General features: G+C 40.9%; 1 protein-coding gene and 1 long non-coding RNA gene across 2 annotated transcripts; both read right to left on the bottom strand.

Annotated features, from left to right (window-relative positions):
- Positions 1-30,242: 30,242 nt before the first annotated feature.
- Positions 30,243-67,483, bottom strand: mtnr1aa (melatonin receptor 1A a). Its single transcript, XM_085161757.1, has 2 exons — positions 66,933-67,483; positions 30,243-31,785 (listed from the first exon to the last, which is right to left on the bottom strand). The coding sequence occupies exons 1-2, from the start codon at positions 67,114-67,116 to the stop codon at positions 30,917-30,919; spliced, it is 1,053 nt and encodes a 350-aa protein (XP_085017883.1). The 5' UTR covers positions 67,117-67,483; the 3' UTR covers positions 30,243-30,916.
- Positions 35,184-64,814, bottom strand: LOC146517159 (uncharacterized). The gene is made up of 2 exons (XR_014874400.1): positions 38,588-64,814; positions 35,184-37,793 (listed from the first exon to the last, which is right to left on the bottom strand). It is a non-coding gene; the product is annotated as an uncharacterized LOC146517159 (long non-coding RNA).
- Positions 67,484-72,089: the final 4,606 nt, after the last annotated feature.

The following is a 72,089-nucleotide window of genomic DNA, read 5'->3' as shown; positions in this document are numbered from 1 at the left end:
TCTCTAATCAGAAGTACCTGACTCCGTGGTATAATTCTCAAACACGTAGCCTAAAGCAGATGACTCGTAATCTGGAGAGGAAATGGCGTGTCACAAATTTAGAGGATCATCATTTAGCTTGGAGAAATAGTTTGTTGCTTTATAAGAAAGCCCTCCGCAAAGCCAGAACATCTTACTGTTCGTCACTGATTGAAGAAAATAAGAACAACCCCAGGTTTCTCTTCAGCACTGTAGCCAGGCTGACAAAAAGTCAGAGCTCTTTTGAGCCAACAATCCCTTTAACGTTAACTAGTAATGACTTCATGAACTTCTTCACAAATAAAATTTTTATCATTAGAGAAAAAATTACCAATAATCATCCCACAGATCTAATATTATCTACAGCTACTCTTAGTTCCATTGATGTTAAGTTAGACTCTTTTTCTCCAATTGATCTTTCTGAGTTAACTTCAATAATTACTTCCTCCAAACCATCAACGTGTCTTTTAGACCCCATTCCTACAAAACTGCTCAAAGAAGTCCTGCCATTCATTAATTCTTCGATCTTAAATATGATCAACCTATCTCTAATAATCGGCTATGTACCACAGGCCTTCAAGCTGGCTGTAGTTAAACCTTTACTCAAAAAGCCATCTCTAGACCCAGCAGTCTCAGCTAATTATAGGCCAATCTCCAACCTCCTTTCATATCAAAAATCCTTGAAAGAGTAGTTGTCAAACAGCTAACAGCTAACAGAAACTAGATTAAGGTCAAGATGGTGCCTGTGTTTGGCTGTGCCGCTGCCTTCGTCCGTGTGTTTGTTTATTTTTTATGCTATGCATGTGGTTTTGTTACAGTTTTTTCTGGTGTCACCTCCCTTCGGATTTTTGATCGTCATGCGTTGCTAGTGATCAAATCTGCAATGGATAGCCTTCAGAGTCAACGAAACGAGGCTGTTTTCCTACCGCCGTTAGAGCGCGACGCAGCACCAGGTCTACCTCCACTCTTGCCGGTCAGCTCACTTTTGCTTCAGAGGCCTCGTCGGAGAAAGCGAGGGAAGCGAGCCGGCTTTCACGTCCTGCTCCGTCGTCTTCGGAAAGAGATGGACCTTCGGGGGCTTTATTCCTGGGTTGCTACCGGTGAGATTCAGCTGGAACTTGTCGGAACTGGATTAATCCCCACAGCCCACTATGTTTACCACCCAGGCTGTCATCTGAAAGCATGGAAAGCCAAGCCTCATCGCGGCAGGAACCCTGCTTTGCTGCGCGGCTTACCGCATAGCGCGGACTCTGTCCTTGGAAACTCTACCCCTGTCCTGGTGAGTCGCAGCCTTAAATGGATGTTAATTAATGCCCGCTCAATCGCCAATAAGTCCTATATTTTAAATGACTTGTTCTGGTCTGAGAAGCTTGACTTCATGTTTATCTCTGAGATGTGGCAGCGTGAGAATGAAGTCTCACATCTTTTAGAGCTTTGTCCCGCTGACTGCTCATTTCTCTGTGCACCTCGGATATCTGGACGAGGAGGTGGAACAGCTGTAATTTTTAAAAATACTTTTTTATGCCAGATGATTTCTTCAAGCTGCTACAACTCTTTTGAGATGCTTATGATAAAAATTGGAAGAGAACAGCCCATATACGGCATTCTTATTTATCGTCCACCTGGGTCTGCTGCATCTTTTTTGTCAGACCTACAAGACTTTTTAACTTCCACTATTAAAATGGGCAAGGTTATCATTGTTGGAGATTTCAACATTCATGTGGATGACTTAACAAACAGTACCACTAAGGAGTTCCTGAGCATTATGGACTCTTTCAACTTTGTTCAGCATGTAGCAGGGCCTACTCATACGGCTGGGCACACTCTGGACTTGGTCTTCACCTATGGTGTTTCCCTTGACCACATGAATTTAAATGAAGTTGTTTTTAGTGACCATAAGTCAGTTTCTTTTACTGTATCTGTTAATTCAGAGTCCCATCCTCAAGGTTCTACTAGGCGCAGGCGCTTTATTGATGACTCTGTCATTTTAAAGTTTTCTTCTCTTTTTAATTTTAAAAGTTCCTGTAACGAGGTTGAGCTTTTAACTAATTATTTTAATGAACACTGTCTTGCCATTCTAAATCAGGTTGCTCCTCTCAAAACCAGTTATTGCTCTGTTAATTCCCGGACACCATGGTTAGATAATCAGACTCGTGGTCTTCGACGCTCCTATCGAAAAGCAGAGCGTCTGTGGAAGTCCACCGGTCTGACTGTCCATCGTGATCACTTTAAAGAACTACTTTACCTATATAATGAATCAGTCAAAGAGGCCAGATCCTCTTACTTCAATAATCTTATAAATCGTCACAAAAATAATTCAAGAATTCTATTTGATACCATCAACAGTATTGTTTCTCCTCCAACCCAGTATGCTCTGTTGCTTTCTGATGAAGATTGTAATACTTTCCTTAATTACTTTGTAAATAAGGTGATGGACTTGAAATCCAAAATTTCCTCAAATGCCTCCCCTTATGAAGATACCCCTTGCTGTCTTGGATCATTTACCTCCTTTTCTCCAATCACACTAAATGACTTAATTATAGTTTTAGGTAAAATGAAATCCTCATCATGCTCTGTAGATATATTACCTCCCTCTGTCCTGTCTGGGTCTATCACCAGCATTGGTCGTACATTACTATCCATCATCAACAGTTAACTGAGGCAAGGCTGTGTTCCATCTTATTTTAAACATGCTGAGGTAACTCCTCTGTTAAAAAAACAGAATCTTGATCCTACCTCTGCTAGTAATTACCGACCTATTTCAAAATTGCCATTTGTAAGTAAAGTACTTGAAAAAATTGTTGAAAATCAGTTCAGGTCTCTATTATGTAAATTACACATTCTTGACCCTTTTCAGTCTGGCTTTCAAAAGCAGCACTCTACAGAGACTGCTCTCTTAAGAGTCTATAATGATCTATTAATGGCATCTGACGCAGGGAACTGTTCTGTGATCATTTTGCTTGATCTCAGCGCTGCCTTCGACACCATCCATCCATCCATCCATCTTCATCCGCTTTATCCGGGGCCGGGTCGCGGGGGCAGCAGCCTAAGCAAAGAGGCCCAGACCTCCCTCTCCCCAGCCACCTCCTCCAGCTCATCCGGGGGAACACCAAGGCGTTCCCAGGCCAGCCGAGAGATATAATCTCTCCAGCGTGTCCTGGGTCTGCCCCGGGGCCTCCTCCCGGTGGGACATGCCTGGAACACCTCACCCAGGAGGCGCCCAGGGGGCATCCTTGTCAGATGCCCAAACCACCTCAGCTGGCTCCTTTCGACGTGGAGCAGCAGCGGCTCTACTCTGAGCCCCTCCCGGATGGCCGAACTTCTCACCCTATCTCTAAGGGAGATGCCAGCCACCCTTCGGAGGAAGCTCATTTCCGCCGCTTGTATCCGCGATCTCGTCCTTTCGGTCACTACCCACAGCTCGTGGCCATAGGTGAGGGTAGGGACGTAGATCGACCGGTAAATTGAGAGCTTCGCTTTTACACTCAGCTCCCTCTTCACCACGACGGACCGGTGCAGCGTCTGCATTACTGCAGCTGCAGCCCCAATCCGTCTGTCGATCTCCGGCTCCCTTCTCCCATCACTCGCGAACAAGACCCCGAGATACTTAAACTCCTCCACTTGGGGCAAGACCTCATCCCCGACCCGGAGTGGGCACTCCACCCTTTTCGGGCTGAGAACCATGGCCTCAGATTTGGAGGTGCTGATCCTCATTCCCGCTGCTTCACACTCGGCTGCGAACCGCTCCAGTGCGAGCTGGAGGCCCTCACCCGATGAAGCCAACAGAACCACATCATCCGCAAAAATCAGAGATGAGATCCTGAGGCCACCAAAGCGAAAGCCCTCCGCCACTTGGCTGCACCTAGAAATCCTGTCCATAAAAATTATGAACAGAACCGGTGACAAAGGGCAGCCCTGGCGGAGCCCATCACCCACCGGGAACGAGTCCGACTTATTGCCGGCAATGCGAACCAAGCTCTTGCAACGGTTGTATAGGGATCGAATGGCCCGTAGCAATGGGCCAGACACCCCATACTCCCGCAACACCTCCCACAGGACACCCCGAGGGACACGGTCGAATGCCTTCTCCAAGTCCACAAAACACATGTAGACTGGTTGGGCAAACTCCCATGCACCCTCAAGTATCCTCGAGAGGATGAAGAGCTGGTCCAGTGTTCCGCGACCAGGACGAAAACCGCATTGTTCCTCCTGCATCAGAGGTTCGACTAGCGGACGAACTCTCCTTTCCAGCACCCTGGCATAGACTTTCCCGGGGAGGCTGAGGAGTGTGATCCCCCTGTAGTTGGAACACACCCTCCGGTCCCCCTTCTTAAAGATGGGGACCACCACCCCGGTCTGCCAATCCACGGGTACTGCCCCTGATCTCCACGCAACATTGCAGAGGCGTGTCAACCAGGACAGCCCTACAACGTCCAGAGCCTTCAGGAACTCGGGGCGGACCTCATCAACACCAGGGGCTCTGCCACCAAGGAGTTGTTTAACTGCCTCAGTGACCTCGCCCCCGGAAATTGGCGAGTCATTCCCCTCATCCCCAGACTCTGCTTCCTCCTCGGAAGACGCGTCAGTGGGATTAAGGAGGTCCTCGAAGTATTCCTTCCACCGCCTGACAATTTTCTCAGTCGACGTCAGCAGCGCTCCGCCAGCACTATACACAGTGCAGGTAGAGCACCGCTTTCCCCTCCTGAGACGCCTGACGGTTTGCCAGAACCTCTTCGAGGCAGTCCGAAAGTCTTTTTCCATGGCCTCTCCGAACTCCTCCCACACCCGAGTTTTTGCTTCAGCCACTGCCCGAGCCGCATTCCGCTTGGCCTGTCGATACCTGTCGGCTGCCTCCGGAGTCCCACAGGCTAACCAAGCCTGATAGGACTCCTTCTTCAGCCTGGTGGCTCCCTTCACCTCTGGTGTCCACCATTTGGTTCGGGGATTACCACCACGGCAGGCACCAACCACCTTGCGGCCGCAGCTCAATGCAGCAGCTTCGGCAATGGAGGCGCTGAACATGGTCCATTCGGACTCAATGTCCCCCGCCTCCCTCGGAATGCTGTTGAAGCTCTGCCGGAGGTGTGCGTTGAAGATCTCGCAGACTGGGGCCTCTGCTAGTCGTTCCCAGCACACCCTCACTACGCGTTTAGGTGCACCAGGTCTGTCCAGCGTCCTCCCCCGCCACCTGATCCAACTCACCACCAGGTGGTGATCAGTTGACAGCTCAGCCCCTCTCTTTACCCGAGTGTCCAGAACATATGGTCGCAGGTCTGGTGATACGATTACAAAATCGATCATCGACCTACGGCCTAGAGCGTCCTGGTGCCACGTGCACTTATGGACACTCTTATGTTCGAACAAGGTGTTCGTTATGGCCAAACTGTGATTAGCACAGAAGTCCAATAACAAAGCACCGCTCGGATTCAGATCAGGGAGGCCGTTCCTCCCAATCACGCCCCTCCAGGTCTCGCTGTCGTTACCCACGTGAGCATTGAAGTCTCCCAGCAGGACAACAGAGTCTCCAGGTGGAGCACCTTCCAGCACCCCCCCCAGGGACTCTAAGAAGGCTGGGTACTCCGAACTGCCACTCGGCGCATAAGCGCAGATGACAGTCAGGACCCGTTCCCCGACCCTAAGGCGCAGGGAACAAACCCTCTCGTCCACCGGGAAAAACCCCAACATACCGGCAGCAAGCTGAGGGGATATTAGAATACCCACCCCAGCCCGCCGCCTCTCACCAGGGGCAACTCCAGACTGAGACAGAGTCCAGCCCCTCTCCAGGAGACTGGTTCCAGAGCCCAAGCCGTGCGTAGAGGTGAGCCCGACTATATCTAGCCGGTACCTCTCAACCTCACGCACTAACTCAGGCTCCTTCCCCACCAGAGAGGTGACATTCCATGTCCCTATTGCCAGTCTTGGCAGCCGGGGGTCAGTCCGCCAGGGCCTCCGCTCCTGGCCGCCACCCGGCACACAATGCACCCGACCCCTATGGCGCCTCCTGCGGGTGGTGGGCCTGCGGGAGGATGGGCCCATGTCTCCTCTTCGGGCTTTGCCCGGCCGGGCCCCATGGACTAAGGCCCGGCCACCAGACGCTCGCCCTCGGGCACCCTCCCCGGGCCTGGCTCCAGGGCGGGGCCCCGGTAACCCTATCCCGGGCAGGGTAAACTGTTCCCTCGGTGTTTTTTTCATAAGGGTCTTTTGAATCGCTCTTTGTCTGGTCCCTCACCCAGGACCAATTTGCCATGGGAGACCCTACCAGGGGGCAAAAGCCCCCAGACAACATAGCCCCTGGGATCCCTGGGACACACAAACCCCTCCACCACGATAAGGTTGCGATTCACGGAGGAGGCCTTCGACACCATCGACCACAAAATCCTACTTAACAGGCTCAAGGTTTTGGCTGGTATATCTGGCTCTGCCCTAGACTGGTTTTCTTCATATTTATCAGACAGGACCTTTTCTGTTAGGACTGATAGGTTCTCCTCTAACACTGCTGCCCTGACCTGTGGTGTCCCACAGGGCTCAGTTTTAGGTCCATTACTATTTTCTTTTTATATGCTTCCTTTAGCTGGTATCATTCAATCTTTTAGCGACCTGTCTTATCATTTTTATGCTGATGACATTCAGCTCCATGTGTCCTTTAAGCCTCATCAGCTGGATAGGCTGTCCACCCTAGTCCAGTGCTTAACCAAGGTTTCTGATTGGCTTTCAAGCAACTACCTTGTTCTAAATACTAACAAGACCGAGACCATGATCATAGCTCCTCCTGAGCTACATTCTAAAATCAGTCAGGTTCTTGCCTCTTTCTGTCCATCTGTCAAGTCAAATATTCGAAATCTCGGTGTAATATTTGACTCTTCTCTGGGCCTTGACTCTCATGTAAAATCTTTGTCTCGTTCCTGTTTCTATCATTTAAGAAACATATCTAAACTGCGACACATGGTTTCCTCAGCTGAATTGGAAAAACTCATTCATGCTTTTGTGTCATCACTAGGGATGGGTATCGTTTAGGTTTTATCCGATACCGGTGCCAAACCGGTACTTTTGAAACGGTGCCGGTGCTTAAACGGTGCTCAAACCGGTGCTTAAAGAATGGAGAACAAAAAATTGGTCCAAAAACCTCTCATGTTTAGCTGTTTTTTTTGTAAAAAGATAACAATGTTAGCCTTTTCTGCAGCTATGGGGCATATATGGCATCACTCTTGGCTGGAAGCAGTGCTTAAACAATGGAAAAAACATAAACTTTGTCCAAAAACCTCTCATGTTTAGCTGTTTTCCACTTTTTCTTTGGTCATTTTAGCCTTTTTGGCCAGGGTGAAGGGAGTATCTGCCATCAAACAAGAAGACAGCCGCATGTAACTATGACAGTGTTTGCTAGTTCACCTTACATGCATTAATGTAATAACGTGGTTAGCCTACTCAACGTAAATTACACATGAACAACATGAAGCTACTCACGCAGAGAAGAACGGCTGCTGCTGCCATCATCATTTCTGCTACACTAGCAGGGCTCCGGGTCCGATAACAGGCACCACACCCGCAGTAGATGTGCACGGTGTGAGGTCTAGCAGCAAGCTATCAAATACGGCGCATTTCTCGGCTTTAAAAAAAAAGCGCTATGCGTTGCCAGGTGTTTCATCGGATTCGAGGTGTTACCTCCTTTGACAGTATCACAGTATCAGCTTAAAGCACTTGTTGCAGGCTGCTGAGTTTGCATATTTTGCTGTGAAGTACAGCCAGACTTTTGACTGCTTCGCCTTGGGCATTTTTAATCTGTAGCTCTGCTCTAAAAGAATTTACGTACCTGGCCCCGCCTACTATCCTCGGAAACGTAAAATGATTGGCTAGAATCTAAAGTGTATCACAGCTCAGGAAAAAAAAGCACCGAAATAAAGCACCGAAATGTGCGCTGCTTTTCGGTCTGGTTACTACCGTTTATGTCAGAACCGGTGCCATCATGGCACCGGACACCGGTACCCATCCCTAGTCATCACGCTTAGACTACTGTAATTCCCTGTTTACTAGCTTGGATAAATCATCTCTTTCTCGCCTCCAAGCTATACAAAACGCAGCAGCCAGACTACTGACTCGCTCTACCAAGCGTGTTCACATTACTCCCATCTTATATTCTTTACATTGGCTCCCAATAGAGTTTAGAATTCACTTTAAAATTCTTGTTTTAACATACAGAGCACTAAATGGCCAGGCTCCAGATTACTTATCCAAGCTTCTTATAAAATACACTGCTGCTCGTCATCTCCGCTCACAGACTCAGAGTTTCTTAGTTGTTCCCCGTACATGACTGAAGACAAAAGGGGACAGAGCCTTTCAGTCTGTTGCACCAAGGCTGTGGAACAGTTTGCCACTACAATTACATTTGCTTGACTCTGTGGATTCTTTCAAAAAACAGTTAAAAACTCTTCTGTTCAAACAAGCCTTTTGTTGATCTACATATTTTATATTTTTACATTATTTACATTTGATCTTTTACATTGTATATAATGTTTATTGATTTTACTGTTTATTTTAATATTTGTGTACAGCGCTTTGTGATTGTCTGTCTGTGAAAAGCGCTTAATAAATAAAGTTTACTTACTTTACTTACTTACTTAGATCATCTGCAGAGGAATGGTTTATTTGAAGAGTTTCAGTCAGGTTTCAGAGTTCATCACAGCACAGAAACAGCTTTAGTGAAGGTTACGAATGATCTTCTTATGGCCTCTGACAGTGGACTCATCGCTGTGCTTGTCCTGCTAGACCTTAGTGCAGCGTTCGATACTGTTGATCATAATATCCTATTAGAGCGATTAGAGCATGCTGTAGGTATTACAGGTACTGCACTGCAGTGGTTTGTATCATATCTATCTAATAGACTCCAATTTGTGCATGTAAATGGAGAGTCCTCTTCACACACTGAGGTTAATTATGGAGTTCCACAGGGTTCAGTGCTAGGACCAATTCTGTTTACATTATACATGCTTCCCTTAGGCAGCATTATTAGAAGACATAGCATACATTTTCACTGCTATGCAGATGACACCCAGCTCTATCTGTCCATGAAGCCAGATAACACACACCAATTAGTTAAACTGCAGGAATGTCTTAAAGACATAAAGACCTGGATGGCTGCTAACTTTCTGCTTCTTAATTCAGATAAAACTGAGGTTATTGTACTCGGCGCTGAAAGGCTTAGAAATATGGTATCTAACCAGATTCTTACTCTGGATGGCATTACCTTGGCCTCCAGTAACACTGTGAGGAACCTTGGAGTCATTTTTGACCAGGATATGTCCTTCAACGCACATATTAAACAAATATGTAAGATTGCGTTCTTCCATTTGCGCAACATCTCTAAAGTTAGAAATATCCTGTCTCAGAGTGACGCTGAAAAACTAGTTCATGCATTTATTACTTCCAGGCTGGACTACTGTAATTCATTATTATCAGGATGTCCAAAAAACTCCCTGAAAAGCCTTCAGCTAATCCAAAATGCTGCAGCAAGAGTACTGACAGGGACTAGAAAGAGAGAGCATATTTCTCCTGTTTTGGCTTCCCTTCATTGGCTTCCTGTTAAATCCAGAATTGAATTCAAAATCCTGCTCCTCACATACAAGGTCTTAAATAATCAGGCCCCATCTTATCTTAATGACCTTGTAGTACCATACCACCCTATTAGAGCACTTCGCTCTCGCTCTGCAGGCCTACTTGTTGTTCCTAGGGTATTTAAAAGTAGAATGGGAGGGAGAGCCTTCAGTTTTCAGGCCCCTCTTCTGTGGAACCAGCTTCCAGTTTGGATTCAGGAGACAGACACTATCTCTACTTTTAAGATTAGGCTTAAAACTTTCCTTTTTGCTAAAGCATATAGTTAGGGCTGGACCAGGTGACCCTAAATCCTCCCTTAGTTATGCTGCAATAGACGTAGGCTGCCGGGGGATTCCCATGATGCATTGAGTTTTTCCTTTCCAGTCACCTTTCTCACTCACTATGTATTAATAGACCTCTCTGCATTGAATCATATCTGTTATTAACCTCTGTCTCTCTTCCACAGCATGTATTTTATCTTGTCTTCCTTCTCTCACCCCAACCGGTCGCAGCAGATGGCCGCCCCTCCCTGAGCCTGGTTCTGCCGGAGGTTTCTTCCTGTTAAAAGGGAGTTTTTCCTTCCCACTGTCGCCAAAGTGCTTGCTCATAGGGGGTCATATGATTGTTGGGTTTTTCTCTGTATCTATGAAGCGCCTTGAGGCGACTTTTGTTGTGATTTGGCGCTATATAAATAAAATTGAATTGAATTGAATATGTATATACATATATATACCTGCAAACTAGAAAGGACAGGAAAGTTCCAAGCACACTCAAAGGTATGAGTTATGACTGATTTATATCTTTATTGCTTTGACTTATCTGTATAGATGGTAAATTTGTTTGTGTCATAATCGTATAGAAGCATGAATTGTGTGCTATGGCTATAGCTTTCTTGCAACATCGCTGATTCAAAGCTCTGAAAAATAAATATCCTGTTTTAGTTACTAAAGAGGTAAATAGAGCATTCATAAAAAATGCAGGCTCTCACAAAGACAGCAGTTTTAACATCTTCATTAAATAAATCTTTTCAACAGCTCATTCGTGCAAAAAAAGAGAAAAAAAGCCCTAATCCATCCCATGTTGTATCAGTTGTTGAGGCTGCTGCTGCTGGTGTAACAATGTGGGGGACTTTTTTGGCACACTTTGGGCCCCTTAATGGAGCCATTTTCTGATGGTAACTGTTTAAGCAGTCACACATGTCACACAGCACCAATCATCCTAAATGGTTTCTCAAACAGGACAGTGTATTCAACGTACTCAAATGGCCCCAACAGTCACCAGATCTCAATCCAACAGAGCACCTTTGGGATGTGGGAGATTCACATGGTGGATGTGCAGCTGACAAACCTACAGCAACTGTTTGATGCTATCATGTCAGTATGGACCAGCATCCCACTGTTTCCACCACCATGTTGAATGTGAGCTTTGGCACTTCTGAAGGCGAAAAGGGGTCCAACTTAAAAAGGTGTACCTAATAAAGTGGGTGATGAGTTGATAAGAAGAAGAAAAAAAGAATAGCCAAACAGTAGTTTACAGAGGTTAGCTACAGTGATGTACATGACAAAATGTAGAAATTGTATTTATATAAGCAGCTGAAGCACTTTGTCATTTTGAGGAAATACAACAGTTTATTATGAAATAACAAATTAGAAAGTTGATTTCAGGCCACATACTTCAAGCATTTGGACCAATTTAAAAAAACGTTTCAATCACCCTACTGTTCCTATACATGTTGCATGGCTAGAATTTAATTTACTGTAATATGGACCCACATTTCCTGTATTTTATATATCTAGTTCATGTGCACTGGGATGGATGTGAAGTAAATTAGCATTTCAAGGACAGTTCATGAGTTCAATCCATAATCCATACTGCTTTATCCTATAGAGTTTGCATCAGTGAATTCTGAAAACATGCAATGCTAGCTCGTGATTCAGTGACCAGGTTGAATGTAGATGGTAGAAGTAGTATGTTCAAATGTTCAGTTTTCTGATGAAGTGAAATTATCTTAGGTAAAGTTGCTTTATATCCACGTAATAAGAATTTTGGTGTCAATAGTGAAGAGAACAACAATATTTATATGTGCTTAATATGTTATTTTGTCTATCGACAAAAGCCATCTTTGAGCATATTAGCTGCCACTAGGGATGGGTATCGAAACCCGGTTCTTACTGAGAACCGGTTCCCACTGTTTCAATTCCTTGGAATTGTTTGCCATTTTTGCAAACAATTCCCTTATCGATTCCAGTCGCCACGAATGACGTCACCACGTTGCGGAGCGTCATGTACCTGGCAGGAAACATGGCGGCTCAAACGCTCAAAAGCTTGATTATACTATACAAGAATGGATGACAACAGGGCAACTTTCAATACTTGCAAAGTAGATATTTCATTTAAGCAGTGTTGGGTAAGTTACTTTAAAATAGTAACTTAGTTACATTACTAGTTACTTCTATCAAAAGTAACTCAGTTACTTCAAGTTACTCGTTACTTTCAAAGTAACTAGTTACTAGGGAAAGTAACTTTGGTTTTACTCAGAATTCTCTTGTTAATGTGTTGCTTCCATAACTTTGCCAGTCTTCTAGCTTGCTTACTTGCCACAAGTGCACTGTGCCACCTACCAATAGAAAGGAAAAGATAATGTGCATATTTCCACGAGAGAATGCCATGGTTCTAGCCTACGTCACAGCATCATGTGCGCCTTTTACATCCAACACAAAAACTGCAGTCGTGGTGCTTTGATTGTACTCAGAACTCGGAAATTCTGCCTTCTGAATAGGAAGATGTAGGCAACACCAGACTGCAGATGAGCTGCATACAGAGCTGGACTGGGACAGAAAATTGGCCCGGGCATTTTGACTTGAGACTGGCCCACCATTATAGGAAAAATCATAAAGCCTTTGAATGAAAACAAACGCTGTTGTGACAGTGATCACTGTTTTGATGGTATATATGCACCAATCTATCAATCGTTTGTTGAAAGATTCAGATAATTATTTTTTAAAAGCCAGACATTTTAAATGAGAATAAGAAAGAAAAGTATTTCCTTGTGCCCCCCTCTCCCTGTTAATGCCCTACCTGGCCCCCCTGGCAAACCTTTGCTAGACCCGCCCCTGCACAGTTACCAGCTGTCAGCTACTTAGAAAAGGATCCTGGGGTTATTTGTCTCTCAGAAACAGTTCATAACTTCCCTTCAACTCATCCATGTCACCTAAAAGGTAAACCTGTTTCTCCATCACCTGTTCAGCTCTGATGATTCAGTAAGGACATCTCCTGGTTTCACCTTCATGTTTCCCTCTCACCAGATAACCAAACCGATATCATGACCAGCAGCTTTTTTGCAGCTGTGGCTCCAGCAAACATCAGCTGATACTAGAAATTAATATTAAATCAATTCTAACAACAGCTGATCAAGCTTAAACGTGCTGCTGTTGTTTAACGCGACATTGGCTGGTTTCCTCTTTCTGGCGCAAAGTGGGCGATAAACAAACAAGAGAGCCGATCAGCTGATCATTGATCAGTTTGCATGATTGAAGTAGAAACGGGAGAGGGAGGGGAATGAAAGAAGAAGAGGTAGCTGTGCAGCAAAGACACAGAATAACTCCAGCTTTGTGCCTTTTTCATTGTAGCTGAATTACGGGACAAACTGTTCCTTTTCACCTCAATAAGAAACGCGTAATATTTTCTCTGAACACCAGACGGGACGGTTGGCAACTCTAATAACTTATGAACAAAATAAAGTTCAACATCATTAACTTCATAGCACCCACCCAGCTGTATAGAAACTCCGTCGTGCTAGCTAGTACGCAGTACGGAAAAAGTCAGCACAACGAAAATAAACTCCACCTAAACTTGGTTTATATCTGACCCAGATAGACTGCAGGTCATAACTTCTTACCTGAAGTTCAGTTCACACTTGGACCGGCGGCCGCCTCGGGTCTCTTTTCCTTCTACGTCCCCTTTCTCTCATCCACCTGCTGCCTCCACCACTTGCTAATGTTACTGAATCTGTGGAAGCTCCGCGATAGCCACCACACGAAGTAACGAGTAACGACCGTATCTAAATCCCAGTAACGACTAACGCGTTCCTGATTTTGGCATAATAACTAGTTACCGTGCTCGTTACCACAATAATAACGTAGTTACTGTAACGCGTTACTTAATAACGCGTTAGTCCCAACACTGCATTTAAGGGAGGAAACACTACGAATATCCAAAAGCATTTGCTCACAAAACACGCGATGACCTTAAATGAATGTCGTGTTTTTAATTCCGGACTGCGGACTCGTGAATCTCAACCCAGCAGCAGCGGTAACGTTTGCACGTCCTCTCCCGTTAATGCGGCAGGTAAATAATCAACTGACAGTGCATATTATGTTAACGCGATCTGCCTTATTACAAAACCTGCCATTACTGTGCATTTAGGTGACCATGATGAGAGAGAGAGTCTGGCTGGCTCAGACGCTGGCAGTTCTTGCTGCAGTCTACCGGTAGCGTCTCATTTCAGGCCAGGATAGACAAATGTCACCGAGCAGTGACTAAGTTTGTGGTAAAAGGCTTACATCCATTTGCCACAGCAGATGCCTCCAATTTTCGGTAAGTGAATGTGTTTAATTGTAGGCAGGGACATTACTGGATATTCTTGTGTAATTGCAGAATACACAATTATTACAGAATAATTTATGTTATACTTTGTATCAAATCGTTAAACAGAATCGAAAATGGAATCGGAATCGTGAAAATCTTATCAACACCCATCCCTAGCTGCCACTGCTAAATTCTGCATAAACATTTAGACGGTATGTGTTTTTTCCTGATTCTGAAGTCCCTCAAAAATCAACCACCCAGTTAATCACTGGTTTTGCTCATTTCTACTATTTGCAGGTTTGGTATTCCAATATGTTTGTTAGTTTTCATTTTAGTTTGTGAGTCCCTCAGCCGATGATCACTGACCTGTTTAATCAGAGCAACTGTACTATCTCATTCATTGATTTTGCTGTGGTAAGATACCGTCAGCTCCAACCAACCATTACAAAAATACACTCCTGGATGCAGCTGATAAAATGCACAAACAGTATGCCTGAAGTGCACGCTAGTGAACTGCAAGTATAGACACATTCAGTAAGGACAGCTGATACAGAGAGATGCCACCTGAACTTAAATGAATTTCACTTTAACAAATATTGCAAAACTAATCAAATCTGCTGTAATAATGTACTGTATCTATACAACCATCCTTAGTGTTTGCAGTGTCTGATTCACATCTACCAGCGACTGATGTCCACATGAACTGGATAAAATATGTCAAAATTATGGAGTTACAAAAAAAAAAACCTCATTCTTGTTCACCTGCCGATTAAACAAAATGGACATGTGCGCTGTAAATTATATCACACTAAAGAAACCTGCTAGTTCTAGCATCAGTTGGCATCTTATCCATCTAAATAAGAAGGTTACGACATTCACCAAAAGTTAGGTTTTTACATTATATCTACATATTCTCTGTATTGCTACTGTTTGCTTCTTGCTGCTTCAGAAAATCATTGTAAAACACACATATGCACATGCACAAAATTACATGTGGCTCAGATAACCTTGCATGCCTACACATCTTTCATAAGGTCTAAAAATAGCTGCTTGCATTTAATTAAATGTGACTGCACTTCAATGTAAATAATGCAATAAGATGTTAAAGACAGAAATCCAGATTACCACGTGGTTCACAAAGTCGCAGCTTTAGGCGATCATTTTCTTTTTTCATTGAGTCACTGATGCTTGTGTGGTTCCACTTTGTTCCAGTGTAGGACAAAAGTGTAAAATAATTACAACAGCCAAATATAAAGTAGTTATTTTTATTCTTTAAAAGTTGTTAGCGCCAGTTCATGCTGATTTTAGGTTCTCTCTAGCACTGTACCCTATAGGTACCCAGTAGTTACCAAACTCAGAGGGTTATTTTTTCCTTTTTTCCCCCTGTTCCCTAAAATCTGATTTACTTGGACTGAGGATAACAGCAGGTGGAGCTTATTTTCCAGTTGGGTGCAGAAGAGGCAGTCGAGCAAATACGATATTCATCTTTGTCCGGTGTGTTAATTTCCCAGTTGTACAATGTCCTTATGCGTCCTCCTACTAAAGCAAGCTAACACTGTGTTTATGCACAAAGTCATAACTGTGCTTAGTTAAATTTAATATTTTAAATTCTGAAAAACCAAAAAGAGCAAAACCATCTTGACCATCTTTAGTTGCTGAAGAAGAAGAAAAACGTAGCATTGTGCCAGATGACAATCTTGGGAGCGATGTCACTCCCAAGATGAGGACATGGCAGGACTTTTCTTTTTCTTTTTTTCTTTTGTTCCTTAGCAAGGTAGAACCATCCGTGTATCCGTAGCAATACAAGGCTTATTTAGCTACTTACAAATACACAACTGTTGCGATACAGATGACAAAATTTCGAGTTCTGCTAATGTTTACATGCGCTGTGGCCATCTTGGCTTGTTAAGTCTGGGTTATTGGGGCCTGTTGGACGTCTACCTTGAGTGGGCCTTCCAGTTGAAAATTCAGATTGGGAACTCAGAAATCCCGATTTCATGACTTCAGATGGAATTCACCAAAAGAAGGAGGACATTCACAAGCACGTAAGAAAACACACAGCTGCTGTGAAAGCTCTACAACCACTTACTGAAAACAGTAGGACTCAGGTGTAGAAGTACTCTCTCTCTTGTTATCCTAAAATACACATTACAGTTGTTGGAAACAGCTGGCTTTTCTGTTGTGGAATACAATTTGGTTCATAGAGAAAAATGTTAGCAATGTTTCACAGGCTGTCTTGGCTGATTTCCATTTCCTGCATTTACAGGATACTTTTCATACTTCTTTACATTAGACAGTATAAAGTTGGTAGGTAGGTGAATCTAAGCATCGTCATGTAACCTAATCCTGAACACCACAGCCACTATGTCACTGTATGATTTACTGTACCTAATGTGAAAACAAGACTCTCAAAGGAGACAAAGAACAGTGTTGTGTTTTAGTGGATGATCTCACTTTTGGCAAAAGGAACAGAAGATAAAACTTCAGAAGCAAAACTAGGACGAAAAGATTAATTACAGACATAATTATTTGCTTTGTTCTGTGAAAAAAAATGTTAAAGCTGTTTTGCTTCATTTTAAATTCTATCTTCCAACTTGTTCTTTGTCTTTACTTCACCATATTAGGCTTGAGTCACTCAGGCATGGGGTTAGGAGAAGTCTTTACAGTCCACTACACACTGTTCCTTTCATAAGTAGCAGTTTATGTCTGTGGAAAGGTGTACACACTGTTTATACTTCAGGCCGCTGATGTTTTTATCTGCCTTGTTTTTCCTTGTCTCAAGTGGAACAGAGGCTTCAGTGGGTGTTTCAGTGGATGCTATGATTGATTTTCCCCTCCCTTCATCATTTCACAAGAGATTGTGGAAAAATATTTGGTGTCATGCTGTTCCAAAACAGGATGTTCTTGTCAATCTGCCATACTCTTTTAATGTAAAACAGTTTGAAATTAATCAGGTTCTTTAAAATACAATAAATGTGCATGTGTGTGCCATCTGTGCTGGAATGGGCTTCAGCCCTCCAACTACCTTAAAGTGTGTAACGACACCCTGGTCCACCGTGTCCATTTCACGCTTTGCCTCTCCAAAACGTGAAATGGACACGTATGCAGAAACTGCATTAGCAGCAGGAGGAGAAAATGTATGTAAAGCCACAAGGTCTGTAGTGAGCAAAAAACATATTGAGTACATTACAGCATCCTTAATCATCAGAAACGTTTAAGCTAGGCGGCTAATATGTATATACATGTAAATGTGTTAATAATGTCTACTTAAAGGCTTTCCTGTGATTATTTTCACGTTGGCTTGGAATAAAATATTTTCCTCTGCTGTTGCTGCAAATTCTGCATGTGTGTACATTTCACGTTTTGGAGAGGCAAAGCGTGAAATGGACACGGTGGACCGGTGTGTCTATTACACGCTTTGTCATGATATCAGGATGGATTAGGTGATAAGTGATTAGGAAATAGATGAATGAGATATACATTTATGCTTTACCAGGTGTTAAAGGGTCTGGAAACAAAACAGTTCCTGCTTTTATGCTCTTGTAAATGTCATCAGTGATGCCATGAGTGAAGACACCAAATACACATTTAAACAGCCGTCATGTTACAGACACTGTTTAAAAAAAAAAAAAAAAAAAAAAAACCCAATTCAGATTATGTAATAGACTAATATTATTTATGTAGGCATATTGCAAGAAAAAAAAGAAACAAAAATGGTAGCTAGACGTTAAAATTCTGACAGAATTATGTGTATTTATACTGTTCCAAATTGAATATTGGCAATGCATCAATCAGATGTCTTTGAAGATTTATTTTTATCTTTCCCTTACTCTTTGTCAGAGAAGACATTACAGTTTACAACACTTTTTCAAAGTCCCTCATGCTAGCGTCAAAATACCCTAAAACATGCTTGCACAACAGAAACAAGTCCAAATCAAACAAAGTAACTGATAACATCTCTCATTGTCCATGGAAAGGCCAAAAACCATGGATCATGGTTTTTGGATCATGTGCACATAAAATTATTTTGCGGCTGCATGCATCCCTGCTGGTTCTGACCTACAATGCCACAGTCATGGTCATGTTAGCCGTTACACATTTTACCATTATAACCGTAGTTTACATAGATTTTTTAATTTAACAAATAAATAAATAAATAAAAATGTGGCAGGGTGTGGCTTGGGCACAGCTGGAGGGGAGGCTGAGACACACTGGAGCTCCATCAGCTCATCACGCCTCCCCTGTTTAAAGGAGTGTACCAGGAGCCTGAGCTGAGAGAACCCCTGACCTGAGGGGTTGTTGTTGTTAATTAGATTAATTAGAGTAAAAAGCAACTGAAATAAAGTGTCTAAAGTGCAAGTATGAGGTTGGGTCCGTCAATCCTGTTACAAATTTAAAAGTAATTTTTTATTTAATTTTTCAATGTTTTATCTAATGCAAACGAATCATTTTTAAAGACTATGTGAACTCACACATGAAGTTGTGATGGAAATGTGTAATTTAACTTTTTGATTATCTCTCGGGCACATCATTTTCTTGGAGATGATAAGGACAATTATGTACCATGTAATTCACCCTAATTGGATACACTCAGGCACATAGTGTATAAAATAATTTTTAAAAAGCATCACAGTTCAAATACCTACCTGTCACGGCTGCCGGGGCGAGCCGTGTGGTGTTGGAGGAAAAGGACCCAAAATGCAGGCAATGACTGATGATATGAGTGAGAGTTTATTTACAAGTGGCAGAGTGACAAAAACAGGAAATGAGAAGAGAGAAGCTACTGAACAAACCTAAACTGGGAAAACTAAATAGCAAACCTGAGATCATAGCGAAACGGGGTGAAGGGCAGAGAGACGCAGACTAAGGAACAGAACACCATGAAACGCAGACCAGCCGACAAAGAGCACAGACCGACACCCACTATACACACACACACACACACACACACACACACAAGGAACCCAGGTAATCACACACAGGAGGGAAGCACAGCTGATCCTAATACACAAGATGACTGGAGGATACAAGCTGAACACAGTGACAAGAGACACAGACCTTCAAAATAAAACAGGAAATCCACAACACGAACAAGGCACAAGGGGAGGACACAGGATACCAAAATCAGAATAAACTAGAACAGAAGACAATAATCACACTAAACACAAAACGCTGGGTCAACAACCCAGCACCATGACATTACCACAGTGGATAATAAATCAGCTACATCTGAGCCTATGAAAATGAGGCACTACACATAAAAATGACTGTAATTCCTAAACGTTGGATCATAGCTGAAAGCCTGCCCCTTAATAATATATTGATTTTTTGATTTAAAATCCACAGCAGTGGTGAACAGAAGCAATAATATGTTCAAACACATATAGACCTAGTACCAATAATGCTGATAAATGCATGGTTGCATCCACAGTCATCAAAAATCAAAAGTTAGGAGTTCATATTGGTTTGAGATAAACAGCTTCTCTTTGTTTTTCCAGCATGCCACTGCAAACCACTGCAGAACAAGGTCATGTAATAAAGAATGGAAACATGTAATTCACCCTTTGTTTCATGTATTCATTTGTGTAACTTCACAGTCACCTTATCTTCCTGCACAGATGGATGCTTTTGTCTGCTGCTGTTTTTCCTCTCACTTATGGAGCAGAAGCTTCAGCAGACATTTGGGTCACATGCTTCTTATATATCATTGATTTGCCAAGTCTCTTTTTATTGCCCTTCATTGGATTTTAAGGAGGCGCTGAGAGCTCTACACAGACAAAATGCATGCAAATAGACAAAACACCTTCACACATGACAACACAGTCTCCACATTTTAAAAAAAAATAGGTTTTTTTGCTTTCTTGAAGTGCTTGAACATTCACTTTGAAGTGAATGTTCTTATTTTCCAACACCATTAACTGAACTGACTTTCGTGAGTCATGAACTCTTGCAGGAGCAAGCGCGTTCGACTTGTGTCCGTGTGTCACTTGTGCAGCGAGAGCAGAAAGTGGGTCAGTGTCTCACAGGCAAGTTGGCAAGTAATCAGGTAACAGAAGATCGAAACAATTAAGAACTGCACCAGCAATCTGGAAACAATATTGCTCGTGAATGTTTGAGTGACACAGATAGACGGCAGGTATTGATACACTGGGCCTGATCGAAACGGGGAATGGGGAACAGAAAAGGTGGGTGTGGCTGTCAAATGACTTGGAACACAGAGAAAGTTTTCCAGTGGTTGGGTGGATCTCTTTCACTCACGTGACAAGAGACGCAAGTGAAAGAGAGACAAAGACGAGCTACAATACATGACAGCATGTATTATGCGCTATTTCACTTAACTTCAGCATTGTTTGTGCTGTATATTTGCAGCTTTTTCAAGCTCACTAAAGGTAAAATCTTCTGAATAAAATGAGGACTTTCATCAAGTGTAAGAGTCCTGCAGCTCTTAAATTGACCAGGTTCATAATCCAGCTTAGTGAAGCAGACCTCAGGTATAGCTTTTTCTCAGGTTTTTAAGCCTTCTCTTCCTCTCAGCAGTTGATGTCCTGGAGTCATAACCATTGAATCTCAACACATCAATCATTGCCCAAAGTTGGCACAAATTAAAAGTTTTATAAAATGCATAAATAACCTATTAAAAGACATCCACTGTTGGAGGGCATCTACAAATGAACAGCATCAAAATCATCCATCCCTCAGTCCATCTATTTTTTTCTGTCTTCTTATCCAATTCAGCCTATCCCAGCAGTCATATGGCAAGAGGCAAGGCACACCCTGTACAGGTCACCAGCCCATCCCAGGGCCATGACAGAGCAATAGACCACCATTCTCACTCACACTCAGCACCAGTTAAGCTATCGTTCAATTTGTTGGACTGTGGGAGGAAGCCGGAGTGCAGCCAGAGTGAGAGAACCCACGCAGCCACGAGGGTGGGGTGGTTAGCACCATCACCTAAGAGCAAGAAGGGCCTGGGCGTGAATCCGCTGGCCATCTGGAGGCTTTCTGTGTGGAGTTTGCATGTTGTCCCTGTGTTCTTCCCAGCCTCCTCCCACAGCCCAAAAACATTCGCATCAGGTTAGTTGGTGTAAATATGTGGTGCATAAAAAACAGCTACATCTATGATGCAAATTTATGCAAAAGAAGTACTTCACTATGCCAAGAAGGTCTGATTAATCCTTGCATTGTTTGTTGCAAAAGCTCGTTGGCTTCATCTGTACAGTCACAAAAAAACCCATCTGTCCATTTTCTTAACCACTTCTCCAACCAGGATAAGTGGCCTAAATAATCAGTTAGCACTGAGAATAACACAAACAGCAACCAGCTGAGGATGCTGCTGAAGGGCTGTTCAGAGATGACAAGATATCCAGAATGTTTTGCTTTTGTGGTAACCCTGAGAAAACAAATGAAGTCAAACAAATCAGAAATGAATCAGGAAAGCATCTTTATTAATTTAGCAACACAGCCACAACATTTACTAAAGAAATAAAAAAAAAATACTGCAAAACACAGGCCACTACCAAAACAAGCTGCATACACATAATCACATATGTAAGTGGCAAAATATACAGAATAAAGTATGTTTTCTTAATTTTGCCTGCACTGTTTCGTCTGTTTGCATGTGTTTTCTGAAGCTGGTCTCAGTGCCTTCATAATCATAAAGAGTACAGTGGGTAGGGAAGGACTGCATCTAATGTTTAATGCACGTTGCAACAATATGCAACAACTTCACAATTTAATTTTATGGAAGAAAAAACTTCATGTGAAAGAGGCTGGCTCAAACTGCTGAAAGTCTGTGCTGGAAAGTGTTCCACTACATTAGTACTACAAAGTGATGAAGAACAGAAGGAACATATGCATCACCATTATGGCCAAGATGCATAATGCTTGTTTGTTTCCCCTAGGATTGCAGGGAAGCTAATGTCCACATTATGTTACAGGTTCTGACATCTTCTCCAGCATGCATCCCAACTCTACTTTTCTATTATTATTCTCGGTTCATCCTCCCCCCCTCTCTCTCTTCGCTCTGATGAGGTCCATATCATTCTTGTGCTTGAGCAGAAACCAGAGCTGACATGCCCTTCTGGGAAATGGGGTAAAAGGTATGTGAAAATGACTTCCATTAGTGGATGAAAGCTGGGAGATCTGAGAAAAAACGAAGAGAAAATGAGTGAATGAAGCAAGAAACAGAGTAGAATATGAAGTGAAAGGGCTTCCTTATAGTTTTTCAAAGAAGACAAACACCTTTTAAGTGGGTCATTGTAATGCTGTTCAACATACTTAACTCTTTGCCAATGTTGGAGGACTGATGCGTGGTCAAAGTCTGATATGAAAATTTACCCAGAGCTATGTTTTGTAGAACTTTTGTGACACTTTTGCATGAAGTTTTAGCATCATCCAAGCCCCTCTAACAGTCTCTTCTTACAACATGGCATTGTCATGGCAGTTTATGCAGGTCAGAATCAGGAGTCAGGTGTCATCATCGTCGTCGTCATACTATAATGATCACAGCGAATATATGTCTGCAGGTTTGTTTCCAGACTCCTCCTGGAAAATTGGTTCAAATCTTGGTGAACCGTAGCTTAGAAACTACCTTAGATACCAAGATTTGTAACATTTATATTGTGACTGATTAAAATATTGATTTCAAATAAAAAGTATAAAAAGTTTCTGTTTATTTGTATATACAAATCATGTGACTGAGACCAGTTTGTGAGCGGGTGTGGACGCCCATTCCTTTGAGGTAAAGTATTGCCTTAAATTGCTGATGATGACCTGCTTATCTTTACTCGTCCTCCTTTTGTGATTCTTTAATGTTATTTTTCATTGAGAAAATTCACAAAATACACCAAGAATTGGTTTCCGAGGTTCCATTTAGCTCTTCCTGTGTAATTCATCTCCCATCACACTGTTTTTCTGCTTTCCAGCTCCCCTCGGTTACTGATATTTCAGATTTCATCTGTAAGTCAAAACCTTGTCAGCTAGACCCCATTCCTACAGTTTTGGTTAAGGCATGTCTACCTTCTTTGCTTCCCCTCATATCTGCTATCATCTGCTCTTCACTTACCACTGGAACTGTTCCTGCTTCCCTCAAAATTGCCGCCATCACCCCAATATTGAAAAAAAAACTGGTCTAGATCCCAATAATTTTGAGAATTTCCGGCCTATTTCTAATCTACCATTCCTTTCAAAAATTCTTGAGAAAATAGTTGCCACACAACTCCACTCACATTTAACTAATAATAATCTGTATGAACAGTTCCAGTCTGGTTTTCGCCCCTCCCATAGCACTGAAACAGCACTTATAAAAATAACCAATGATCTTCTTATGGCAGCTGACTCCGGTTTACTTTCCATTCTTATTCTCCTCGATCTGAGTGCTGCTTTCAACACTGTTTCTCACTCCATTCTTCTCAGTAGGCTAGCCTCTACCGGTCTCTCCCATACCCCACTAGCCTGGTTTAAATCATACCTGTCTGATCGCACTCAGTTCATTCAACTCAAATCCTTTACTTCTCAGCCCTTCCCTCTGACCACTGGCGTGCCCCAGGGATCTGTCCTGGGGCCCCTTCTTTTCATTATCTACTTTCTACAGCTTGGACATATTTTCCGTAAATACAATATCCATTTTCACTGTTATGCCGATGACACCCAGCTTTATCTGTCCACTAAACCTGATTCTGCTCTTCTCCCATCCTCCCTCACCCTCTGCTTAGCTGAACTAAATTCATGGTTCTCTTCTAATCTTCTCAAACTCAATAGTAATAAATCCGAGCTCCTCTTGGTCGGCACTAAATCAACATTATCCGGAACCAACAGTTTCTCTATTACTATCGATAACTCACCGGTCTTCATTTCGTCCTCTGTGAAAAGTTTGGGTGTCATCCTCGACAGTACTCTATCTTTCAATTCACACATTAATAATGTTACTCGGTCTGCATATTTTCAATTACGCAACATTAATCGTCTCTGTCCTTTTCTCACCCCACATGCCACTGCCATTCTTGTCCATAGCCTTGTTACTTCCCAGATTGACTATTGTAATTCACTTCTTTTTGGTCTTACTCAAAAATCCATCCAGAAGCTCCAACGCGTCCAGAACTCTGCTGCCCGTATCATCTCCAGGACCCCTTCTGTCCACCACATCACTCCTGTCCTGCAGCAGCTTCATTGGCTCCCGGTCAAATATCGCATCAATTTCAGAATACTCTTGTACACATTTAAGGCTATTCATCATCTCTCTCCTCCATATCTCTCTGATCTGGTTAAGATCACCGCCCCATCCCGTTGTCTCAGATCTTCTTCTTCCCTTTCACTCTCCGTCCCTTCCCCCCGTCTTGCAACCATGGGGAGCAGGGCTTTCAGCTGCTCTGCTCCACGACTCTGGAATTCCCTACCTCCTGATTTAAGAAATATCTCTTCCTTCTCACTCTTTAAGTCCAAACTCAAAACCCACTTGTACAAAATAGCTTATCCCACATAACCTCTCCACTCTGCTATTTTATTTGTTTATGTCTTATGCTTTTATGATTCTGTAAACTGCTTGCTTTTATGTTGCTTTAATTCTACTATGTACAGTGACCTTGAGTGTTTTGAAAGGCGCTTTCAAATAAAATGTATTATTATTATTATTATTATTATTATTATTATATGAGCCATATCACATTCGGGATGGGGCTGTTGCCAAGTTACCCATTCCTATTGCATTTCTATATTCCATATTGTTACACTGGATGTGTATACTAGATATGTTTTTCTACGTGTGTGTGTGTGTGTGTGTGTGTAAAATATGTATACACACACACACACACGTAGAAAAACATATCTAGTATACACATCCAGTAATGCATATACTATTATATATTGTACATATATTTATTAGTCTCAGATTTAGCCATTCTTATATTTTGCTTGTTTTATGTTATTGTATTTTTGCGCAACACTGCTGCTTGTGAAGCTCGCACACAAGAATTTCACTCGCATGTACTGTACCAGTGTACCTGCACATGTGATGTGACAATAAAAGTGATTTGATTTGATTTGATTTGATTTGTTAGTAATTCAATGTTTTCTTTAAAATTCTCAACTGTGCCGTATCCAGTTTAATGGAGGTTTTTGCTAGTAATGATAATAATAATGATCCTTGGTTCAAATCCAAATAACCTAACCCTACTAACTGCATGTCCTTTTGCCTTCTTGCTGTAAGGCAACAGTGCTAACCACCGTGCCAACAGATTGTTTGTGAAAATTAATTTAAGCTGTAATTTTGTAAAGTAATGCATTATAATTGAGTATAAGGCCAAAAAGGTGTATGTGACATAGAAGCAACGATGTACCGTACAGTGTTATTATCTCATAAGTTGTGGAATTACAAGAATGGAGTGGATTGTTTTATATGCCAGGCTTCAGCAGCAGCCCCACAGGATATTCGGGCCACAGAGAAAAAGAAGCAAAAGCAGAAGAACTAAATGCACAAGTGCAATCCAAACATGCTGCTACTCCTCTGATGAACAGAAATAACAATACCTGATTAAAAATAAGTTCTGATGCTCCGTTGAAGGTCATCTCCTCGTGGACCTCTAGAGCTCTACCAATGCTGCTGCTATTTTTAGCTGTGTTGAAGTCCTGTTCTGACCACTTGCATGTGTGCATCTACAGTTTCACTGAGCAAACATCCACTTCTGTGTTATTGGGTTCTCTTCATTGGCTCCTTGCTTAATCCTGGATTGGATTTAAAGTCAGATACGATGTCCTTAATTATCAGGCCCCAACATATCGTAACCACCTTATAGCACCATTTTATCCTAGTAGAGAACAATGCTCGCAGAGTGCAGGGTTAAAGTTTGACTCCTATTCTATTTTTGGAGAGTCTGCAGCTATCAGCTCCCACTCTTGCTGAACCAGCAACCAGTCTGGGTTCAGGAAACAGTCACCCTCTGGTTCTGCTGGAGGGCTCCTGTGAAAAGAGTCCTCAATCTTCAATCTGACTGCCAATAGGTTGATCACAGGGCAGGGATGTCAAGCTCATTTTACATCAAAGACCAGACACAACCCGCTTTGATCTTAGGCCAAACTTTCTAAAAAAAAAAAAAAAAAAAAAGTTGAACTACAAAAATTTATATTGTAGATAGAGATAGTGGGGAAAAAAACAACTTCCTGTCATCTAATTGTTGATTTACTTAGACATGGAGGAGATCTTTATCAAAAGGAAAGGTTATAAACCTTATAAAGTTATAAATGGAACTACAGTAAAGTCAAAAGTTTATGCCTTCCTTCACATTTTCCAATGCGATCCAGTGGGCTGTATTGAAATCTCACCTGACCCCTGGGCCTTGTGTTTGACACCCCTGTCATCGATCAGGGAGTTGTCTACTATTTGAGGCCTTTTTTTCGGTGAAATTCTCAGTATTTTTTGTATTATTGGGTCTTTAACTCAAAATAAGAAGCACCTCAAAGCACCTTTTGATTTGATGATATATAACTGTAATTCAATTTAAGTTAAACTGACCAAACTTTCATGTCAAAGACCGTGATTGTTGATGAGTTCTGGTTCTGGGTGTCCATCTGCAACCCAGTGACCAAATAGACCCTGCAGGCTCCACTACAGACAGCACCTAAGCCTGAGGATGCTGCATCGGGTCATGAGCCTCTGTCAGTGCGCCCCAGGGCAGCTGTGGCTTATTTATGAGTGTGACCAGGTCCACGCTTCCTTTTTATATACTTGTATTCTTTTTTTATTAGCTGTTTTTAACCTTTACAGAGTTGTGCACCTTAAATACGGGGGCAGACTGTCAGTGCAGAGTTCTAATATAACATCATGAAGTAAAGGTAAAAAGTGAGTGCAAAGAAATCCTGTGACACATGACATTGTGCCATCGTGAACATGCTCACAGTAGTTTTGACTGAGTGAAGGAGACTGAGTGTGCACATTTCTCCTAATGTTTCCTAAAACATAAATCCTTTGTACACTTTTATAGGTGCCAAGCAGTAGATGATAAAGAGTCAAACATTCTGCTGTTGGAAAAAAAAGACATTTTAAACAATAAATCCACTGAAATAACAAAATAATGAAAAGAAAGAAAAAACATTCATTTCCCTTACCTGCTTTCCTGGAGCCTCCAACTAATATAGCATCCACTCTTCATCAAACATCTCATGTGCTGGTCTCCTTGCATAGCTTACAAACCTTTGAAATGTTTAGACAAGCCTTTTTTATACAGGGCCTACTGGTGCCACACTTGGACGTGACTCGTCCGTAAACTTTGTTAGTGTGTTAGTGTGCCAAGGATCATTGTTTTATGAATGTCTTACTTCATCTGAGGCTGCCCTGAGACCGTGAAGCAACAGCATACCATAACACTTCTACCACCGTGCCTCACAGTGGGAAGTTCTTTTCTAGTCTTTGGTCTGAATCAAACTGTTTCTGTGGCCGAGCAGGTCTGTCCAGAGCGCGTTCTTCTAAAAGTCTTTGCTTATATGTTTATTTGTAAACTGTCATTTTGCTTGTTGGACTGTAACAGCTTTTTACAGGAGTGCCACTTTGGCACACACAGCTGCAAGAGCTTCCTGCTGGTGATGTAACAAATCTGTGATTGTTGTCGATTTCTGCTCTTGGTGTGAATAATACTAGAATACACAGCTGTTTGAAATTTAAGCCACTTGTATATGATTAAATTTACAGGGAGTGATTTATTTCTGCAGAATTTGGAGAGCTCTTCAACATAATAACCACACCTTTCAATAACAAGGAAAATATAGGACTCCAGGTTTTAGAGGCTTTAGGTTGTACCCTTCAGTCTGTATGGAGGGTTAAATTATTGGGATTGAGACTTACTGACCAGTAGCACTGGGTTGGGCCCCTCTTTGTCCTTCAAAACTGCCTAAATTCTTTGTGGCACAGTTGCTGCAAATTTGTCAGTTGTAAATCTACAATGCAAAGCTCTTGTTCCACCGCATCCTAAAGGTGCTCTGTTGGATTGAGATCTGGTGACTGTAGAGGCCATTTGAGCACAGTGAACTCATTGTCATGTTCAAGAAACCAGTTAAAGAAGATTTGAGCTTTGTTGACATGGTTTCTTATTCTGCTTGAAGCAGTCACTATCAGAAGATGGGTGCACTCTGGTCCTAAAAAGATGAAAATGGTCAGCAACAATACTCATGCAAGATGTGGTGTTTAAATGATTCAGTTGGTTGTCCATTTTTCCCTCAGTTTCCTGCTCTTAGCTGACAGGAATGGCACATATTGTGCTCTTCAACTGCTGTAGCTCATTTACTTTAAGGTTCAGCATGAACTTATGGGTTCAGAAGTACTCTTCTGAATACCTAAATCAACTTTCTTCTCCATTTTTATGCTAGCTTTGAACTTCAGCAGGTTGTCTTGACATGTCTAAATGCACTGAGTTGCTACGATGTGAATAGCTGATTAGGTAAATATGTTAATGAGCAGTTAAACAACTGTACCTAAGAACTGGTGCCAGCAACTGTCACACCACATTGCTTATATTATTTTGAAGCCTAATAAATGTAGGTTTATTTGTTTTTTTCCATTAAATATCCCTTTGCATTTTGTTTTGTTGAATTTTACTTGTTTGAGTGTCTTACATATTTTTAGGCTGTTTTAAATGTTTGCTCATCCAAATATATCAAACAAGTCGACAGTTTACATGGGATGTTGGGATATTTCTTTACATGATTGACTTCAAGTCTATAAGGCTTAACTACTATTTTGTTTTAATCACACTTACAATAGTAAACATTTTTTGCAAAACTGGTTTGACTTTCAAAGGTTTTTCAAGGTAGGCTTGAATCCAAATGTGCAGAGACAGACATTAAGAACATATGCTGTGTTTTTGTTGGTGTACTTTTGGATGAACTGTTTTCTGTCTAATTTGATTTATTCTCTTTTGTTCCTGTCTTTTTTTTTTAAAGAGATGTTCAATGTATTCATATTTTTTCCCCAAACAACATCAATTTGCAGTGATTTACTTTTTTTTCCATCTAAAGTTTGGACAGACTGCAGAACTTTGAGTGCTCTGTTTGAGCTTTTCATGGCCTCGCCATAGTAAACACCACATTTTATGGTCTTTTTTTGGACACTGAATCAGTAAATAAAGACAAGCCTAAATCAGTGACATGAAACACCTGATTTTCCTTTTCCATTCTGTTGCATCCCTTGCTATAAAAATCACTGGCCTCAGATTACTGTATGACTCTGTTTGGGGGCAGTGTAAATCCCTGGGATTTTTACATTTGCTCATCCCCAACCCATTCATTCCTTCCTACCGCACACAGCTCTTGGGATTAAACGGATTGAGAAGGGGGCAGGGAGTCCTGTGGGTGCTGGCTCTTTTAGCTCTTGCTTTGAGGATGATGGTCAGCTGCTGTTATGTAAGCCAAGTGGATTTCAAATGCATGGTTGGGCCACTCTCCTCTGCGGTGCATTATTTCTTTGTGCTCCACTAACCGGGTAGCCCACGCACACTATGCAACACGCATGCAAGTGCTGATGCATAGTAGCCTAAACTGTCCCAGCCTCTTACGCATTGCAGAATTCTTCACACTGTGAAGGGCACAGTGAAGGGCACAATTTTCATACGTTCACCTTAAAATGTGTTTGCTGACAGAACCTTATGAGCTTATGCGTTTAACCGCCACTCATATCATTCAGACAATGCAGAAGAAACTAAGCACTTGCTATATAACCTTGCCCTATCATATCCATTGGATGCTTTTACAGGTAATGATCACTGTGTTCCACTGTGTGTGAAATCCCAGTTACCCAGGCAGATTTGTAGCAGAGCTGTCACACTGACAAAAAAAAAATATGAATAGAGGACAAACCAAACTACATCATTTACAGGCCAATGCAGTGTCCTGAAACAAACTGGTCATTTGAGAGGGTTAGAGGCTAAGACTGCAGCAAACAGTTACTCTTTATAGCCATTTATAACTGTAACACATGATGGCCAAAGGAAAGAAGAAAACACCTCCAATAAACCAGAATTGTAGTAAAACGAGCATCTGTAAGTATACTGAACACAGGGCTAATGCAAAAACGCCGTCAATATCAGATTTTATTTTGCATATGAATAATTTCCGATATCCATGCATACATTATAATGAGCACACAATGTGGTAGAGACAGAGAGAGAGCGAGAGATATTGTCTTTACTAAAGAATATATTCCACCTAATGGAATGGACTGTAGGTTACACTAACACAGCAGCAAGCCACGCTGCTTGCACTCAGTTAGTGTTACAGTGTCACGAATGAGGTTATTAAAATTGGTTAACTCCATTTACAAACTTGCGAGTATCTTTTCAACCGAGATTTGTAGAAATCTTATTTTAGTGGCCTCATAAAATGTTCTTTTAATTCTTTTGAAACCGGAACCTGATATATTGTGTATTTACATGGCATTTCATACAAAATAAATACTTATATATTTAATGATACATTTATATCATCATTGTAAACATGAAAACAAAACAGACATCATATATTGTTTTGTACTACAGGGACTGCAGAGTCAAACAAAAGTGCTTGATCAGAGACAAAGATGTTACGCACCCCTGTTCTTGCTGTGATTGTTCAGAGATCAGATAGCACCGTATGAGTCCCGACAGAAGCTGTTTGTGGTTTATATTTGGTATTTTTCTTACTCAGCTTTTTTTTTTCCTTTTCTTCCTCATACTCTCAGTATATTGGTTTTATGTCTCTGAGTTCTGTTTCAGACAGAGTCCACTTTGACCTGGTTGTTGTTGGTCATGAGCGGTGACGGTTTACTCTTGAGCCGCTCCCCTGCGTCATTCGAGCTGTCCTGGAAGAAGATGCGAGCCGTGCACACTGACACTACAATACGCTTGTACTCGCGCCGGAAGTTCTGGTTCAGCACGCCATACACAATGGCATTAAGGCAGCTGTTAAAGTAGGCCATGAAGTAGCTGGCCACGAACAACCACTCAGGGATGAGGGGAATCACAACCTCCGGTTTGATCGCTACAGCCAGTCCGATGAAGTTTAGCGGTGCCCAACACACAGCAAAGAGCACAAACACCACAAACATGGTAACAAAGTTCCTAACGTCATGTGGCGTCAACTTGGGTCGATTGTCTGGCTTGACCCGTCTCCTTACCTGTATGACCAATATCCAAATGCGCAGGTAGCAGTAGGTGACAATCATGATGGGTAAAATGAAGTGGAAGAAGACCACGGCGATGGTGTACGCGGAGCTGGCCGACTGAACAAATGTGCAGGAATAAACCCGCGGGTCGTACTGAAGCGAGCCCACAAACAGGTTGGGCACGATGGCAACAACAGTCAGCGCCCAGATTAACAACACATAGCAGACAGAGTTTTTGTCGCTGTAAAGTTTATCATATTTGAGGCTGTGGCAGATATAACAGTATCGGTTGATGGCGATGCCGGTGATGTTGAAGATGGAGCCGATGACGCTGACACCCATGAGGAAGCCGCTGATTTGGCAGTGGACGTAACCCAGGTTCCAGCCATTGTGGAAGATGGAGGTGAGGACCAGAGGGTATGGGTAGATGGCCACCACAAGGTCTGCCACTGCCAGGCTCACCACAAAGATGTTCCCTATCGAAAACACAAACAGCAGAGACATGGATGACCAACCGAGAACAGACTGAACATTCAATTAAAGGAGACATGGAGTCATTATATCCACAGACTGCCAAATGTTCCTTGCTTTAACATATTTACTTTTCCCCACCTTTCTGGGAGTCTTGTGACTTATTATGAAGAAAGATAACGAGTACAGAACAAATATGGCAGCATGAAGAACCGCATCATTAATAAAGTATTGTTGACTCAAGATGCAAGGCTCCTCATTTCTTACAGCATTAAAGGCAAAATCTGCCCAGTGGAAATGACAATCCTTTTGGAAATCTGAGCCCATTGCGTGCTTGCTAAGATAGCTGGCCTTAATTAAAAAAGATGTAATCAAATGTGCTAAAACAAAGAAGACCCCCCACTAACACAATACTTTAGAGACATCCATTTGTTTCTCTTGCAATTTTGTAACTTAAGCCAGAGGAAAAGTGCCTCAAGGCTGGATGTTGAGAGGGAATCCATCTGCAGTTTGGTATTGTATTTGTGCGTATGCACATGTGCGCTTGTGTGAATGCATAAACACAGTAGTAGTTTCCCTCGATGATTTGGCATGTGCGAACATCAGCGTACATTCAGCTGTTACCTTTTGATGTTGGTGAATAATGAAAGACGAGGAGGTCCCTCTCGCTAAATAATGCATATTTCTAATTGTCAGGAAGGACTCTACAGTGCGCATGGAAGGTAAGCATGATCTAAAGTGGGGATTATAAAGATACAGTCTGCAGGAAACACCCAGCCACCAAAGGACCAAGTCTGTCCCACTGGATGACTTTGAGAGTGTCAAAATGGCAAAGACTAGGGCATAATTTTGCATCAGGAAGAATTGTGGAAGTTGGTATGAATCGATGTTGCCATGAGAGTGGTTGTATGTAGGCCCTGAACAGTTGATTGCACTGTAACTTAAGAAAACACCAGTAAAACACCTATGGTATGAATTTAAAAATCCTAGATGACCTCCTTCTCGAGTACCGCATTCACAAGCTTAGATGCCCACGCCGCCCGCCTGGTGAGGCGACAACAATATCAGTCTTTTACAGCTAAGGGGTGAAAAAACAGCGTGAAGTGAATAAAACACAGTGGAAGGAGAAAAAATAACATCTCCCAAAACACAACGGAAGTGTATTTTGGGAGACATTAATGTGACAGAACAGCTGTGAGAGGATTGCACAGGAAGACACATTTAAAACAAGGAGCATTCATCGCTTTTGTGAGGAAGAGAAGGATACTAGGTAATTATATGAATCACATGATTCATATAACACTGTAGATACATGTTTGCTATTAGCTATGCAGCTGTTATGTTGTGATTTCTGCAGCTGTTCCATCACGTTATTGTCTCCGTAAAAACACTTTCATCCTCTTTTGTGAAATCTTTCTCCTCATTCCGTTGAGCTGTATATAATTTCTATTGTGTTTTGTGTGCTTTTGAAGCATTTTTTTATTTGCTAGTGGTTCTTTCGTAAGGTGAAGTGTATTTGACCTCTCAGGGCCACCTCATATATATCTTAGTTTCGGAGCATCTGTGGTTCCAGTGGTAGAGAAGGTCATCTATGAATCGAAATGTGGGTGGATCGATCCCCACTTCATACACAGAATTGTATTACCAGAGTTCTGAAGGATTCTGGGCATGATACTGAACCCCAAGTTGCCCCTGATACATTCATCAGAGAGTGTGTGTGAGAGATATATATATATAAAAAGGATACAGATAAAATCACTGTATGTGTGACTGGGGGAAAGAGAATTAATACAAAGTGCTTTGAGTGCTCAAAATTAACTATAAAGTGCTACCAGCCCATTTCCTATTACCATAGGAAAGTTGTATGGCAAGTCAGTACCGATGGCCTGTCATACCACACCAAAGTAAAGTCTTTAAACCCAGCAGTAATAAAAGGAAGGGAAACATTTGGAGGTGTTTATGGCCCATGAACTAAAATAAGTTTGACACCCCTGGTCAACAGACTGGGTAGTAATCAATGGGATGCAAATGCTTTCTTTGCCCCAGAACTGATGGGGAAATTATATACCTTGTTAAAGAGGGACACACTTTTGCACAATGACAGCTGACAGAAAATTACTGTAATTCTCAGCCTCTTTCCAATGATGAGCAAAAGAGACAAAAGCATAAATATTTGATGACACCTTGCAGGAACACACTCACTTGTGTGTGCAGGCACACACCACTGGACTTTGGCTTGAACCCTCTGTGATGACGATGTTGGAGGACCCTAAGATAAAGCCACATGGCATTCTCCCTAGCCTTCACTCGTCTCAGTGGAATGCGTTCTGCTTATGAACATAGGACGAGCCCAGATTTGCAGATGTATTCACAGCTTGTCACAAATGATAAGACGGATTCTGTGTCGCATAGAAACTAAGGTGCATCACATGTATCTCTGCAATCACTGCAGTGCGCAAAGCAATTAAATGTTTGCACAGACATTTGTGCAGCCAGTTACAGACACGCTCCCTAAACCCGTAGACAGACCTGTCAGTCTCACCTAAGCATTAGAAGCACATTGGTGCTCAGTGGCACTGTTATCTCCGATAAACCATGCTATTCTACTGCCAGGAATCGCATGTGGCTATTAATTAAGTTTGTCCTTTTGTATTTCTCATTGGGCTGCCCTCTATACGGAATTAAATGCACCTGCTGTTGTCACAAGATCCCACGGCTGCAAGAGAGCTTTACTATATATGTTCGTGTGTGGTGTGCTTTTTGTTCATCTATCTTTGTGAGGACCTTGAGAAACAAAGTTTTTTTTTTCCTTTTTTTCCGCCAGAGGCACCTGTAAACTTTCATGTAGTATTTTTCTGTACATGTGTAACAACATGGGTGAGTATGGTGAACAATATACAAATAATTCATGATTAAAACCCTCCACATTGTACATTTAAGTAATCAAACAGTCCATAAGAGAAAATGTGTTTACCGTTATTGGAACCCGGTTTAGCTAAAGGTCTGGTTAGACTGTTTTACAGAGTGACAAATAGAGATGATCACAGTGATTGAATTAAATCCATCTGATTGGGGTTTTTTTTGTTTTTTAACAGTGACAACTAATTTGCTTCGTACACAGTTGTGAACAAACGGCCCCACAACATCTTCCCTATGTACTTTGACTTGTATTACCAGAGTTTTGACCTGTTCAACGAGTAAAAGAAGTACTTTGAACCAATTTCATGGTAACACACGCAACTTTTTTTGTTGAGAAGTTGCCACAAAAAAGTACAAATAAATAGCTATCACACATACAAGCAGTTGTCAGGGTTTGGGCACAAGTAGCTAAAATTATTGAAGTCTAATTCACCTAAAAATTGATTTATAGAAATGTAGAATTAATCAAGTAATGTTTTATAGAGTCCAGATTTGTATTATTATTAAACTTTATTGTGTTATATTGTCCAGTGTATCTATTGTTTTGTCTCTTTCATATGGTTCAACAGCATTTTACTTCATCCACTAAACCAATAAAAAAAAGGTTATGCAAAACGAACAGCACTTTAGTGGCATTTTTTATATGTTTGTCACACTTAATGGTTTCAGATCATCAAACAAATTTAAATATGAGACAAAGATAACAGAAGTAAACACAAAATCCAGTTTCTAAATGAAAGTGTTTATTACTAAGGGGAAAAAATCCAAACCTTCACGGCCCTATCTGAAAGAAATGGTTTCTTCTTTACACTTAACACATCCAGCACTCACTATTATTATCAATAGTCATGTTAATGTGATAAATATAAGTCCAATATTCACTCTCCCTTTAGCCATGTTTCAGCCTCCACCCACTCCTCAGGGAAATATGTGCCTTTTTAGCAGCTTAATGCTTCATAGTGCTCACCAGCTGGCAGCTAAATTTGTCTGTCTACCTCTCAGTGCCGGACAGGATAGCATACAAATAACACAGAGTGTTAAATTGAACAGAATCAGAACAGAAAGATAAAAAAAACTGAGTGAGATTGTAATTTTGTAGGTTGGCTAAAATGTGACCCCTTTCACTTTATTAAAAAACAGAACAAAAAAACAAAACACTTGATCAGTTCCTATTTATTCTACTGAGTACAGCCTTGAAGTACAAACACATGAATGTGTGTCACAGCTAGCACTGGGTGTGTGTGTGTGTGTGTGTGTGTGTGTGCGTGCAGTTAGTAAAACTGTGTGTACTACCAAATGAAAACATGTCAAGACAACGTGCTAACCGTCAACTTTAGTGGCCTCCCCCTCTCTTCTACAGCTATTCTTTACTGTAACAACCCTGTTACAGGGTTTTAAAGTCAAGTCACTCAGTATTAACAGCCTTGACCTTGACAAGGTGAAATGCTTACAGGCAGGTGGCTCTTTTGGCTGTTGGACTCTCTCACTCACTGACTCTGTCACTGTGACTAGTCCTGTGATTGACGCATCACTCTGAGTTTTCATTTGGCTCGAGGAGAGATATGGCCTGGTGCAATGTCCCTTTTCCATTTCTGCAATCCCACACTTTAAACCAGTTTCTATTAGGACTTAGGCACAAGTGAAGCCCATCTGAGCATTTTTTTTTTTTTTTTGCCAATGTAGCTTGCAATGAATTTTGGCACAGTCTGCTAAGCTGAGAAGATACACAGTTCATTTAATGTCAGCTTGACTTTTCCCACATGTTACGGTGTCGCAGCATAATCTCAGAAGCGAATATGGTGATTTTTGAACTGTTCTCCAGACATGGCATACCATCTAAATTACTTTTTCAATAATCTAAGTCAATGCTAATTTTCGTAGTAATGACTCCCTTACCCTGAAACATCTGAATTTGGATTTTATCCAGTTTTTCTGAGCAGTTAGTTTAGTTCAGACAGGCTGAATGCCTGAGCAGCTATACCGAGGTCTTTCAACATATTTTCCAAAGGGATTGAAGAGCTGGACTCTACTGGGTCATACAAGGGCGGTCACTTTTTTCTCCTGAAGCCATTGCAGTCATATGAAAGATTTACCCTCCTATCAGCTCAAATTATCCATCCTAGTTGACATTATTAATTCAAACAGGCCTAAAACCTTAGACTCATTATAACTATGTACTAATCAGCATGTGATTGTTTACCCTAATCAGCTACTAGGGCATTACAGTGGGTCCTAGCACACAATGATGAACTCTCTGGCAGACACCAACATAAACTCTGGCCAAGTCAGAGGGAAGACCAATTACACGGTTATTGCCCATAATTGGGCATTAGCACGGAATTAAGTCTAAGCCAAGAACTCATCAACTTTTAATCAACTGGACTTTTTCATAAACATCACTTCTCTTGAGTGAGCTGACTCTGTGTACCGTCTGCTAGCGAACAGCACAACATAAGGCGCTTGTAGACGTTTTGTAAAATTCCAATTAAAAGTTTTATAGAATAGAACATCGAAAACATATCAGTTGTTTAAACTGGGCTAAATGTTTTCAGTTTGTGAAAGTTCTGGACTGCAGGCAGGCCAGTTCAGCACCTGGACTCGTCTGCTATGAAGCCATGTTAGTGTAATTTCATGTCATGTAATTTCAGACTTATTCTGCTGGCCTTAGTCTTTGCCTCAGTCTTTCTTAAATGAGCTTTGGCCCAGAAGGAATGGTTGGGTTTCTGGGTCATGTTCATAAAAGAGCTTTAACCAGCATTTGAGGATGGCTCAGCGAACTGTGTTCACAGACATCGATTTCTGGAAGTGTTCCTGAGCTCATGCAGTGATTTTCATTACAGAGTTATGTCTGTTTGTAATGCAGTGCTGCCTGAGGCCCTGAACATCACAGTCGTTCACTATTGATTTGTGGCCTGGTAGGTTGCACACAGAGATTTCTCCAGACTATCCAGAGAATTTGTCCATCTTTGATGATATGTAATGTAGATGATGAGAAATTCAAAGTTTTCACAACTGTACGCTGTGGAAAAATGTTCTGAAACTGTTTCACAATTTGTAGGGTTTTTTTTGTTTTCATAACTTTACTTCTGAGAAACTTTGCCTCTCCAAGAGGCTGTTTTTATAGCCAGTCAAGTGACTGATGTCATGGTCTGCGGTGGGTGGCTGGAATTTCCATAGGGCTCCTGAACCTACCTGGGATCCGCCCCTGGGCAGGGCCAGCTCCTGCACACCTGGAGCCTATTGCAGGCAATCAAGCCAGAGGGATTTAAGCCACACATTGATGTTCATTCACTGCCAGTTAGTCATCAACACATGTTGGTAACAGGCCTTATGCTTCAAGTTTGTGCTGTGATTTATCTTGTTAACCAGACTCTCTTGTGCTGCAGTTGCTGTTTTCACCTTGGCTCACGCTCCACCTCCAGACTCAGGATACCAAACAATCATTTTGAAAATCCCTCTGTGCCTCACCTGCCTGCCCTCCTGCCATCACACTCCATCTGAAGCCCCGGATCTCAGGTCAGCCTTTCTACGCCACTCAGCCCTCCCTGGATTCTCTTACCCCCCTCTCAACACTCCATGTCCCCTACTGCAAGTAAGAATTGCTACCCTTACAACTTGCCACTTCAGAGCTGCCTCCACTACCTCCCTAACTCCACTGTCTTCTCTCTTCAGTGTGACTGTTCCCTGCTCAGCTCCACTCTGCATCCCGTTCCCTCGCCCTAGCCACGTTTCCCAGGCCACGCCTCGTCAAACTCCACGTCTTATTGTTTCTTTGTCTTTGCTACGTTTTTTGCACTACGCCTAATAAATTGTCGCATCATCTGCTGTCTCAGCTCTGGGTTTCTACACCTGAGTCCTTTTCAGTACAGGCCACTCGGCCCTCGTGACAACTGACCTGTTGCCAGTGAACCTAATTAGCTGTGAAATGTTCCTCCAGCTGTTTATTTGCAGTAGCAGTTCCTTTACCAGCCTGTTGCAATGTTTTTGAGATTTGTTGCTGCCAACAAATTCAAAATGCAAATAGTCTTAATGAAACAGTAAAAATCCCAGTTTAAACACTAGATGTTTTCTACATTTTATTTTCAATTAAATATCTGTTTAAGAAAATTGTGTTTTTATTTACATTTTATACACATTTCTTTTATTGGGGTTTTATTCAGAGTCTGGGGGCCTGTTTTCAGCATCAAAACTGCTTTGTTCCAATAGAGCACTGTGTTACCTAAGGCATGTTTGTTATATAAAAAGGCTTACTGATCATTAAAATACCCTTTTACCATTATGCTAGAAAGCTAAAAACGGTTATGCAAATGAAAGAAGCAATAAATTTGGCTGTCTTAATAATAATAATAATAATACAAAAACAGCAGCTCGTTTTCTCTCTGTTTGGAGTTTGTTAATTTGCCCATTTTTTTTATCTTCAACTAAAAGAAAAACATTTTAGTATTCAACAAAGACGGCAATGAATAACAGACCAAAAGAAGAATTACCTTTAGCCCTATGGTAACATGATGGGAGAAGACTGCATTTTGTTAATTAAAGTGACATTTCTCTCCAGATTTTTTTTCTCTGGCTTGAAGTCTTATTTATCTAAATTGTTTAGGTAGGAGCTGCTCAGCATTGAAGACATCAGCCGCAGAGATCTCTGCCTTTTTCCAGATCCAGAAGTTTCTCGAGAAAATCACGAGCAATGTCATTCATATATTCAGAAATCATGATCAAGTTACTATAAAAATAAAAAAAAATCCACAAACCTTGTTTTGAGTAACTTTGTGTAGTAAGTATTTCATTTCTAAGCATTAAAGGACCTTCAGCTGAGCTGTAATGTTAGCTACATAGCTGTCATAAAAAACTCACTAAAACAATCTCGATGGAGAAATAGCTTTAGACCTACAAAATCAGGACTCCGCGTAAGAAGAAAAATGTGTAAATTTAATTTGGAGGTGAGTTTCCACTTTAAACATGTCATGCACTACTGCCATAGATAGTTATGTGCTCCTTTGTCATAGATACTACAGCCATGGTCACTACAAGCCATGTCCCAGTTACAGATTTTGCTATAGAGTGCAGCGACTTTACTCCAATAACAGCCTCCTTATAAAATAATGTGTATGTGCTGAAGGTCAACAGCAGGGGGAGTCGGTCTGAATATGCAAGCTGTATATTATGTGTCACTCTGTCCAAACTGCACAACCAAACCAGGCATTTCATCGACTGATGTTGTGACTGAGGTCAGAATAAATGAGCTGAGAATCATAACTTATTTGTTAATGTATCATGTTAGTATAGAAACATGATATTTCATGTAAACAACATATAAATGCGTATATAAACACATCTTGCACTTTGAATTTCAATTATAAATGACTGTATTTTCACAACAGTGCGACGTGTGAAAGCTTTTTTACTTGTATAACAAAGTTGTTTTTCCTGACCAACAAACACACGAAAGATTTTAATCTCACCGAAAGTGCGAAAACAGGAATGGCAGTTCCTGAGAACACGGGCAGCACAGTGTATGATGTATTTTTATTTGGCTGAAAACTGAGTCCAGTTTAGTGCAGCCTCACTTAGTTCTTAATAATGTGCATCTCCCAGCAGACAGACTTAAAACTTCTGTAGTAGAAATAAAAAGCAATTATGAAACAGTGGCAAAGGGGGTAATAAACTCTTCACTTCACACTCGGTGACCACAGAATCTCCACAACGATACAAAAGCTTATTTGTAGTGTTACATAAATACATCTCGCCACATTGAGATTTTTAAGAATGAAAAAGGCTCCAGTTACACTTGTGCAACAATATAACTAACACAGCAGGCAAAATGGTATGAGATAAGGACTGTGATTATGTCAAAGTATAACAGCACAAATACCTATTTGACTTGCAGAGTCAGATTAGTATGTGGACTGCAGCACTGTGTAGATTACAACAGGCTGTTACAGGTGGTTAGCTCAGAGTTATTCAAAAAATGTTAAATGAAAAAAAGGCTTGTATGGATATCTACAAATCAGACACTGCATTAAAAACACACACAGGCAGGGACAGTATCTAAAGGAATCCAACTCATATTGAGACTCATATGATACATGATACAACTTGTAACAATAAAGCAAATCAAGTATCTCATATTTACAAATTGTTAATGACATCAAGAAAACACCTTACATGTTACAGGTCAGTGGGAAATTAGAGCGCGTTACAACTATAGATGATGACACTTGGACATCGCAACACTAGGATGTTTGTTCTGGCTGTTACAGGGGGGTTGGGAGCCAGCCATGAAAAGAATTTGACTGGAAAGTAAAAACGAGGTTCTTCAGGGCTCCTCCAAGGACAAGCATTGTTAAACATATGGGTAATAACAATTGCTGAAGAAAATGCAGTGTGGTTAGGGATCATAGCCACATGTCCTGGAACTGCAAACATTATAAAAGAGCAAACTTTACCATAAATATATATGTGCTATATTTTACATGTTTTATTTATGATTGCAAGAAAAACTGATTATCATTAACTCTCCTACAATAGCTCAGTGATTACAAAAGTTAAACATGTCAAAAAGATGGACATGACTGCCATCCCATATCTTAAACTGCCTCTGTTTATAATAGGATGGACACCTGCTATGATCTACCTGGATAAAGACGTAGTTTGATGTATTTTGCAAACATCTGTAATAACAGGTTTGTTAGTTCATCTGTATGTAGCAAACCTGTATGTTGAATAAAACCATAAATCTGACTTGGTTTTTAGTTTCTGTCCTCTCTTTGTTTGCTCTTTTCTCCTTTTTTGCCCCTTTTTGCTTTGTATTGTTAAAAATGCCTTCTTTTGTTACTAGCAATTAAGTTCAGTGAAAAAGAAGAACAATGCATTTGAGCACTTCTCTGATCTCTTGATGATTAGAAAACCTGAAGTGAAGTCCGGGTGACGTTAGATTGGCTGGTCGCCATTTTTTAAAGAAATGCAGCTGACAAAAACAATCGACATTTATAAGAATATAAATGAGAGGTCAACGAAAAAAAATTGTGCCATCATCCTTTAGTCTACTTTAGGTAATACTGTGTGAAAAACGTATTCGTACGATAAATACATGTGAGGGTGTTGAAGTAAGGTGACACAGTGGTGGGGTGGTGGCACTGTTGGCTCACAGCTTGTGTGTGGAGTTTGCATGTTCTTCAATTCAAAGTATGCCAAACACTTTACTTACTTTTAGCACAACTATGGAATATGGTACAATGCAAATTAACGAGAAGGCATTCTGTAACCTGTAGTGAAATAGCCAATCCCAATACTGGATTGCTAGCTCTTATATAAAGATGATACCTAGATGAAAGAAAGGATCCCATGTGTTTTAGTGTTTGTGCTTGTGTGTGTTAGCTTAAAACTTCTTGCATCTATCACTATGGCAGGGTAAAAAATAAATGGATTGTCATGGTACTCTGTCCTGGCAGATTTAGAGTGGTAGCTCCTGGGTTTGCTCGCAGAAATGTGACAAAATGCACACAAAAACAACAACAACTTTGATGTTGGAAAATTACTTGAACTGCATTAAAAATAACACAAGAGAAAAAGATGTTGAAAAAAAACTGTAGAAACAGAGAAGAGATGGAGGCACTCCTCTAAAGAAGCAGTGTAATTATGTCCCAGGGTCACTATTGCATTTGTGAATATTGTATTTATGAATGAAGCCGCTGACAGCTGTGGATGATGAGACTTGCAGCCGTTTTAATCCCCTCGCATCTTTTACAATGCTATTTCAAGACTCTAGGATTGGTTCAGAAACACACAACAAAGCAAAGCGCATTAATAATGAAATATGATAGAAGTAGTCTATCAGCTGTCTTCTCCTTTGCTGTGATAAAGTATTTGCTTTCAGCTGCTGTGAGAAAAGTAGGAAAAGAGAAGCCCTTTTGACATGGTTTTTAGGTAGAAGAGGTTTATTCCTACCCTGGTGTGGAAAAGGAAAGAAGGGATTTGCAAAGTGACCTCAAGTGCCCTCTCTGCTAACGGAGTACCAAACAGAAAGAGCAGAGTGGAAAGCAGCGTGATGCACTGCCAACCTGATTTCTGTTTTGCATCCAGCACCAGGGCTGTTTTTACAAAGCAGTAGCCTGAGGATTATTTTTAAATGTCAGAATAAAAGTGTTAATCACTGCAGTTAACACTGACACACAGGCAGTGCAAGTTCAAAAATTTCCTCAATGACCATGGCAACACATTTTTCCTTGGTTTTATCAGACTGTTTTTAATTCAAGGTTATTTCCTGACTCACGGCATTCGAGAATGTTTATCTTAGCTTTCCCAGAGGGTAGGAAATTCCTCAGCGATATTCTCGAGTAAGTAGACAATGTCCTTTGTCCAGGAAAAATTTAAAACAGCAGACCTTTCTTCCTCTCTCGACAGCAACACATAATACATGTCAATGTTTTTTGTCTTTTGCATTTTTTTAAGGAATGATTGATGAGTTCCCTTTCTCCCGTGGCACAATTAGGATGTCCGGTGGGTCTCAGTGGTGCGATGCGGCTTAAGTGACACTTTAGCAACATCTCAGATCTAGCGAGAACTGCCCAATCAACTCAAAACTTCAAACATCTAACTAAGCAGTCTCAATCTCAAATTGCTGGGCCTCTTTCCCACAGTGACCACTACAATTTTGAGGCTCATGTGTTGTGAAAATACCTGTCTGCCACACTTACTTTCCCTGTTCAGGGAGCAGAGATGACAAAACACCACGGGTGGTGTCACACTGGATGTCAGCCAGGGCCCCACAGCTGGTGGCCTGACACAGCCTGACAGGTCCAGTCACGTCTTCCAGATAAAGCCTCCAAGACAAGTTGTCCAATGTCATGTTGTCAATCTGATTACATAGTCTTCATGTGTCATGAACTAGTGGCAAATCCAGAATATAAAAAAATTAACCTGTTTGCCAGACTGGGCATGAAAATGAACTAAATTTGCAACACTTGCATCTGTGTGAACCAACATGCTGTCATCTTTAGTCACAGACGTGCTAGTATTTATTATTCCACAACTATGATCTTGATGAATATCAGGTCACTATGAACAAGATACTGTACTTGGAAAACCCCCTAGAATTTGTAGGTTGGGTGGACCATGTGGCCACGGCTCTTGTAGCTTCTGGTGCTGCTAAGATTTACAGTAGTCCAGCTGCTCCCTAGTGAGCAAGACCTTTAGCTACAACATTATATCTGCATTTGGTTGACTTTTCATCCCACGATTCCAAAAAGAAAACAAAGTAGGGCAATATTAGAGTAGCTTACAGAAGATCATTTTTCAGACACTTCCAGTGTGACTAAAATTTCTTTGAACTTGCGGTATTACAAATTTAAGCTCGGTGACATCTCGATTGCTACATTTCTTATAAATCCAGGTAGTGTCATGTAGTGAGGGGCGAGTGGCAGGCAGGAAGTGGACCTGGAATGCAGGACTCAATAGACAGAAATTAAACTCAAAACTATTTAGCTTTGTTGCTGGCACAAAATGCAACAAAAACAAACTTCAAAACAGAGCATAGAAGGAACTAGCTGACCAACTACTGATTGACAATTAGCTGGATAGACAGAAGTCATACACACAATGAAGTAAAAAATGCAACACCGAACACAGGGAGATGCAGACAATATGTACACAAGAGGTTGATTAAGAGAAATGGAAACACATGGGCACACAGCTGAACTAAATCATAACTAATGTGAATGGGCAAGCAGAAATGTACGTTACACACATAAAACACAAGACTATCAAAATAAAACAGGAAATAACACACACACACACACCGAGGCTCAGACACGTGAACTTGGCATTGGGACTGAGGCTAAACAGACATGGAGACTTGACAGTCTGGGGAAACAAAGGGATGAAACTCAAGGAGATGCACATGGAAACAGGAAGGGAGAAAACAACAGGACAGGACAACAAACATACTCATGGAGACAGAACACAGACAGACCAGATAGACACGGGACATGACTGGGGAGAAAGGAGGTAAACAAACACGGGGAAACTAATGGCAGGATACAGAGAAAAGACAGATAAACTGGACACGACGGGAAACAAAGATAAAATAACAACTAAGAACACTAACGCAATAGAGAACTCAAGACTAACTGACACTGTACGGAAATTGAATATAAAATTTCATAAATAAAGAGTCCAGAACAAACTCAAAAACTGGGTCGAAGAGCAAGAATTGAGCTGTGCCAAATTATGCTGTCCACAACAGGAATTGGCAGTTGGACTGAGCAATATTAACAGCTGAGGTTTAACAGCACATTTCTTTTTGATGGGTTAAGATGCTCTGGGAAGCCATCATGGTGGCCTGGTGGTTGCCTCACTGTAACCCATCAAAATGAACACTGTTCTATTTTGATGGGTTAAGATACTGTTTGAACCCTGACAAAAAATGACTGGTTAATAAAGCGTGGATCACAAATGGACTACAAATAGAAACTAGAATGCTACCAAAACTCTTGTCCAGTGCATAGAGATTTCTGCAGGCTACAAAAATGCAGACGACAACTGTGCCATATTATACTGTCCACAACAACACCAATAACACTTTTTGCATGATAAAAAGTGTTTTTCAGTATCAATGGTACAGCAACATCATGTATTTATGTTTCCTACCACACACAATGGTGCTAAATCGCCTCTGATGATGACTTAAAACCTATAAAAGGAGCTAAATAAATAATGTGGAAGTAGTTAGGCTACAAGAGATCACGCCTCCACCAAGTGCAACACTTTGCAAATTATTTAAGAAACCTGTTTTTTTCACAACTTGAGAAAACACTCCAAAGGTGAAAGCATGACTCACCCGAACATCGCTAGAGCATTCGCTAGTTGGTTCCACATGGCAGGAAGAGCAAACAGTGGATGGAAATCACTGATGCAGTCAGTGGAAAAGCAGAACTGTGAGTAACTGGTTAAAAAAAACTCAACCCAGGTACAAGATACTTCATTTTGTGACACTATTGTGAATGTCTCAAAGAGTTACAAGGTATAATTAGTAATAAGGTTAAAATGTAAAGCAATCATGTTATACTTTTACTTAAAAATTCCAGGGAAAATACTGCTTTTGAGCTTACATTTGTCTTATGCTGTATCACTGTATTTAGTATAGTGTTAGTACTATGTCACTATATTACTAGCACCTTGTGGCAATAGCTCGCACTTTGAACTCGGTAGTTGGTCATCAATGAAATTAGATGACTGCAAAAGAAGTACGTGACATACCCTTCATTTTGTTTAAATGATGGCACCTGTGAGCTGCAATTTTGCAACAACAAAATGTTCCGTGTTGTTTTTTCTATAACACACTAAATATGATTATCATAGATTTCCTTGAAATATCGTGATATCTTTTGGATATCATATCGCACAGCCTTAACCCAGGATGCAATCATCGATTTACATTATATAGTCTTGCAGAAGACAGTGATATTGATGCACATTCACATATGCACATACTTTTGCAAACTGCCAGTTGAGCAATTTAAGGAGCTCAGTTGGAAGATTCTAAGAACTCGTTAAACTGGTTGGATTTCTAAATGAAATCTACCATTCAAACAGTCAGGTAGGTGACTGTTATCATTACAAATCCAAAAAGAAGAGTGTTCACTAAAAGGAAAATCATCATCATCAATCCATCTGAAAGGTTATGCGAGGAGTCCTTTTGGATTCAGAGCTACGGCTGGAAATTACCCCGATGAAGATAAAGCTGTTTGCTGACTTTGTAAAAATGCATGCAGCCACCGAGCACCACAGAGCACCATTTCTAAAAATGAAAAATAAAATATTACAGTCAAGGTTTAAAAAAAAAACCTTTTTGCACAACAGACCTTTAACATAGATACACATATACCAACATGCACACAGCATTACAATCATCAAAATAAAGACTAGCTGTTCTGTATGAATCTGTTTTCTACCTTTCCATTCAGATGAACAAAGAACACTTTGCCACATATGTGAATGCACAATGCAGACAAATTATCTGGCGGAAAAGGGATTTTTCAAACTGTTCTCACTTATCCCACCCACATAAAACCTTTTAACCCCCCCTCAGTCATACCTCAGTATTTCATAGGTGATTTCAGTCTAATAGAGTAGCTGTCTGAAAGGCAAACCAGTGTAGAGCACGGCAGGGGGCTGATGGGTTGACCCAGATAGAGGGAAACAGACATAAAGTTCAACCAGGACACATGGAAAAGATTTGAACACAGTGCAACAGTGGCCACTGCTTAACTGACCCTGAATCCCTCTCAGACACTCACTCACTCACAGCGAAATCCAAAAACCAGTTAAGTGCCCATCTCTCCTAGAAAAAAAAAAAAAAAATCTGCAGTCTTTCATATGCTCATCACCTGCAACTCAACTGGGAGCAGAAACAGAATGTAATCCATCCATCACTTTCCAGATAAAGCTCTATTTCCTCAAAGTGAACATTTGTTTAAAAAAAAAAAGGAGAACAGAAGTCCTGTCACTTATGTAAGGAGTGTACACATCCAGCTCTGCAGACAGAAGGCTACTGTATAGATGAACAGAAGTACTGTCTGCAGATGGTCACATGGAGGGTGCTGAAACATTCGACTCTCTTCCTAAACTCTTCCGAGTCAAGAGGTGATGAAAAGAGCCTCGGGGCTTTAGACTATTAGATGGAGCCTGTTTTGATAGCTAAAATAAAGAACTGAAGCCTAACGTTCTTATTGTATGTTACATTTGATTCAGTTGTTATCCTCATGGGACCTGACATCTAATTTCAAGGGCACTGTGAATGGAGAATGTTGAAGCAGAGAATAGCTATAAAGCAATGTATGCATTGATGTTAAAATGCAAATACGCAGGTGTGTGTGCTTCTCTGAGCATGTTGCTATGAATGTGACCACGTGTCACCATCCACGCAGCCAGCACAGGTACAAATGCTGGCAACTTATCCGAAGCTCTGCATAGATTCACCAACATAATTCCGAATAAACATAAATACTGAAAACGAGTAATGCATTATGTTTCTCTGTACAACACATCCTGACGTATTCTATCAAATACAATACTAGCTGACAATGTCAACACAAGGATACAGTACCACAAACTAATACAAATTCTTAATAGACACATACACAAGGTTTATTTTAGCTTTGTGTTAAGTGCAAACACAAAGCTGGAAAGTAGAAAGTTGAAAACCACCCCATAGAAAAGCAGAAACAGGTGGGGGTAGAAATTTTGGCTACAAGCCAACTGCTCATCACTGCTTTTGTTGCCTTTTGAAGATCATTCTGTGTCCTTTGCTGCTTGCTTTGTGTTAGAATGTTGTCTTTGCTAATGTTTGCATCGTGTCAATGATCTGTTACCAGCGCAACTGGGTGCAGGTTGCAGTTTAGCTTAATTAAAATTAAAATAATGTTCATACCCTAACTGCTCAAAAGTTAAAGACTGCTCCACTATTGATTGTAGTGCAAGTGCACATTTTTCTGTCCGCCCATGAAGATTATTGACGAGCTTTTGTAAGTGACAACAAAGTTGGTACTTTAGTGTGATTACTTTATTTAGTATGACGTGTTATATTACTGTGTGACACTAAAGTTAATGCACTTACACTAATATCTTAGTCTATAACAGGCTGGAGTCTATTCTAGGTGTAAGAGGTGAAAAGTGGGGAAGAACCTGGACAGATAGGCAGACTATCACAGGGCCAACACCTAAAGACAATCATTCATACTCGTATTCACACCAATCTTTGGATTTTGGCATGAGGCCGGAGTCTTACCAGAAAATGTAAAGGAAATTTTAAGCAAATTTTGCTTCACAATCAATCTGTCTGTGTGGTAGACCTTGCTTTGGTCTTGACGTGACTTCAGGCTTTTGCAAAACTCCTAACAATAGCAAGCTAACTGCTATTTGTATAGCATGCTAATAGCAAGCTAATTGCTATTTGCTAATAGCAAGCTAATTGCTTTTTATAGAAGAGAATTCTTAAATAGAGGTTTTCCAGACACGTGACAGCTTACCACGTGATATTAATTTGTCTACTAAACATTATGCAGATGAGATAAACTACCATTAGTAAACAAACAAGTGTATATTCTAACTCTGAGGAAGTAAAACACTTTTATGGCAAGCATCTTTCTTGTTATGTGGGGAAACTGGGCTGAAGATGGATGTTAGCTGTGTTTACTGGTTCTGTGAAGTGCAACCCTGGCACTCCTCTAATGTAGCAATGACAGTGTCCTGTCACAATCAATTGGGAAGCTTTAATTAACCAATTCATATTTTGTACATTAGTACAAGCCTAGAAAAATCATCTTGTAAGAAAAGTTAGGATGTTATTATTTTTAGTTTGGAATATGGCACATATAATCATTATTATTAGAGTGGTTATAAGTTGGACTTTCTTGTTTAGAGGCAGGGGTAACATCCTTTTAATAGTTTAGTACTATTCAGTCCCTTTTATAGAGGGCTACTTGACATAATTTTATAGTCAGTTTTGGAGAAATGACGTTATGACTGAACAGGCTCATAGTGGAGTTCATTTAACCCTTCAAGGAGGAAAAAAAGCTTTAAGAAATGGCTAACATCAGTTAAGACAACTTCACCCTTTGCCTATGCCTTTCGACTCCTGTCTCATAAGTGTCTGCAAACATGCCACTGTGTGAAGCAGCGTATACTCCAAAAACTATATAGTGCAACCATAAGAACTGAAAAACGTGTCAGAAGTCTGCACAAAATCTCCTTTGAAAATTCTTACCTATTCACACACACCCACATACACATGCACACAAGCAATTACAGGGTGCCTTAGATTCCCATTTGCAATTTTCGAGCAGCTTGATCCTGTCAGAAGATTGGATTGATCCCATTTATGTCATTTAGGTCCCTAGAAAGCAAGTATTTAATGAGGAGTTACTGCCACTCATTATGAAATGAGCACACTCATCAGGCTTCAAGGTTATTGGGGTCATGCACAACTTCAGGTAAATCTGCATAGTTACTGTTTTAAAGCTTCACAGGGATATAAAAATATAAGCTGTAAACAAAATCACAAATACTGAAAAGATTTATAACTGAATAGGTGCACTGCCAAGTGCCATACATAAACCAGGAGTTTTAAACAAAGGGAATATTTTTCAGTTGTAGTTTATATTTCAAGAAAACAATTAAGGAAAGAAACCTATACTTACATCCAAGGACACACATTTGTATGAACACTGTAAAATTTGGGAAAGTTGCATACAAAGTAGGAAGCATGACCTGCAGTTGCAGTTAATCACTTTATATTTTTTATATTATAATTGTATAAATTCTAACCACTATAATTGTTTTTCCCTGTGTGATTAAATAAAGTACAGTACGAGTCTGTGGTGAATATTTATGCCATGGGGATGAAGTTATTTTAGCTCCCTATTAAATACATTTTACAGTTGTTGTGAAGGCAGCGTCATACATGGTGGAAGTTCAGAGCTTATTATCCTGAACAGCTGATGCTGGGCTGCGTTTGTGTGTGTTTGTCTCCGCGTGTATATGCTGTGTTCTCCCCTTTCTCACAGCTGCTGCTGCTGAACGATTTCAGGATCTCGTCTCTTGGTAGCCTATTAGAAACCATGAATGTAGTGGAGGTTTTTTTTAAACCATTACTTCAAAGGCTGTTTCCACAACCTTGATGCAACCAAACAGCACTGACGTGTCTGATGACTTTCATGTTCAGCTTCCCTGATCAATATCAGTAAAGCAAGTCATTTGCAGTCGTGAACGATCACTCTTCAGCTCTTACATTTGGTATTTTGACTGCATGAAAGTGCTCACACTGGCTTGCTTGGTGCTTGTGGGAGTTATAAAAAGATGTTTGGTCAGATGCTCAACAAGCTGTAAATGTCAAGGTCAAACTTCAAATAAGTATACAGCTTACTGTGTTTGAACTGAGGCAGTGATACCCTGTTAAAATTAAGGCTTTATGCTTATATAGCAAACATGATGTAGTACATGGCAGTGCACTAATGGCACCAGAGTCTAAACTGAAAAACACTACAAGTCTGCAGTTAGTTTAGCTTCTTAGCTCATTATTTTGGTTTTGTCAGGATGCATTGCCGTTTTATCTGTCCACTTTTCTAGCAGCTCTTTTAAGCAAAAAGCTCTAACAAGCCCTGTTTGCAGCACCAAAAACATAGCATTTAAAGCCTGAGAGATTCAAAGATTACACTGACTGCTTTCTGTTAACCCATTGCTGAAACTACCTTATAAACGCAGCACTGGATAAAAGGCAAGAAGTTAAAACCGGGAAAAGTGAAAATCCAAAGCACGTACTCCTTGTCTTATGTTATGCCTCCCATCAGAAAAATATGCAATAAACAAGACTGCATGACAGCTTTAGGTGATGGAATGGTAGCGTAATGAGTTATGTAACTGTCCTACAGCAAAAAAAATCTTTTGTATATTTTGATATATCATGCCTGTTCCCATGGAAAATCGAGGTCAGACCAGAGCTTCAGCATCTGTTGAGCTGTATTATATATGATTAGTTTGTGCAGCAGTTATTTCCATCATTCCATCTGACTCCAATTGACCTGAAACTGCGTAACGTAATCTCCTTATGCCATTCTTCCTGCATTTTATGAACCCCATCTTTTGACCTTGTTTGCAAACTTGCATACCACGAAGTTTAAGGCTTTGGAAAGATTAACTATGTTATTGCTACGGTTAATAACTTACTAATACTTACTTAATGTAAAAGTTAAGACATATACAGAGCAGCCAAAGGGTCATCTTCTCACTAATCCCAGTATCAAAAGCCACTGTCTTTTTTTTTTAAAGTCATTATTATTTTCCATATTCAAGTGTCCCACAACCTTTTGTCCTGTTCAACCATTCCCATCATACTTAGCAATGTCTGTGTGTGGGTCTATGTGTGTATACAATCTCAGGAGCATATGCACACAGAAACTGTATCTGTGTGTGGAAGGATGCTTTGCGAACCAACAGTAAATATAATAAGAAAAATAAGCATTGTGTTTAAACACACAGAGCAGCTGGGAGACAAACATCAATCACTCACCCATGCTTGTCATCTAAACCCTCTCTCATCCAGTCTGTGTGTTTCACACACACACAATTATTCAGCCACAACAAGCTGGTGATAGAAAGAAGAACCAAAGGACAATTAGTACCACCAGAACACATCATTACTTTAAAATAGTTGGAAAAATGGCCCTAGTGCTTTTGACTATAAATAAGCAAATAAATAATATAATCTCTCAATGGAAATAATTATTAAGTCTATATGATGAGAGAAAATAGCTTTAAAATGTTATTAAACTCTGAATTATTTGGTTTTTACAACTGCACCATTCACTGTCTTTTCATCGTAACAACTGTTAAGATAACGTGTAATGTAAAAGCATTTGAGTGTAAAGAGAAATCCACAAAGAGTCATCACATGATTCTGCAGTTCCCTTGAGCCTCCTTGTTGTAACATCATTCAGCTTACAGTTATAGAGCTGAAAAAGAGTAAACATCATACTTACATCAGCTTGAAACACTGTGTAACATCTAGTTTTGCAGTCCCTAAGTGGCTAAAATATTTATTTAAAAAATGCATGTAAATATATGTATGCAGTACTAACATATGTGTCATGGTCCTGAGTCTGCCGACTCAGTGTTTTGTGTTTCTTTATGCTTTTGTTTATTCTGATTATGTATTCCGTTATGATTTGCCATTTGTTAGCTTTCTGTTCTGTGCCTGCCCTGGTCCCACTTCCGTGTTCCCTCTGTATGTCTGTGGCATCACACTGTCTGCTTGTGAATCTGTCTGTTTAGTTCAGTGTCTTGTCTGGTTCTCTGTGTCTGAGTTTCCTGTTTTATTCTGAAGGTCCCCGTCTCATGTGAGTGTGTTCAGGTCACGTTTCCCCTGTCCCGTCAACTTTGATTTCTCCCAGGTGTGTTGCCCTCCTGTCTCTCATCCCCTGATTACTGCTGTGTGTATTTAAGCCCTGTGTGTTCTCTTGCCTGTTGCTGGTTCGTCTGCGTCTCTCTCCCAGTTTCGTATGTTCTCAGGTTTGTCATTTAGTTTTTCCAGTTTAGGTTTCTTTAAATCTACCTCTTCCCTTCTGTGTGGTATCACTGTATGAATTATTTGTCGGTCTCCAGTAACTGGCACAAAGTGATGACTCATATTGTGATTTGCTGCCATATAAAGACAACAAAATAAAGTTGCTTAACAAATACAAAGGATTGCAAATTTTGTTGTTTACTATAAGTTTGCGAACTCTTAATTTCAGCTCAGTGTGAGAGTATCTCTTCCTCTGCTCTCAGTGCTGAAGTTAAGGAAAATACTGCAAAGTACACGTGTGGTGCACAAGACTAATCTACAATAAATTAAAAAGAATGAATCTGTTATGCCAGCTACAGTGATACAAGACTATAGTTCCACAGTGTTTCTTTAGTCCAGTATTAAGAGATGGCTGCCACTCCCTGAGCCTGGAGCTTTCTTCCTGTTAAAAGAGAGTTTTTCCTTCCCACTGTCAACAAGTGATTGCTCATAGGGCGTCGTCTTAATTGTTAGGGTTTTCTCTGTCTTACAAGCTCTCTACCTTCCAATATATACCTTATATTTCTCACAATAATCAAGAGACAAACTACTCCTGAATAATGTGAAAAAAAGATGTTAGTTCTTGCAAGTCAACTATGACTTAACAGAGTCATAGTCAGATAAATAGTAAGATAAATTTTATCATCTTTGGTTTTTGGGTCTGGTCTGTTGCTAGACTGCCTTCCAGTGACATGGCAAAAAAACAAACAAACAAAAACTCAAATCAACTGCAGCGGTACTCAACCGGTTTAATGTCAGGCAATACTTTCACGGACCGGCCTTTAAGGTGTCGCGGATAAATACAACAAAATAAAATGATACGACAGAGACAAAAACTGTGGTATTTTGTAAATATAATAATAAACGCGTAGCTTTATTAGCAGTGTCCCCCTGAAATGCACCAACAACATTGAGAGTAACTTCCTCCTGTCTGCCACTTAATGCTCTCTGGTTGCTATGGTTATGCGTAAATATTTATTTCAAAAAAAGACACACAACTACAACACAGGAAAAGACAAAGTTAACGGATAAAAACCCTGAAAACCATAAATTTCACACCTGAGCCTCAACTCTCACGGCCAGGTACCAAACGACTCACAGACCGGTCCGTGGCCTGGGGGTTGGGGACCGCTGGTATAAAGTCAAGAAACTAACAACCTAACAGACAACTGGGTGTCCGGAAATAGGATTTTGGACTGGATATTGCTTTTTGCCTGCCGCATGCTTAAGTGAGACATTGTTTTCCAACACACTTATCTTTGGGACCGTGTTTATGCTTCTCCTGTTTTGAAGTCTCCCCCACAAGTGAACCAAAATCCCTCATTTCGCACAGGCCTTGACAGAGGAGCTGATAACACTCAATGCTAAACGATTCTCATGAACAAGGCAACTTGGCACTAGCTCTAAATGGAAGCAAATTCTCAAATCACAACCTTAATGACCTCATCATTAACATGGTCTCGCTGTGCACGGCTATAGTAGCTGCAAAAACACCATCCTCTCATTAGCACTTAGTCCAGATAAACAGGGTGATCCTGGCTGCACAGTATAATGGGAGGACCACAGGTTAATCTCTATAACTGTCTGAATGTCATTTGTTATTAACACCTACACACAAACCGAGAAAATCAAATGTGTAATACACTTCCTACGTGCCATTTTTGCGTCTCCGTTCTACCTTCCCCGTCTCATTCAGCCATAATTGGTGAAGAGCTTCCACAGCAAAAGTAAACTTTCTAATCTGGCACTGAATTGCTTCTACATGAAATTACAACTCATAAGATATTATGTTGACTGCAAAGCCAGCAAATGCCCCCTTAATAAACATAACCCGCTATTATATCACACACATCTATTTGCATTCTCAATTTCATTGCTGCGCAACGTTTTTCCATAAAATGTATTAGATCATTTCTTCATACCTCAACAGGCCATATGAGTTCATTCTCATATTCCCAGAGAAAGTGAGGCTTAGATTGGGTCAGCGTGCACTAGCAGTGTGAACATCCAACTTCCTACTGCGTAATTCCCTATTGCTTTTGGACAACGCCCAAAGTACGCTGGAATGAACCCAAGCAATGTGTGAACGTGTGACAAAATACACTAATTTAGATAATAATCACAGAGAGCATGTTTATGGGTCATTAAAGGAAAGCATACTGTGACCAAGAAATCTCACACACTAAGCTCCTGCTCATTAGAGGGAAGCGGACGACTCAACTAATTACTCTGTGAACGTGAGGGGCCACAAAGAATGTGTCATAATCTGTCTCTTGAGAATTAGCGTCCACCTCTGCACTGCTATAATTATGGGAACAGGGCCATTTCAAAATCACTTGTAATTCTGCAGGCAAAACAAAGTATAGGTGTCACTGAGATGGATTCAAGTCCTCGTGTCAGTTATATAAAGAGAAAAGAGGAACTAAGTTCAACTCTGGTTTCATTACAAAGGTCCATTATAGTGCTAGAGATCTAAAAACAGTAATATTCATTGGTGAATATAATTAATTAAACCCCTTGAGTGGGTGCTTACTCAGACAATGACAGCAGTGGTATTTGGATAGCAAAATATGATTATGCAACCTCAAGTATTAAATAAGTGGATCATTGAGCTAACAGAGCATGTGTTTCTGGTAACCTTAATGGATATATGAACAGATAGTCTTAGCTTATGCTCATATATAGTTAGGTCCATAAGACTTTGGAAGAGGACATATATTTAACTACCAAATATTGTTTCCTGCCTTGAGATATTTTGCAAGGCCGTTATTTGCAGACAATTTCAGCCGCTGCTTGTTTTTGAGTCTTTCTGCCTTCAGTTTATTGTTCAGTAACTGAAAAGCATGATCTGTTGAAATCAGGTGACTGACTTCCTCATTGCAAAATATCTCTTTTTGCAAAGCAAACTGCTTTTGCAGTTTGCTTTGGGTTTTGCAGCATTTGGCTGAATCTGAGCAGAGACCACTTCTATGGTCTTTTGTGCGTTTTGGTGTTGCTGACCTGGTCAGTATATTTATTTTTTAAAGACTGGACCAGATTGTTGTTTGGCCATTCCTAATTATTTTTGCTGTGTCTCTGGTAGGTTAATGTTGGTTTTTCAGCCAAATGATGGCCTCCTTCAATTTTTCCTTCCTTCGTGTTTTCCGGACCTTATATTGAGAGTTCCAGTGACAAGCTTCAACACTCAGAATCAACTCCCAGTCTTTTATAAGCTTCATTTGTCATGAAATAACAAGGTAACAGGACTCACTCTGCAATTAAACGGCTTGTCATTCAGTTGCCTAATTCCTCCTGAGCCTCTGAAAATGGGCAACGACGTATAAAATGGCTGTAATTGCTGAAGAGTTGATGCACAACTTTTGTTAAACCACTTCATTTAAAACTGAAAGTCAGAAACCCAATCACATCTTGACTGTTTGATTTCAAATCCACCGTGGTGGAGTACAGAAGCAAAAGTACAAAGATTATGTCACTGTGCAAAAACCTATGGAGCTGTTTGACCATGCGCTACATGATGGCTGACAGGTCATGACAAACTGCAGCAAAGGAATCCAAATGCAAAAGAACTTGGCATTTTCAAAGTCTTCTAGCTCTATGTATGTTAATGTGTAAAGAAAAACAAAAAACAAGAGTGAACTAAACCAAACAAACTGGTTTAAAACAGAACAAAGTGGTTTCAGCTGCTCAGTACAGCTGAGGTGATCTGCTGATTTGGGTTATGTATCTCTGTGGCTATTTTTTCACTTTTTACACACAGTCATTTGACCCATTATTAAGATAATGATGTGAAAAATTATGGTTTCTCAGTCTAAATACCAACACTGATGTTGAAAAGTGCAGTGATTACAATCATTAAGCTCTTTATGTCGGTATCTCTAAATATTCATGTTGTCAAAAACTAATATGACACATGAGCAGGGCCATCGATACACTGGTGCATAGCATTGCTACAGCTTTATTAACTTCATTTATTAGATTCCTGTAAGTTCATAGCATCCAGTATCTGATGGGCTGTGAGCTTCAAGGGACTTTACAGTGACCTACATCTATATCAGTCACATCTCATTCTTTGTTTTGTTTTTTTAGGATTGTGAAAGAGTCCCTTTCTTGGAAACATTAATACTGCCACTATGTTTGTGTCTGTCAGGAAAAAGCAAATGTTCTCAGAGTGCTTCTGAGAACAGTCAGGATGAATCTCCTCTGATTCAGAATAAAAAAGAACAAACGGCCGTCTTCATGAATGTCTTAGAAAACACAGATTCCAGCGGTCATAAAAGCGACTCTGTTTCTGTGCGGCTTACAAGAAAATCTTCTTGAACTGTCTTCCAAGTAGCACACACTTTCCGCCAGTTTCTACGTGCTCTGTAAACGGTGGCACTTCTACTTTAAAATTAAGTGAAAATATCAAACTTGTTTGTTTTTTTTTTCTATTTTAGACAAGGCTTTGTTTGAACGGTGTTACTAATTTAATCTGACAGCATCTACCCCCTAACCTTAGGATTATTTTTAGAACTAACTCTGTCATTTCTTTGTTTTGTTGTTACTAAAATTATATATGTGTGTGTGTGTGTGTGTGTGTGTGTGTGTGTGTGTGTGTGTGTGTGTGTGTGTGTATGTGTGCACTGTTGAACTCTTTATCTGCAGTGTGCATGCAAGAAGATGCTATCATCTGAGTGATAAACCAGGCTGCTGAACCAAGACACTGTTCTGCTACATCTGAATGGGACAGTGTTCACAGGGCTGCATCAAATGGCATTCATGCGTCTGCCATAATAATCATCATAACATGTCATTCAAGTGAATCACTCTGTTGGCTCACAGAGACTGATGAGGCTTTTTGATTGAGCTGTTTTGCTTGTTACTCCGGTGGGTAAACTGCGCCCTTAATGATAAAAGGGAGAGAGACGAGAGAGTGGCGCTGATAATGGGGTCAGTTTCTGCATTTGTCCTTTTTTTAACATTATATGCGAGAAAAGCTGAGCTTGCAGATTTCTTTTTTTTTTTTTCTGTTTTAATGGTCATACAGTCTGACGCATTCACAGCTGGAAGCTGCTGAGTTCAACCACAGTCCTCCACTGTCGTCCACTGACTAGTAACGTTCGACCAAGTGCTTCATTCAAGGGCACCTTGAGCACAGATAAGAGCGCCTCTCGTTTCCCTGTTCCGCCTCTGCTGATTCTCTCAGCTGGGGTTCAAACTGGCACCCTTCCTGATACCAGCTTGCATTTCTAACCTGCTGGACCTCAAATGTGTGTGTGTGTAATCAAACAGTTAAGGCTCTACTGTAGGCACTCTACAGTATGGCATGTGTTATGCAGAGTTCCCGTTGGATGAGCATTAGATTTTACTTCTTTCTCACTGCCCCGAGCTTCCCATGTGTGTCATGCTGGGCTTCTATCAAGCAGAGAGACGTTTTTCACTGTATAATATTGTAAATGATTAAAAATAGCACAGGGAAGCATGGAAAGAGGGAGAGCTGGAACAGTGAATGGTGGGTAGAGTGGATGACTGAGAATAAGCTCTCTTCTATATGTATTTCTAGACTCATTATTTGTTCCTTTTGAAGCTAAAACGTGCTTTCCCCTGTGAGTATATGCATACAGAGTGCGACAGAGGAGATCACACACCGGACGCCCATTTTTTGTTAAATTCGACTGCGTCAATAACAACATTGGCCATTACATAATCTGGTATCTGCAGGGTTCGTGTGATAACCGTCTTGTTGCCTGACTGGCTTGATGCAAAGTGCTATTGGCAGAATTCCTCTACAGGTACGGGGTCTGACAACATAGCGTCCTTAGAGAACGGTGGGGGTGTTGGATCAAAGTGATGCAAACAGACAGGGTGTCATGGAATATGAAGCCTGGAAGGTGAAATTTAAGTGAAAAGGAAAAAAAATGAGTGTACTGTGCGTGTTTGAGGGTGAGTACGCATGGGAGGAGGAGGAGGTGGCGGTGGAGTACAAAGACAGTGATGGGAGACTCAGATGAGACTCAGGCACAAAAACCTGGTGAGGAGAATGTGAAATGCTGTGCAGAATGTAAACCAGTAAAGAGAGAAAAAAAAAACCCACAGCTTTCTTAAAGAAAAATAAGGGGGCGGGGGGACAAAAGCTAACGTCCTGATCACGCAGGAAATGCATTTCTTGTATATTCAGAATGGATTTCTCCTATCAGGGCTTGTGCAGTCAGGCAATCCAGGACATATTAGAAAATGATGAAATCGTGCAGATGCTGGCCCCCATAAAAAGCAGGCTAAGTCATATGAGTGCTTGCTGGGTCAAGTTGTCTTTCTCAGAGCCTGGAAGGAGGCTTAAGCCCAGCAGGACAATGTGGCACCTACTAAGACTGAAATAATCCAGTCACACTGAAACAGAAAAAAGGGAGTCACAGAGCAATTTTCCCATGATTGTTGCTAATAATGTGGGTGGCTGTAGCTCAGGTGGCAGAGCAGGTCAGCCACTAATCAGAAGGTCGGTGGTTCGATCCCTCCTGGCTGCATGCCAAATATCCTTGGGCAAGATACTAACCCCATGTTTGCCTACTGGTGGTGGTCAGAGGGCCCGGTGGCGCCAGTGTCCGGCAGCCTCGCTTCTGTCAGTGCGCCCCAGGGCAGCCATCGCCAGTGTGTGAATGTGAGTGTGAATCCTTAGGGACTAGAAAAGCACTATACAAATGCAGGCCATTTACCAATGTTACGAGAGCATTAACCAACCCACACCAGCAGCAAACTAACATCTACCTCCTTCTCTTTCACCGCACGTCCAGTTTGTGCAAAAGCCTCGCTCCAGCCCTTACTCCTCGTCATTAACTCTACCATCATGCTCTGTTGAACTCCTTTCTCACTCACTAACAACAAAAAGCTGCGGCAAACAAGCCAGACAAGGTTGGCAACACAAACAATGATAGCATCATCCCCACAATCCCAGCACCGGAACCAGAGCCCATGCACATATCTGCTGCCTAATTAGATCTGCGTGTGATCTAATGTTTGAGTTTAAATCCTTATGAGAGGTGCAAAAGCTCTCTGGTGGGAAATCTGTACAAAGTAGATCTGCTTAATTAGTGAAAAACATATAAAGTATTTTACATGTTTCAGGACACACGGGAGGATTAAAAGGAGCAGTCAGTTCTGAAGTTATCAAGTGCAAAGCAGCCCCAGGGTGCGCTGGCAGGTGTTATTTTATTTCCGTGTCTTGGCCGACAGGAGCGACATTAACTAATCTATACCTGCGAGTTAAGTGCCTGGTGAGTAAAAAGAGCAGATCTTTATCCTCTCCCACTCAATGTTCACTTATTCAGCTTGGGAAAACTATAAATTAACTGCAAAGTCGCAGCCTGCCTTCTGTTACGTGTCTCTGGTTTATCTGTGTTTTTTATCTGCTGAAACTTTCCGCCGTAGCGTGCCATGCCGATGCTTATCACAGCCATCACCACAGAAACTAACAAACCCAGCAAGCAGCTCTGGCTTCTACACCATTGGCCAATTATTAGCCAAATATGGGCCTTAACTAAACAGGCAGTATTTGCATTAGTTCATGGTTTTCTTCAAATGATCTGTGGGATGAATATGCGGTAAGGTATTAAATTCACGACAAATATTTAATTTAATATGAGCAGCATGGAGGATGTGAATGACTAACATGTTTATTTTCATAGGATATAATCTGATTACATCTTGGCAAAAGATATAAAATACCTCTTATGTCAAGGACTTGGGAGCACACGTAGTCTCTGATCTTTCAAGTTATTATGGCTCTTTTAATAACTAAAACTAAGAAGCCCACTTGACCTCTGCTTTGCTCTTTAAAGACCATGAAATCTCTGACAGATTAAAGTGAAACTTCAGAGATTCCCTCCATACATGTTTGGGATTTAAAGTACATTTTCACAAAAATCAGACACTTTTAATGGTAAGCATACTGAATGTTCAGTAATTGTGTTTACCTTACTGTTCAGGTAAGTAATCACTACCCTGTAGGTAAGTAGTCACTAAACAAGGAGCGATGTGGTGGTTTACTGCTTGTGTGGCTTAGTTTGTTTTTCCATCTATCCAGCAGCAATGCTTTTTAATTTTATCTTGATGATCAGCCACCCTGTTTAGTGTTCTTACAGAGCAGTAATACGTTACACTAATGCTATTACAAGCACAATATCCTAAGGCAACTACTTCACATTAAAAGCTTTCATGTAACACCACATAAACCAACTTTCTGGTGAGATAATCTTTAGTCTTTTCATTAGAAGTAATGTGAATTAAAAAACTTTTACTACTGAAACAAGGAGTTCACAGTACTTTGCTTGAAAATGTTTCCTATTTGAACCTACAGTTCACCTTATGATAAAACATTAGATGGTGAGATAGTAGGAAGCAAAACAATGTGTGGACCCAGCAGCATATGAATGGCTTAACTTCCTAGCCACTGTTGAACATTTTCCTAGATCCTGTCCCTCAGTGACTGTGGGTGAAACTGAAACTGTGTAAGCCAAAAGGGGGCTGAGCAGGGTTTGCAAAGAGGCAGCCTTGTCATCAGAGGTGGGAACACATGATACAAGCAACCGATATCGATAGTCTACTGCTGCTGGGAGTGGATGCATTATGCAGTGTGGCTGTACAATGCCTGGACTCTTTGCAGGCACATCTTTTCAGTTTTTTTAACTCAACATCTAGATTTTATACATCAGGGTTTTTTTTAGCCTGGCTGTGTTTGGTCATGCAGAGAATGTGTAGCTACAGAATGTACAGTAAATAATAACCACAGCCATTCAAGCAGGAGGTGGTGCAGATGGTTCCAAAGCACAGCATGAAATGAGAAGATGAGTCATGCTGAGGATGTCTGAACTTTATGGAAAGGAAATCTTAAGATAGGAAATTAAAACTTTACAAAGAATTAAAATATAAGTTAACACACACACACATACATAATCAGCTGTTGAGTGTACACCGGTGTGAACAGAAACCTTTTGAGCCGGTTTATAAATGTATGCACGGATGTAACTAACCTTAAGTCAGCAGGCAGTTTGTTCCAAGGAACAGGACCATAGTGAGTGAAAGTCCCCTCAGCACACTTAGATTTAATTCTGAGAGCTGTTAAAAGAGCTGCACCTGATGACCTGAGAAGTCAGGTCATCGGGGGGGGGGGGGGGGGGGGGGGGGGGGGGAGCCAAACTGACTTCAGTACTAAGAAAGTATGTTCAAGTGGAATATCTTCAAAGCCGAAGTTGTCCTACTGATGAGGTGGACAATCCAACAAATAGAGTGTTGCAGTAGTCTAATCACCCTTGAAGGCATAGACCTAAACTTTTTATAGATTGTTTACGTGGTTTTTACGAGAGATACTGTCGAAAATGATGCCAGGTTATCTGACATCCTTACTGTGTATCAGAAAAAGAGATATTAAATATGGAACAACTTTTTGGACTTTTCAGACCAACAATGTGTCCGTCTTGCTTTTGTTCAGTTGTGAAAATAAATTCTAAACATCCAACATTTATTGTCATCAATGCAACTCATTGGTCAGTGACCAAAGATTAAAAACATTTTTCGTTTTTAATATGTGACAATAATGCAAAGACTTCCAAAAAGATAGGGAGTTGGGTTACTTTCATTTAACATTATTGCTAAATCAAATTGTTAAACAGTTGTGTTTTACTATTGCTTAAATTTTCCAGGCGAAATAATACTAACACTTCTTGGCTTCTTCTGAGCTTACATGACTTGACTTACGCTGTATCACTGGATATACTGCTGTGCCACTACTGTTGCACTATAATGCTGCTGCTGATACTTTGCTTTAGTAGATTCACTCTTTGAATTAGGAAGCGTGTTATCACTGACAGGAGCTTACTGAAAAAGAAGGATTGAAATTACCCTTCATTTAGTTACATTTATAAATGTTGTCACCTGCAGGCATCCATAAAACATTAAGTATTTTTTTAAGTAATGTCACAAATATTATTGTTGCAAATCTTCTTGAAATATTGTGATATAATTTTGATGCTACATTACCCAGTCCTAATATTCATTTTTGTAACTATGGCCCAATAAACATTATTCTGACATGTGAGCTGAGAGTTATTTTTCTTTCCGAAATGCAAAATATGAACAGATAACTGTGTGTACTTATTTGCTTACTTGTTTACACTCTGTATGGATCAGCTGGTTGTTTTACTTGTGACATTCTGAACACGTGTGTTGCAAAATGTCCCCTGGTGGAAAAATTATGCAATGTCATCACTCATTGTTGAAGGGTGTTTCTTGCGTCTCTTTGTTACTTTGTCACCAACCCTAGAGATAAATCGGTTGGAATCCGATTTTGATTGAAAAGTTAACATGCTTTGGGCCAGCCCCAGTTTGTGAGATTTTAAAAAATGAATCCGAAGATCAAGACTTTAAAAATCAGGGGGTAACTTCACATCAGCTAGATCCGTCTTTTAGATTCGCAGAACAATCTCGTTTCATTTCTCTAAAAAAAGTCCTTTGACAAACTTTTACGATTAAAAAAAGGAATGTGCAAATGATTTCATTAACTTTCTTCTTAAATATCAAGTTAAACAGAAGACAGTTGTTATTCCTCAGTGTAATCGTACAGAGATTTGTGCAGCCCCAGTAAAGCTAGGCATAAAAGACTTCAGTTTCTCATAAAACAAGTGTTTCAAATGGCTTTAGCTCTGATGAAAGCAAAACAGGAAGCTGCGAAATCAACATCTACTGTATACCATCTACAGAAGGGGATGATCTCTTTATTAAGCTCCACAGTGATGAGCCAATTTAGAATCTCCCAACAAAGCCCACGGATATTTAGAAACCTAAAACATTCATTTTCATTTGAGGAAATTGCAAATACCCCTAATTCTGCATAATTCCTGGAAATATTCATTACACTGAGACCAATAACACTGTAACAGATACTCGAGGGGTAATAAACAATCAGAAATAACATTTTGCGGGCACGCGGCCAAGTCACGCAACGCTGAAAAAGGATAAACACTACGTCACACTCCAACACAGACAGCCCTCTTTGGTTTATTATGCAGCAGCACATCCCAGAACACCAAGATATCTGTACACTTCTCACTTCAGACTGTGAATGGTACAGTAGTAAATCACTGTCTTAACTTGCCTGTTTTGCTGAACTTGTTGTAATGTCTTGAGATCAGTATGAAAACACTGGGACATAAATGACACCTTTGAGAACTAACCCTACACTTATCTTTTATTTCCATTCACAAACTGAAGAAGCTGCTTACTAAAAACACATGATGCCGCTCTGAGGCAACGAGGTCTGCTCTATTTCCCTGTTCCATTATGCTTAAAACTTTGGGTAAGAATTTTCACAGAATGCCAAACCAGTTCATTGTCTTTTGTAAAAAATAGAAAATGTACATGGCTCTTCTTCAAAAACTGAGGAGAAGCCCTGAGTCTTGTGCCACATTATTTAGGAAGAAAAGGAACTGCATGGCACAGCGTCAAGTTTTTGTTTTTGTTCTTATAAAGAAATAGCAACATAAAAACCATCACAGATTATATTCCATCAGCTAATGTTCCACTTTTTTGTGAGAATCTGCCAAAAATGTCATTTGAGACACTTCCTTGTTGCCATTATTTATTTTCCTGTTCAAAATTTCCTTCATCTACTGGAAAACAGGTACAGTTAAGATGATTTATTGGCATTGAGTAGAGCTCACAGCATTGATTCTGCATCCAGCCACGCAGCTCAAAGCGCTCACCATGTGTTGCTGGCTTCACGTTCTCTCACGCTCTGGCCATTTCATGCGCTGACGGAGGGTTTGGCCATGCAGAGGCAGCAGTCCTGCTGCTGCCTGCAATATGTGACAGCATTGCCTGCCAGGTTCTCCACTGAGTATATTTCATTACTTGTTATTTAATTTATCCCCCTGATGCCGAACTGCTGTGCGGTTTCTAACAACATTTAGTTTGTGCCATAGAAAAAAATTATTCCCACTTATCTATCTATCTATCTATCTTTCTATATATATATATATATATATATATATATATATATATATATATATACATATACATATATATATATATACATATAGCGCAGGACCCTCAAGCTCCCAGGACTCTGGTAGAGGACCCGAGCTTGAAGGATAAACCGCCTGCAGGGGCGTGCTGGGTGTTTTATATATATATATATATATATATATAGAGAGAGAGAGAGAGAGAGAGAGAGAGAGAGATGGATATTAAAGCACTTTCCTAAGAGGAGATGGTCAGTAGAATATGTGGTCAAACAACAATCATTTCTGATTCAAATTCCCACAGATAAAAATGCTGATTAAAGTATGACTGCAAAAGCTTTTGTCTGAATCAATATGTCTGCCAATTTGCACACAATTTGCCAATGGGCTTTGAACATAAAATTGAAAGCAGCTTAAGTTAGTCATGCACGTCTTTGAAAGTTGAATGGAAAAGTAGCAAAGGGGCTTCGGAGGCATGAACTTTGGGGAACCACGTCACTAGCTTCCAGAGGCCTTGTTTGCGTTCATGGGAAGGATTTGCAATGCGCAATTAAGCTGATGATCCTTCCTCTAACTTCCTCTGGAGATTCACGTGTCAGACTTTTCTTAGAGGAGGGATGATGGATGGAAAACGGAAAACATAGCTGAAACATATGTATCATTCAAGCTGGTGTGCAAAATTAAAGCTTTGAAGCGACATAAATCATGCTTGGTCGAATTCCTGCAAGTTCATTATGACCTCCTTACATGCAATTAGCTGTAATTAATGGAGCAACTTCAAAAGATGCTGTTTCCTAAATTTATCTCCTCTCTTGTCTCGCACTTTGTCCCACATATCATGCAGCAGAGAGGCTTACAAAATCGCACAGATGTATTTTCAGCCTGAGAGACTAAATCCACCTCAGAACCACTGTGTTGTGAGCAGCTCTAATCCAGCTGTAGCAGAGGGTTCTGCGCGCTTTCTCAAAGTAAGGAGAGCCTGTATATCCTTGTACATCCCATAGGGTCTTCCCGGGGGTCTCGATCCACATGATGGAAATCTATTCTGACCCTAACATTTCTGCAGTACGCGGAATTGTAATGTCACGGGTGTGTTTAGCAAATCACCCAACTACAGCCTCCAAATGATGACAACCTTGGTACGCGTAGCTGCCAGCTAATGCGCGCAGACCTGAGCATGACAGGAGCCTCTTGGGTTTTCTCAGCAGCGCTCTGTCCTCCGACTATTAAATTATGAGCGTTTTACCACCTCCGCTGAGCAAGGCAAACACCGCTGTGTCAATCTCCTTGAAACTCGGGGGCGCACAATTTAATCCTCAGCCGAAATCATAATTGTATTACTGGTCGATCGTGTATATAAAAAGCCTACACATATATGACAAAAGTTCCATCATCGGACTGGTAATATCATAACATTTTGGCTGATAGTATCGTTTATTAAACTGAGTTAAATATGGCTGGAATAACGGCGATAAAGGAGAAGCCTGGGAAGCATTAGTGCGAGCAGTTCTGGGACGAGTGATGGGCATTCCCCGTCGCTTCACACTGTCAATAATCGCTATAATGTTTCTCTCCGCTTCGCTCTCCTCAGAGGCTGCTTAGCTGACGCCTACTTGACAGTAAATCATAAATCATAAATCATATCAGCTCCAACTAGGCTATGGCGAGTTGATGTGTGTGACTATTTGGTACAACTGGCCTCTGTAATTAATAAATATCAAAGCAAAAATACTGATGTCAGTAATACAAGTGGGGGGAAAGAAGAAAAACATGGATTGTGTCTTTAGCCTACTGTGCTTGTCGCGAGCGCAAGCATCTTTACGCTTGCTTGGATTTCTAATTGTCAGCTCGCTGGTAAAACAAACAAAACCAAAAAAGAAAATGACAACCGTTAAAATCGCAAAACAAAACGACACGTTTCTGTCACTTAAAATAATTTAGTGGCTATAAACAAAACAATAACACACTTGGAAACGAGCTGTAATTAATAAGCACGTATTTTCAGCTAAAACTGTTATCGTTGTCACTTTGCAAATTAGAGTCAACCAGAGTTTTTGTTTCGCTTTATTTTATTTTCTCCCCAAACCTAGCTTAGTAATCAGGCGCGCGCCGCTCTGGCGCCTCGCGCGCATACTTTCCCCGGGCTCACCTGCGTTCCTGAGCTTTTTGTTCCGATAAACGGAGAAGATGACCAGGAGGTTGCCCAGGATGTCAACGACCGTAGTGAAGATGAGGAAACACCCCAAAGTTGTGGCAACCCACGGCGGGCGGTTCAGGACGGTGTCAGCGGGGTCTGATAAGGAGCTGTTCAGGTGAGACCCATTGATAACCATTGTACAGCTACAGTCGCCGAACTTTCTCAACTGAGCCAAATTCACCCTGCACTCCTAGAGCCCGGGTCTCGGAGTCGTTGCTGCTGCTGGTGGTGGTGGTGGGATCCTATAACCTCCCGCGGGGTTCATCTTCATCCCCTCCACGCGCCGCTGCTGCTCCTTCTTCTTGCTCTTCTTCTTTCTCCTCTCCGCCAAAGTGAGCTCTGCCCAACTACCGCGGATCAGCTCTGGCAGCCTCCCCCTCTCTTTGGTCGCCTCGGTGTCACTTCTGCGCCCGTGTGCCATTCACTTTGTCGGTACGCATGTGTGACATGAAGCCGCCACTTCAAACCATCGCAGCATGTGACCAAATAGTTCGCAGAGGGGCGCTTTTATTTCGAGGGAGAAATGCTGTCGCTCCGTGGTCGAGCAGTGAAAGAGCAACTCCACGGCTAAGGAAGCGTCCTAGTTATCGAGCGCGTTCATTCATGCCTTTGCGGTCGCTCGCTGGTTTTATCTCGGGAAGCCATTCATGATTATTTTTGAAGAATCATTCATATTACCCGGATCTCTTTCAGAAAAATCACTACTTTTTCCGTGAATGCTCAAGTGCACTGGATTTACAGTGTTTAATGTATCCAAAATGTAGATTTCCCATAATGCTTCTTATTTTTGTAAAATCTGTAAATACTTACACACGATTGTAACTCAGTGAATTAATATAAAATAGTATAACACAGACACTGCAGGCAGTAATCCCTCTCTCTGTTTGTATTCTGTTAGATCATACATACTGATTGCCCCTGGCGTCCACGCTCATCTATAGTTTGAGAGAGTGCCGGCTTTCTATACAAAGAGTAGCAATTATGCTATTCTTTGTTAATGATGTTGAAAATAAGTGGGTCAACCCCGTTCCAAACACACAAGCACGCCCTGGTACCTTTTCATGAGCCATCTCATTACAAAAGGGGTTGTCAGAGTAGTAATAATAATAGTAAACATAAATAAAAACATTTGTTTTTGATTTTGAGAATATTTAAGGGATGTGTTAAAAAAAAACACGCACATTTATACTCTTGTTCCTCACTGATGATTTTTCAGTATGACGTACAGCAGAGAGAAAGGGTTAATCAGGAGCCACAGAACAAATCTGCAACTTTTCGGACAATCTATTAATGTTTTGGGGGACGTTTCAAGTAGAAAGACACAGCTTTATAAAACTTATTAAAATATAAAATTGTAATTTAAGTTGAATATATCAGGTTTTAGAGCAGGGGTGGGCAACTCCAGGCCTCGAGGGCCGGTGTCCCTGCAGGTTTTAGATGTGTCCTTGAACCAACACAGCTGATTTAAATGGCTAAATTAGCTCCTCAACATGTCCTGAAGTTCTCCAGAGGCCTGGTAACAAACTAATCATGTGATTCAGGTGTGTTGACCCAAGGTGAGATCTAAAACCTGCAGGGACACCGGCCCTCGAGGCCTGGAGTTGCCCACCCCTGTTTTAGAGTCAAAGTCATGCAAAGTAAGACATCTGAGATTTTGTTTCTGACATTTTCTCTATTGATTTGACTGCCTAATTAAGAAAATAACAGCAGATTAATCGATAGCACCACAAGACCCCCCCTGCTAAATTTTACTCTTCATACTCCTCATCCTCACAAGTTTTTTTTCTCCTGCTCTCATATTTCGCCTGGACGCTTTAAATGCAGGCTGTCGTGTGTCTTTCAAAGGCCTGATTAATGGAACTCTGCCGAGATGGTCGCCTGGTTTAACCAGATGGCCAACTCTATAAAGAGTCCTGGGCCGTGTTCCAGAAAGAAAGTCAAGCAAACTCACAGTTTAATACTAAACTCTGAGTTTGAGTTAAATCTGGGGTGGAAAACATTAAGTTTTTAGTCCCAGAAAATCTGATCACAGTAGGTTCAGTCAACTCTGAGCATGCTCATCCTGAGTTAAGTGCGTGAGTAGAGAAACCAACTCGTGATGCCATACCCTGATTCACTGTGGCAGCTGATAAATGAAGAGCACAGCCTCCATTTTAATCCATGGGGACCGATTAATATAAAAGCATGTCTGTTTGGACGAGTCAGTCATCATTTACCCACCCTGAAGTTTCTTTAACAGATGCTGGAATCCTTCCAGATTTTGCCTTTGAATATTAACTGTAATTAACACGTGAACACGTTTAGCACAAAAATGCGGTCCAGATGCATCCGTGACATCGGCAGCCTGGATTCCAAACTTTACGTCAAACTGCGTTTAGTATGGCTTTACCAACCGTGACTGACAACAGCATGGAGATGTTGTCATACAGTAGTTCAGTAATGCATAATGAATGTTTGAGTGGAGAGGAACTGACTGACAACCTGACAGCTACCCTAATGCCCACAGAGTCACAGATTTAGAACAATGTAGCATTTAGGCTTTTATCTAAACTGATAATAAGCCCATAATGCACACTTCTCACTGTCTCCGTCCTTATATTGGCAACTGAGAACATGCTAATAACCAGGATTTCCTGTTTTTTAAAGACCTATTTGTGCGAATTAGTGGTCCTGCTTGTGCTTTGATATCAACTGTGAATGAGCAGCTGACTGATGGAATCAGAGGGAAACTCAAGGTTTGGTGAAGAAAACCTGACAATGAAATAGGTTAGGTTACCCGGGTAACTGTCTCAGACTTTAAGTCAACTCTCTTTCTGAGTTCCCTCTCTTGTCAGAGTTTACAAAATAAAAGTTTTCACTTAAGCCGCTTTCTAGGATGGGCCTTCCATTTCACAATAAATTGATTCACTGTGCTGCTGAACAACTGTTTTTTTCCCTACTTTTGTCTAGACTGTATCTCTCTCCCTTGAGTTTGTCACGGGTAGATTTCGATCAGTTTTAGACGATAAATGAAGCAAACAGCCTGAACTTGTACTCAATCCAGACTACCACAGCAAAGCGTCTGAATTCATCTGCCGTCTGGCATGGTCACAGTGATCAACAAAAGGTAACTTTATTAACAAAAACAATTTTTTTTTTTAAAACAGGAATCCCAACAAAGCAATAATAAAGACACACAGCAGCTGTGTGCTCCCACCACAGTGATGTTGAGGGACAGGCTGACAAACATGATGGGAAAAGGGAGGACTGGAAATACACAGAAAAGTAACTGAAAACAAGGTGGGGCAGCAGATCATGGAGGTAAAAGGACACAAAGCAAAAGGAGAAGCATAGATGATGTTATTACCAAAATAAAACAGGAAGCTACCATAGAGAAGCTCACACAAGGGCAAACAGGCTGACACGGAGAAGCACAGGAGACACAAAGAAAACTTTACCATAGATTTTATAGTTGAGGGATTATAGTTTTTGTATAAAATCCCACTCTAAAGTATTTGCAAAGTGGGCCTGTTGAGATTCTACAAAGCTCTGACCTATTTGGCTTTACAAAACCATGTGTGCATCCTGCTGTCATCACAAAACAGTCAGCTCAATGCATGTTTTTTTCAACCCCCATCTTTGCATCATTTTAAGTCAGTCGGTTCATTGTGGCCTCAGATTTGCTTTTATGTTGACAAGGCCAAAGTTATTCTTCACTATCCACCCATCATAAATATACTACAACTCGACAAGATTATTCCCCATCATAATACTGCACTGGCTTTTGCACTCTTCCTTTATCCTCCATCCTCATGTATCATTCTAAAATACAAACAACTCATTATTATCAATTATTTGTGATTGGTGTTCATTCAGAACCCATTCATTATCTCTCCCCATTTGTCTCAATATTACATTTTAGGTCAACTTATTCTTCATGCCGAGCAACATTACAGAAATCCCTGTTGTACATCAGAACGGAGCGAAGGGAGGAAGAAAAGAAGCGGCAAAGAGTGATTTTGAATAATTAGAGCAGTTAGTGAGATAAAGAAGCATACAGTAAGAAACAGTAAAGAGGAAAAGGGGAATGGGGAGGTGGGGGGAGATGAAGGACGGGGTCTTTGTGTGTCACTTTGCTGATGATAAAAGAAGTTTCAAATGCATCAGTAGAACAAGTGAAAACAGCATGAAAGCTCTTACTTTGAACTGACTGCTTCATAGCTGGAGAAAGTATTGCTCTGTTTCGCTGAAAGTTACCAAAGATTTCTTTTTTTTTAAATTTGCTCTGGGCTCTATCCTGGCCATTTGTGGCCACTTCACTTTTCTTTTTTCAACCATTTTTGCTCTGTTAATGTAAATGGAATGAAACTTCCCAAAGGTGTGTATTTTTTTCAGATTTTTTAAATTTTCAACATCAGCTCCTTAATAATATCAATAATATTCACTATACACCAAATTGTTCCTCTTGGCTCTATCGTGGCCATTTTTGGCCAATTGAAACCCATTATAACCACCTTTTTTGATTCCTTGTTATTGACAGTACTATATCATGCGATTTAGGTAAAATTGCTTTCATTCTAAACTCAACACATGAAAATTGTCGTTTTTAATGTTTTTTACCAAATTACATCATTTACCCATTTCAAACCTGCAGCTTCAGCTGCATCGCAAACAACAACAAACTCTGTTTGTAAACGTGTCCTGGAGTTTATGCAGGTGCAGACAGTGCTACTGCTGTAAGTAAGCCTAACAGCTTCCAGATCATTTATTCTGGCTATATGGCAAGAAGGTCATCACTGCTTCAAGCACTGTCTGTATGATCTGGTCAGAGAGCAAGGACACCAAGCAGTCCTCTGCCCTTGAAGAAAAGACATCTGCCCAAGATGAAGAAACTTCCTCTCCAGAAGATGAGGGGACAATCTCCAAAAAGGCTGACTGCATCACCACTGATGTTGAGTACTAGCCAGTGCCTGAATCCTCTTCTTTGTGGGAGGATTGGGGTTGGGGGGCATGGAGGTGGAGGCTAATTTCTCCAGTCAATGAAGTCAATGAAAGTAGAAAAATGTTTTAATATATATTAATTTTATAGCATTTTGTAAACGTAAACAAGGGGTGGCCATTTTTGGCCAC

This window comes from Neolamprologus multifasciatus, chromosome 6 (assembly GCF_963576455.1).
Source record: "Neolamprologus multifasciatus chromosome 6, fNeoMul1.2, whole genome shotgun sequence".
Taxonomy (NCBI): Eukaryota; Metazoa; Chordata; class Actinopteri; order Cichliformes; family Cichlidae; genus Neolamprologus; species Neolamprologus multifasciatus.
This window is presented reverse-complemented; position numbering and strand designations above follow the sequence as displayed.

Excerpts from the sequence above, each read along its gene's own strand:
- mtnr1aa (XM_085161757.1), bottom strand. The coding sequence starts at position 67,116 with ATGGTTATCAATGGGTCTCACCTGAACAGCTCCTTATCAGACCCCGCT. Across the intron at positions 31,786-66,932 it reads CAAAAAGCTCAGGAACGCAG|GGAACATCTTTGTGGTGAGC; the intron begins GTGAGCCCGGGG and ends TGTTTTCGATAG.